Source organism: Acomys minous (assembly GCF_964271855.1).
Source record: "Acomys minous genome assembly, contig: SUPER_14_unloc_1, whole genome shotgun sequence".
Classification (NCBI taxonomy): Eukaryota; Metazoa; Chordata; class Mammalia; order Rodentia; family Muridae; genus Acomys; species Acomys minous.
The window spans coordinates 210852-282624 of record NW_028182185.1 but is presented as its reverse complement, the minus strand read 5'-3'; the positions used below and the strand labels follow the sequence as shown (position 1 = coordinate 282624).

The following is a 71773-nucleotide window of genomic DNA, read 5'->3' as shown; positions in this document are numbered from 1 at the left end:
TCAGACACCGTGCCCATGCGGACCCAGGAAAATTCCCGTGCCCGCCTCCAGCTGGAGATCTAAATAGCTCTCTGGAGACTCTTTTGCTGTGAGTCTTGCTCTGAGTTGTGCCACAGCCAGGCTCTGGGAGTGTGACCTAACCTGAGCGAACCAGCCCTGCATTCCCAAGACTTTGACTTCTGAACCTAATACAAGCCTGGCAGAGAGGCAAAGTTCGTGTACTCCAGCCAAGCGTGTTGAAAAAGCAAGCCCTAGCCGGGCGGTGGTGGCTCACTCTTTTAATCCCAGCACTCGGGAGGCAGAGGCAGGCGGATCACTGTGAGTTTGAGGCTAGCCTGGTCTACAAAGCGAGTCCAGGATAGTCAAGGCTACACAGAGACACCCTGTCTCGAAAAAAAAAAAAAGAGAGAGAGAGAGAGAGAAAAGATGGGCTGGAGCGATGGCTTAGCGGTTGGGAGCACTGACTGTTCTTCCAGAGGACCCTGGTTCAATTCCCAGCACCCACATGGCAGCTCACAACTGTCTGTAACTCCAAAATCTGACACCTGTAGACATACAATGCACATAAAATAAAAATAAATTAATTTTTAAAAAAAGAAAGAAAAGAAAAGAGAAAGAAAGACCTGCTTCTTCCCGGGCTGCCTCCTCCAGGCAGGCTCCGCTCTATAAGCTTCCTTAGCCCCTCACAAACTGAATAAAAAAGGTCTTTCTGCTTTAGTGACCAGAATCTATGTCTTTGTTTGTTTTTTGTTTTGTGACAGAGATCCACCTGTCACTGCCTCCTGAGTGCTGAGATTAAAGGCGTGCACCCCCATGCCTGGCCTCAAAATCTGTGGTTTTTACCTTACAACTGAAGTATATCAATAGATATACTTTAGGGAAATAGTATACTTCAGGGAAAACTTAAGGCATTTTCAATTGGTTATCTTGCTATAAACATAGCAAAACGGAGCGATATTCTATCTGTATTGTGAGAGGAGCCCCTCGGGACCTATGGGTATGACACAGAAAGCAAGACCCAGCTGTCACTCACCATGATCACTCACTCTAAGCAGCCAGATCGTCCTTCCCTTCTGCCTAGAGTTCAGCTGCTTTATTCCTAGTATTCTTTTTTGTTTTTTAACATATATTTTTTTAATTCATTCATATTACATCTCAATGGTTATCCCATCCCTTGTATCCTCCCATTTCTCCCTCCCTCCCATTTTCCCCTTATTCCCCTCCCCTATGACTGTGACTGAGGGGACCTCCTCCCCCTGAATATGCTCATAGGGTGTCAAGTCTCTTCTTGGCAGCCTGCTATCCTTCCTCTGAGTGCCACCAGATCTCCCCATCCAGGGGGACATTCCTAGTATTTTTTTATCATTCCCCTGTAGAGTTTTCATTTTTAAACGAAATGTCACCATAATGGTCATAACCAAAAGATTTGGGGGCTGAAGAGATGGCTTAGCAGTTAAAAAACACTGGCTGCTCTGCCAGAGGAACAAAGTTTGAGCCTCAGGGCCCACGTGGTGGCTCACAGCCTCCTGTAACTCCTGACCCAGGGCATCCAACTCCCTCTTCTGAACCCCAAGGGGCACTGCATACATGTGTTGGTGTAACAGACATATATGTAGGCAAACACTCATACATATAAACAAAAATAAAATAAGCTTGGATGAGTTGGCTAGGCCCCTAGTCTGAATTTCCAACTTGTCCAGTAGCATTTGAGACAGGTGGACAGTGAACAGAGTTCGTGGACAGGGATGACCGGAAACATAACCAAGAATGAGTGACTCATCTCTGTATGTCCACGCTTCCAAGAACCAATGAGAACACCGCACGCTTCCAAGAACAGCATGAAGGCCACACACAGTGTCACATGCCTCCAATCCCAGCACTCCAGGGGTAGATGTAGGGTCAGGATTTTAATGCCAACCTCACCTATATAGCAAGGTCAGGCCAGCCTGAGCTACAGGAAACCCCGTCTCAAAGATTCCAAAACAAGGGGCTGGAGAGATGGGCCAGCAATTATGAGCCCTTGCTGCTCTCACACAGGACCTAAGTTGATTGCCAGCACCCACATCAGGTGGTTCACCAGTGTTTTTTGTTGTTATTGTTGTTGTTTTGGTTTTTTTTTTCCCCTGAGACAGGGTTTCTCTGTGTAGACCAGGCTGGCCTCGAACTCACAGCAATCCGCCTGCCTCTGCCTCCCGAGTGCTGGGATTAAAGGTGTGAGCCACCATGCCCAGCTGGTTTGCCAGTGTTGAGGCCTGCTCTTTGTTACACAGCTGAAGCCATTTTCTACCCATCTTTGTTCATAAGGTGAAGTTAAGTTCAACATTTTTAAACTCTGCTTCCTGGAAAGAGTTTTTCATAACTGATACTAACAGACCTGCCAGAGGGTCCAGCTAACCTTGTATTTTACTGTGACTTAATGGTGTCATAGTTTATGCTCTGTGATCTCCACACGTGGCTACACTCTGCTTACACTCTGTTATCTCTGCACTTGGCTCTACTCTGGAAGACCCTAACTACCACCTCATTTACCTCACTTGGGACCAATCAGCTTCAAGGTTAGCTGATAACAGTTTGTCCAGTTGGCCAAAATGTGTTACACACACACACACCCTTGTTTTCTTTCACTTGGTTTTCCTGTAAGAAAGACTGCCCTCTAAGAATAGGTCAATGCCACAGTTCAGCTCCCGAGTTCTTTCTGTGGCCCTGAGGGCAATCAGGTTGGATCAGTTGTTCAATAAACCATCCGTATCTGACTGAGACTGGGGTCTGAGTGGTTTGTGTAGCTTTTCTAGGACTACAATAACAAAGGCTTGTAAGACCAGCTCCAGCAGATCCAGAGACGCTGGCCCTCTCTCTCTCTCTCTCTCTCTCTCTCTCTCTCTCTCTCTCTCTCTCTCTCTCACACACACACACACACACACACACACACATACACACACACACATACACGAATGCATGTGGGCACACACACAAACTCCAACACACACATACATAACATAAATTAAAAACAAACCTTCAAAAGCATTCTAAACCAAAACAAACATGGAAACGAAAAAGAAAAGAAAGCTGGGTGGTGGTGGCTCACACCTTTAATCCCAGCACTCAGGAGGCAAAGGCAGATGGATCTCTGAGTTTGAGGCCAGCCTGGTCTACAGAGTGAGTTCCAGGACAGCCAAGGCTACCCTCCCCAAAAAAGAAGAGAGTGAAGAGCAGGAGCTAGTACATAGTCACTGCTCACCATGCTGGAGTGCTCCCCCAAGTCTTCAGTCCTCCTTTGGCTATACTGATTCCCTTTGGGATGTAACTCATTCTCCTGGATTTAAAAATGAGTTATAGGCTAAGAACCCCCAATACATATTTGCAACAGTCCAGACTTCTAGACTCACATCCATTGCTCAATGCATATCTCTATTTGTATACTTAACAGGATTTACCTTCTACAAACCTAATCCCTGGTCTTTGCTTCTAAGCCTGTTCAATATCCACCCTTTCCCTGTAAATTAATGTCAACATTATCTTTCCAACTGCTAAGGTCTCAAAGCAGTTGGAATTAACCTGCTCTTTTAAAAACATTTATTTATTCATGCATTTTATGTATGAGTGCTCTGTCTGTCTTCATGAACACCAGAAAAGTTGATCAGATCCTATTGCAGATGGTTATGAGCCACCACGTGCTTGCTGGGAATTGAACTCAGGACCTCTGGAAGAGCAATCAAATGCTCTTAACCGCTGAGCCATCTCTGCAGCCCTAACCTGCTCTTGACATAGCAGTTCCAGGCCAGTCAGGGCCCTTGTCTCAATGATGATGATAATGATAATGACGATGATGACAATAAAATAAATTACTTAAAATTCAAAACAAACAAAAATTGGAAATAGTCTAAATGTGTAACAGTAGGAAACTAAAAAATTATGTTATAGCTAGATTGCTTTATTTGTTTGTTTGTTTGATTGGTTGGTTTTTCAAGACAGGGTTTCTCTATATAGTCCTGGCTGTCCTAGGCTCACTTTGTAGACCAGGCTGGCCTTGAACTCACAGTGATCCCCCTGCCTCTGCCTCCAAGTGCTGGGATTAAAGGTGTGTGCTACCACATTTGCTTGACACCTGCTTGACTTTCATTCTTACACATCATACTTTGCAAATAGGAAGAAGATTCCTCATGTGCTGTCAGGGGTTCAGGTCCTTTAGTCTTTGCCAGGTCAGGAGGCTGGGCTGAGCCGTATTTTGGAGTTTCCCAGGAGCTTCTTATCAGTTCTAACATGCTTGCAAGAGCAAGATAGAAAGGGCTTGTCACAGCCAGGCAGTGGTGGCGCACACCTTTAATCCCAGCAGTTGGGAGGCAGAGGGAGGAGGATCTGTGAGTTCGAGGCTAGCCTTGTCTACAAAGTGAGTTTGAGGACAGCCAAGGCTAACACAGAGAAAGCCTGTCTCAAAACCCCCACCAGCCCCAGAAGAAGGAGGAGGAGGAGGAGGAGGAGGAGGAGAGAGAAGAAGCTAGAATGGGGCGCATGCTTGTCCCCCTAGTTACTTCGGGGGCTGGAGCAAGAGGATTGCTTGAGGCTAAGAAACTTGGGAAGACACCTATCTCAACCTCTCTTAAAAAGCAATCAGAGTGGAGGAAATCTTCTTTGGTTTTTGTTGTTATTGTTTTTATTTATGTATTTATCTATCTATCTATTTATTTACTTATTTTTGGGTTTTTTGAGACAGGATTTCTCTGTGCAGCCCTGGCTTTCCTGGCCTTGAACTCACAGCAATCTGCCTGCCCCTGCCTGCCCCTGCCTCCCAAGCGCTGGGATTAAAGGCGTTTGCAGCCAATGCCCTACTGTCTTCTTTGTTCCTGAAAGCACAGACATTTCCTGAACTACCAGCTCATGTTTTCTAAAGAAGTTAAACAAGCAGAATACAAAGCTACCAACGAGGGGAACGAACTGCAAAGCTGCTCAAACCACCTGGCAAACAGGGCTGTCGGTCTCGTGTTTTGTTTTTGTTTTGTTTGTGCGTTTGTTTGTTTTTGCCCAAATCTAGTGACCAATGTGAACAGCCGAAGGGTTCAGGAACACAACAAACCAGATCATCCTCATCTGCAGCCCAAGACTGTGTTTCATCCATCCACTTAGATTTGACATAAGGCAAGGAGGTGAAATACCCACACATTGATAACAGGAGCCTGACATTTATAGGACTTCGGTTGCGAAGGTAGAAGTGTGTTAGAATGCAGCCACATTGCCTGTTTGTAAATTCAACAGAATTAACTGAAAAAAGACCAGACACCAGACAGCTCAAGATTCTCCTGTGTGTGCCATGTCCTGGTGCTCTCGAGTTTTCAGACTGCTTTGGTGTTCTTTCAGAACAAGACGAGGGTGGAACAGAAGAGGAAAGTGGAAATAACCAACCTAAAAAATGAATATCTAAGATTTAGGAGAGTAAGACCACCTGGACCACATAGCCATGCCTCCTCCCCCAACCTAATCACTCTCTTAAAAAAAAAAAAGATTCTTACCAGAATTTAGTTGATCTCCAAAGATGTGCATATTTATCATATTAAAAACCTGACTGTTAATGACATCTAAATTCAAACAAACACCTATATGAATAAGAGTACAAATAAAAAGAAAATCATTTGTTACTAAATATTCTGTCAAGGCTAAGGTGGAACTTCTCCCCCCCCCCCCCCATTTTTCCAAACAGGGCTTTTTCTCTGTGTGGCCTTGGTTGTCCTGAACTCGCTTTGTAGACCGGGCTGGCCTCGAACTCACAGTGATCCGATCTGCCTGCCTCTGCCTCCCAAGTGCTGGGATTAAAGGTGTGCACCAGGACCTGGAGCTCCTTTCTTAACATACACTACAGAGCTCTCCTTCTCATTGGAGCACACACCCACCCACATAGAGGGGGCAGGGGGAAGGAGGGGAAAGGAGGGGACGGGAGGGAGAGGGAGGGGGAGTCTTTCAGTTCAAGGCCGACCTGGTCTCCAAGAAGTTTCAGGACAGCCAGGTCTATAGAGAGACCCTGCCCACAAACAAACAAACAAAACCCAAACAATGGGCACTTGTTTGTCAACACATGGACCTCCAAACTACTCAAATAATTAACTCTGTACATGCCGAACAGCCTACAGAGAGCCGCTGGGCACCTCCTGAAAATGTCATGGGCTCAACCAAGGAGGGACGGCTGCTGGTTTATTGTCACTGTAGGAAACAGTGCTGCCTCAGTCTGCTGGTCTCTTCTGGTCTTTGGCCCCTCCCATCTGCTGCCTGTCTTTCCATTACTTTGGTGTCACTTTGTCAGATCCAGGAAACCTTGGAATGAAACGTCCGGCAGGGCAGGAGATTGTCCTAGTCACTTTCCTCAGTTGTCTCTGGTGGAACCTGCTGTCCTTTCAGTTGACTGGACAGTAGGCAGGGGCACCACCCTTTCTTGAGCACCTAAATTCTAAGCATGTGACCTTGGATTCTCTTCTTCCTCTTTGCAGCAGGTTGGACCTTTATTTCCTTTTTTGATAACCATGAACGCTCTAACTGCCAGCCTGCACAAAACAAGACCCTCTCCATTACCTCTTTCAAAACAAAATAAAAACAAATGCGGTCCTTATTTAAAAAAAAAAAAGCTTTCAGTTGCATCTTTGAGTTTAATTTTTGTTGTTGTTAATTTTCTTTTTCTTTCTTTCTTTTGTTTTTGTTTTTGTTTTTGTTTTGTTTTGTTTTGTTTTCAAGACAGGGTTTCTCTGTGCAGCCCTAGCTCTCCTAGACTCTCTTTGTAGACCAGGCTGATCTCGAACTCACAGTGATGCTCCTGCCTCTGCCTCCTGAGTGCTGGGACTAAATGTGTGTGCCACCACACCTGGCTGTTGTTAATTTTCAAGACAGGGTTTCTCTGTGTAGCCCTGGCTGTCCTGGAACTTGCTTTGTTGACCAGGCTGGCCTTGAACTCACAAAGATCAGCCTGCCTCTGTCTCCCAAGTGCTGGGATTAAAGGTGTATCCCACCACTGCCAGGCTTAACATATTTATTTGGTAGGTTTTGGTTTTTGAGACAGGGTTTCTCTGTGTAGCCTTGGCTGTCTTGGAATCACTTTGTAGACTGGGCTAGCCTCAAACTCACAGAGATAGCCTGCTTCTGCCTCCCAGAGTGCTGGGATTACAGACATGAGCCACCGCACCTGGCTATTCACATTTTTAAACACTTATTTATTCATTTCTTTACTTGTGGGGTAGACTATGTCAATGTACAAGCGTGGGGGTCAGAAACAAAGTACAGGTGGGTCCCAAGTATTGAAATCCGGTCATCAGCCTTTGTCCACTGAGCCATTTTGCTAGCTCTAAGTGTAACATTTCTCTGAGCAATGCAGTTGTCTGTTCTTGGCTTGCCACCCTTACCCAGAAGAAATAATGCTCTTGATCCCATATGTGATAAGGGAGTTTAACCACAGATTCTCAAACCCTGATCTCTGTAGTAAGTCCTACCACATATCAGAAAGTGTGCCTCTTAGCAAATATGTACGACACAGCAATGAGCGCCCTCTGGTGGGCACTGAGAGATGTTCGGGTTATTTTCAGGAGTCATAGTGTCAAGGATTTGGTGCCTGTGGAATACAGGGATGGTAATTATCCTACAGTTTGCAGAACACTTCTATACAAAGTGCCAATGGTACAAGAGTACCAGAAGCCCCAGACGTGGTGGCACATGCCTTTAATCCCAGCACTCGGGAGGCAGAGGCAGGTGGATCATGTGAGTTCGAGGCCAGCCTGGTCTACAAAGCAAGTCCAGGACAGCCAAGGCTACACAGCAAAACCCTGTCTCAACAAAACACAAAGCGCAAAACAAAATGTAGCAGAAGCATTCTCCTTGGCTGGGTCGTTCCTTGTCTCTTGTCCCATCCTTGTCACTATACAGTGCTATCCCAGGATTTAGCCACTTACTTCTAAAAGCTGAATTTCCTAATTGCATTGTATACCCAGCACAGATGGCTTGTGAGAGGAGCAACAGCAGTGATGGGACAAACCAAACACGTCATTCTCAGAGAGCTCACATTCCATGTCTGCAGTTCTCAAAATGTGGTCCTCCAATCTCCCCAAGTCCCTAGAAAGTATCCCAGAGGCCTCTGCCTCCTTGGGTGTTGGGATTAAAGGTGTGCACCACCACTCTAGGCTACTGGAGCCTTATTTTCAACTTTGCATTTCAGATCATTTGAAGAGCACTTAAATACCAGTGTCTGGGAATCTATCCCAGAGGTGCTGTTTAATGGACTTGGGGTTGTGTCTTCTTAGCATGTTTGTTTGTTCAGATTTATTTATTTATTATGTTTACAATGTTCTGCCTGCATGTGTGCCTGCCCACCAGAAGATACCAGATTTTTTTTTCCAGAGTGCTGGGATTAAAGGCCTATGCCACCACACCTGGCTAGATCTCATTATAGATAGGTGGGTGCTGGGAATTGAACTCAGGACCTTCGGAAGAGCCGCCAGTGCTCTTAACCTCTGAGCCATCTCTCCAGCCCTTCTAGGCATGTTTTTAAGCTTCCAGGGTGAGTTTAAGGGAGATGCTAGTCTAGCACACTCTTCATTACAAGGAGATTAAGGATGTAGAAGCCAGCCGGTTGTGGTGGCACACGCCTTTAATCCCAGCACTCGGGAGGCAGAGGCAGGGGGATTGCTGTGAGTTCGAGGCCAGCCTGATCTAGAAAGTGAGTCTAGGACAGCCAGGGCTACACAGAGAAACCCTGCCATAAGGAAACCAAAACAACAACAATAACAACAAAATGATGATAATGCAGCTCCACTGGTAGAGTACACACAGAACCCTGCCTTTGACTCCCCTGTGCTGGTTAGAAGCCTATGGAGGGACTCAGCACTCGGGAGGTAGATGCAGAGGGACCCGAAGCTCAAGATCACAGTACATTTTAAGTCAGCCAGGAACACATGAGATCCCGTCTCAAAATAAGCAGGCATACTGACACAATGAATTTAGTTATTTATTTATTTTTGTTTTTTCTAGACAGGGTTTCTCTGTGTAGCCTTGGGTGTCTTGGACTCACCAGGCTGGCCCTGAACTCACAGCGATCCACCTGCTTTTGCCTCCTGAGTGCTGGGATTACAGGTGTGTGCCACTTTGCTCTGCTGCCCATGCCTCATGTATTAGTTCATTTTTTATTGCTTTTATAAAACACCATGAGCAAGGGGATTTGGAGAAGAAAGTTTATTTGGGTTTACTGTTTCAGAGGAGTAAAGTCCATGATGATGAGGGACTGGAGAGATGGCTCAGCGGTTGAGAGCACTGGCTGCTCTTCCAGAGGATCTGGGTTCAATAGCCAGCACCCACATGGCAGCTCACACATGTATGTGACTCCAGTTCCAGGGGACATGACATCCTCACACAGACATGCATGCAGTCAAACACCAATGAACATTAAAAAAAAAAAAGTCTGTGGTGATGAAACGGAGGCAGCTGGCAACAGGCATGGTGACTTGCGTAGGAAGCTAAGCAGGAAACAGAGAGAACAATCTTGAATTAACGTAAATTTTAAGCTCTCAGCGCTCACCTCCTGTAGTGTACTCTTGGAGCAAGGCCACACTTCCTAAGCCTCTGCAAACAGCGCCACCAACTGGAGATGCGGCATTTAACTGTCCAGGATTACAGGGGACATCTCATCCAAGCTACTACACCCCAGGAGACAAATAAGAAAATAGACAAACTCTTTATCAGAACAAAGCTGGTTAGCTTCTAGTCCAGTTCTGATGACAGCTCTCTTTCCCATTTGAAACGTCTGTCTGTACATACGTACGTCTGTCCCGCCTTCCCTATCCACATTCCAACGTTGACTTTGAACTTTTCAGTTGGGAGCAGGAGAAATGGCTCAGCAGTTAAAAGGACTGACTGCTCTTCAAGAGGACCTGAGTTCAATTCCTAGCACCCACGTGGTGCCTCATAACCATCTATAATGTATTTCTTTATTTTGGTTTTTTGAGACAGGGTTTCTCTGTGTAGCCTTGGCTGTCCTGGACTCACTTTGTAGACCAGGCTGGCCTCAAACTCACAGCAATCCACCTGCCTCTGCTTCCTGAGTGCTGGGATCAAAGGCGTGTGCCACCACTGCCCCACACAACCATCTACAATGTGATCTGATGCCCTCTTCTGGCATGCAGGTTTACATGCAGGCAGAGCACTGTATACATAATAAATAAATTAATTAATTAATAAATAAATATTTTGTAAAAAAGAACTATTCAGCTGGCTTAATTTCTTTGTTTACCTTGTGTGGTTCATTGAAAAACTGACCAGAATATGGTGAAAGACAACCACATTAATCCAGCCTTAGTGTTAGCAGAGGAGGCTTTTGTTCTAGACCCTAAAAGAGTGAAAAAGAACATACAATCAAAGAGTTCTTAGAAGCAGTGAAAGGCATATATACATAATATGTATATATTATATAAACAATGTTGTGTTATATATGATGATATATAATATGTAATATTGTATTATATACAACAACTAATAATACATATAATATATACATTTTATATTATAATACATACATATGGTATATATTATAACATAATATACATATACACATGCACATATACATACACATTACACATATGGTATGTATATATTGGTGTCACTGGGGATTGAACCTGGGGACTTATGTATACTAAGGAAGCACTCATAATTGAACTTCAAATATGCAGCAGAATAGTACAACTACATTAAAAGTTACCTTGCAGCCAGGTGTGGTGGCGCACGCCTTTAATCCCAGCACAGACAGAGACAGGTGTATCTCAGTGAATTTGAGGCCAGCCTGGTCTACAAAGTGAGTTCTAGGACAGCCAAGGCTACCCAGAGAAAACGTCTAAAACAAAACAAAACAAGACAGAATGGAATAAACGCACAATAGAGTAGTCAAATTTATTTTTTTATTTGGGTTTCTTTTCTTTTTTCTTTTCTTTTGAGACAGGGTTTCTCTGTGTAGCCTTGGTTGTCCTGGAACTTTCTCTGCAGACCAGGCTGGCCTGGATCCCAGAGGCCTGTTTTCCTTCACATCCTGAGCACACCACCATGTTCAGTTCCATTGTGGTTTCTTAGATAACCAGGCATTCATTCTACCTTGTTAGTCCTATTTTGGCAAAAGACCTCAGATAGTACCTGCAAACTGTATTATATAAAGATGCACAAATGATCTGTGGTACACTTATTTTACTTATATCTTACTGTAGTGAGAACTGGTAGCCCATGTTATCTGAGTAATTTAGAAGCAACAGGAAGGCTATCATTTTCCTTTTTGTTGACAGCTTTATTTGAAAGGTGATGAAAAAAAGGACCAAACCTGGCCAGCGGTGGTGGTGCTTGTCTTTAATCCCAGCACTCAGGAGGCAGAGGCAGGCAGATCTCTGTGAGTTTGAGGCAGAGGCAGACAGATTGCTGTGAGTTTGAGGCCAGCCTGGTCTACAAAGTGAGTCCAGAAAAGCCAAGGCTACACAGAGAAACCCTGTCTCGAAAAACCAGTGCCCCCCAAAAGAACCAAACCTGGCTTCTTTAATTTTTTTCTGTCCTTCTGTACTGTCTGCCTACTCTCTTCTCCGTCTCTGTCTCTGTCTCTGTCTCTGTCTCTGTCTCTGTGTCTCTGTCTCTGTCTCTGTCTCTGTCTCTGTCTCTCTCTCTCTCTCTCTCTCTCTCTCTCTCTCTCTCTTTTGTTTTGGATTTTTGTTTGTTTTGTTTTTGAGATAGGGTTTCTCTGTGTAGCCTTGGCTGTCCAAGACTTGCTTTGTAGACCAGGCTGACCTGAAACTCAGAGATCCACTTGCCTCTGCCTCCTGAGTGCTGGGATTAAAGACGTGTACCACCACTGCCCAGCTCCATGTTTCTCTTTTAAAAGATTTAGTTTTGTTACTTTTAGCTATGTGGATGTCTGTTCATGGAGACAGAGCCCCAGATCTCCTGTCTTCTTTAGGGTTTTATTGCTGTGTAGAGACACCATGCCCACGGAAACTCTTACAAGGAAAACATTTAATTGAGGCTGGCATACAGTTTAGTTGATTATCCTCATGGTGGGAAGCGTGGCAGCAGCAGGCAGACATGGTGCTGGAGGAGGGGCTGAGAGTTCTGCATCTGGATTCTCGGACACTGCCACGCTGAGCACAGCTTCAGCATAGGAGACCTCAAAGCCCACAGTGACACACTTCCTCCAACAAGGCCACACCTCCTAGTAGTGCCAAGCATCAAACACATGAGTCAATGGAGCCATTCCTAGTTAAACCAGCACATCCCTAGAGCCAGACTCAGAGGAGTTTGTAAACCATCCGATATGGATTTTGGAAACTGACCTTGTCCACTGAAAGAGGAGTACACTCTCTAAGCCACTGAGCTGTCTCTTTCCAGTCCTGCTCCTCCCACTCTTAGCCAACACTCATGATAAAAAGAAAAAAAAAAGTAACCAGTGTACTTTGTGGGACATATTGAATAAATTCTACGGCTGAGAAAAAGTGGCAGTGGAACATTTCCTGCAGAAAATTAAATTGTTCTTTCCCTGTTTCTGTCATGGAAACGTGTCCTCTCTGAGTATCATTCATGTACTGTAGTTGTTTTAGGTACTTGGATCATGCCATTGGAAGCCAGCAGATACAAAAACAGAATGTAAGAAACCTTGCCCATGGAAGGGGAGAGCATGCCCACAAGACAAGATAGTTTGCAAAGTCAAGCAATTCAGGTAAGCAGAGACTCATGTGCTAATAGAATGACGGATCTTCCCTGTATCACTTACTTGTCTTGTTGTCATGGAAACACCTGACCATAAGCACCTTATGGGAGCAGGGGTTCGTTTCTGCATACGGTTTTAGGGAACATGATCCTTTATAGCCAGGGAGGCAGGGTGGCAAGAACAAGAGGCAGTTGATCTCCATGAATTGCCAAGAAGAAGGGCAAGTGGGGCTAGCCTGTGAAACCCCAAGGCCGGACCTCAGTGGCCCAGTTGCTCTCCGGAAGCTTCGCCATCTTCCCAAACAGCACCACTGGCTAGGGACCAAATGTTCAAACAAACACCGCTCGCTGTCTCAGTTTCTTTTCCGGTTGCCGTGATAAAAGACTCTGCCAAGGGGCTGGAGAGATGGCTCAGTGGTCAAGAGCGCCGCCTGCTCTTCCAGAGGTCCTGGGTTCAGTTTCCAGCAACCACATGGTGGCTCACAACCATCTATAATGTAATCTGATACCCTCTTTGGCAGATAAAAAGCACTCATATGCAATAAATAAAATAAATAAATCTTAAAAAAACAAAACAAAACAAAGACTCTGCCAAAAGCAATGTAAGGGAGAAAGACTGCAGGGAAGCCGGGCGGCAGCAGCATGCAGTAGCTGGTCCTTCCATTGTCCCGGTCAGGAGGCAGGGACTGATGAACACACACTGTGGCTCATTTCCTTTCTCCAGTTACACAGTCCAGGGGCTCAGCTGGAGAACGGCGTTACCCACCGCAGCTGGAGATAACCACCCGCAGACATGACCAAAGGCCAATCAGTCTCCCAGGTGATTCTGGATTGTTAAGTTGAAAATTAACACTGGCAGCATGGCCCCAGATGTCCCTGGGAAGCAGGACTGAGATGCCCCCCCCTCCTCCTCAGCTTCAGTCTGTCACCTCTGGCTTTTCCATCATGCAAATAATTTCATAAATATTTGGTTGAATGTTTACAGGTGTAATAACTTTTTGAAAATTTCAGATAATTTCAAAATGATTCTAGATAATGGTAACAATGAATTGCATTAACTAGGTATAAGTAAAAATGTTTTTATAACTATTTCATTGCATAGTTAGAACAACCTCATGACTTATGACAGGAAGAGAACATTTGGTGTTATGCCCAAAATTTGAGACTCCCCAAACAGACCACCCAAGAGCTGAGCCCAAATGTAGTGGCAAAGAAGTCTTTAATGCAGGTTCAAACCCCGGGCCACCCACCAATGCACTGACACAGCAGATGCAGGGAAGCAGCCTCAACTCTCAGTTGAGAGGGGTTTTTATAGGTTTTAGACACAGAAATGGGTTTTACAGTATATGATTGGATGGCACTTGGGCAGAAAAGCTGCAAGCAGGGAGTTACAAGCCTTGGCATTTCATGGTTGGGTAATAGGTGTAGGGGCAAGTTGGCCTATAGAAAAGATTGGTTGAAGTAGTCACAGGGGCATTAGGAACTTTGGCCTGGCTTCTCCTAATTGGTTGTTGCTATGTGCCAGACCACTTGCTGGTCAGTTTGACCAGCAGAGAGTATATTTGGACTTTCCCAAGGTGAGCTGATTGTGTTGCTAGGGAACATTTTTCTGTCTAAGACTACTTTGTGGTTTTTCTGGAATCTGGATTCAGCCCTTGGCTAGGTTTAACACAAAATGGAGTTTCGTTTTAAAAATGGAGTTTGTCTGATGCTTTCATTTGGGTCTGTCTCAATGTCTTATGGAAGAATTGCTAGATAAAGAGGAAAAGCATGGGCTGGAACAATAAAACCCTTACCCCAAGTCTACTCGTCTTTATGTTCTACTCAGTCCCATTAGGTGTAGAGGCTTTCTCTGTGTTTTTCCATCTTATTAGAGAAATGCTGTATAGTTAAATTCTACATTGCTTAGTTCAGAAAGCACCACATAAGGAGGATATGAATAGCTTGGAAAGCACACAAGCAAAACTAAAGAGCAGGAGAAACACTTGACTAATGTAACAGGGATTAGGAAATTCGGATTCCGCTGTACCCATCCCAGTGACTTGTGCAACCTTGAAGTAGTTCTCAGAGAGATCGCGTTTATGGAGCGTGATCCAAAGTTCCGCCTCATTGGGTCTTGTGAGAATACTTGACGCTAAGAGACTACACCATGGCCAAATTTAATGAGTTTTTTACTTCGTTTTGCACAAGTACGAGTGGTGCGCTGAGATCCAGAGGCCTGGAGCATCGCGCACGCCTGACGCGAGCAGAGTCTTGAGACTCGCAGCGGCACACTGTACAAGGTGGGAAACCTGGCCGGCCAAAGCAACGTGACAGCGGAGCAGAAGGGGCTTACATCCCATGTACTCCTCGGCGTTAGCAGTGCCGGCGCTTTCCCCGAGAGCGCGCGCGCGGCTCGCCGGGTGACGTCATCACAGCGCGCCGCCGCCCGGTGCGCGCGCAGCTCCGTCCGCTGCTGAGAAGGCGGAGCTCCCCACTCTGTGGAGGTGATCTCCTCCAACCTCTGTGTGTTCTCTTGCTTCCTTGGGTCCTGGGCTTGGAGACTCTTTTCCGGACAAGGGCGTCTTCCTCGTGGGCTTCCGAGCGGAGACTCAGCCATGCCGAACTCGAGGCCCAGGTCCCGCCGGGGAGCAGGGGGTGGTGGCGCAGGTGCGGCCGGCCGGGACCGGCTGGTGGCGCGATCCTTGCAGAGCGCTGAGCACTGTTTGGGCGCCCAGGACTTCGGCACTGCTTATGCCCACTACCTCCTAGTGCTCAGCCTGGCGCCAGAGCTCAAAGACGACGTGAAGGTGAGGCCTTCCTTCCCGGTGGCTGCCAAACCCTGCGATCTTGACAGCGACAACAGGGTGGGGTGTGTGTGTTGTGTGTGTGTGTGTGTGTGTGTGTGTGTGTGTGTGTGTGTGTGTGTGTGTGTGTGAGAGAGAGAGAGAGAGAGAGAGAGAGAGAGAGAGAGAGAGAGAGAGAGAAACAGAGAGACAGAGAGAGAGAGAGACAGAGATAGACTGAGGCTCTCTGCAGCCCCTCTCAATACAGCGATGTTTTAGTAACAAAAGTCAAGAGTTGTCACACACCTCTTTCAAAATTTCTGCCTCACTTAAGATTTCAAAGGCCCCGTAAATGCGAACGAGGCAGGGTAATTCTTTCTCTCCTTCAGTATCTAATTTAAATTAGCCCTGCGCTGGAGGTTTTGCGTTATCGTGTGCAGAAGGTATACTGTCTTCCTTGGTCCGTCCTCTGCCCACTAGATGTCAGTAGCATTAGGCTTTTGTAACTCGTAGAAATGTCAGGACCTGGTCACAGGGTTGCATATCAGGTATTTCATTACAATTGAAACAGTAGTAAAATTATCATTATGAAGTAGCGATGAATATAATTTGTGGTTGGGGTCCCCACAGCATGAAGAACTGTATTAAAGAGTCACAGCATTAGGAAGGTTGAGAACCACTGCTCTAGACTGTACCCTAAGCCGTGCAGTTAGGATAGTATTGCTCAGAACAGGTGGTATGGAGGGGGCTGGAGGGATGGCTCAGTGGTTAAGAGCACTGACTGCTCTTCCAGAGGTCTTGAGTTCAATTCCCAGCAACCACATGGTGGCTCACAACCATCTAGAATGTGATCTGGTCCCCTCTTCTGGCCTGCAGGGGTACAAGCAGGCAGAGCAATGTATATGTAATAAATAAATAAATAAATAAGTAAATCTTTAAAAAAACAAAAACAGGTGGTATGGAACAGCAGGAGAGTGTCATGTGACCCAGCCTGCCGTTCTGGGAGGGATTGAAAAGGTCAACAGGTCCATCTGGTGTGATCTTTTGCAGGTGGCACAGCTATCTCCCGCCCCCCCACCCCCAACGTGGCAGTTGTTTGGCTTGGAGGATAGACCTGGACAACAGCTTGCCTTAGAATGGCCCTGGGTGTGAGGCTCTGAGTTCCAGTCCCAACACAGAAAAAATAATTACGTAAAACTTAGCTGTATGGCCAGAGATGTAGCTCAGTTGGTAGAATTGGGCACGAGGGCTAAACCTAGTGTGGCAAGGATAAGCTGTAATCCCAGCATGTGCGAGGTAGAGGCAGGGGGGCTCAGAAGTTCAGCTACACAATGAGTTTGAGGTTAGCCTGGGTTGTGTGAGCCCTTGTCCTATTTTTTAAAAAACAAACAAACAAACAAACAAACAAACGTAATAACCAGCATTCAGTAGGACTTAGCAACTGGCTTGTTTGTTTGTTTTTCTCCAGACAGGGTTTCACTGTGTAGCCTTGGCTGTCCTAGACTCACTTTGTAGACCAGGCTGGCCTCGAACTCGAAGCGATCCACCTGCCTCTGCCTCCCAAGCGCTGGGATTAAAGGTATGCGTCACCACGCCTGGCTTCTGGTTTCCTTTTATAGGAAACCAAATTCATATTTCTTTGCAAAAGCCTCAAGCTTCTGTTTGCTTTCTTGATATTCTCTCTGCTGCCTACACCCACACTTCAGTCACACTGAGTCACTAAACTTGCGTTTAAAAAAATTTAAATTTAGTACATAGCCAGGCAGTAGTGGCACACAGCTTTAATCCCAGCACTCAGGAGGCAGAGGCAGGCCTCTGAGTTTGAGGCCAACCTGGTCTACAGAGTGAGTTCCAGGACAGCGAGGCTACACAGAGAAACTTTGTTTTGAAAAACCAAAAATAAATCAATAAATTTAATATGTAAGCATATTTGCATGTATATGTATGTGTGTATGTATATGTGTGTGTATATATGTGTGTACATGTGTGTGTATGTATATGTACACACATTCTACATGTGTGCGTGTATCTAAGACCAAAAGAGGGCATTCGATTTCTTCCTTTTTTTTTTTTTTTTTTTTTTTTTTGGTTTTTTGAGACAGAGTTTCTCTGTGTAGCCTTGGCTGTCCTGGACTCACTTTGTAGACCAGGCTGGCCTCGAACTCACAGTGATCCGCCTGCCTCTGCCTCCCAAGTGCTGGGATTAAAGGCGTGCGCCACTACCGCCCGGCTCGATTTCCTGGGACTAGAATTATAGGCAGTTGTAAGCAGCTGAGTGCTGGGAACTGAACCTGGGTCCTCTGCAAGGGCAGCAAGCACTGCTCTTACCTGCTGAGCCATCTCCTCAGCCCCTTAGCGCTTGTATTATTTACTCATTTTTGTTGTTACCGGAGTCGAAACTGAGGGCCTTAGGCATACCAGGAAAGTGCTCAGCTACTGACCAGTGTTCCTAGCTCCCCATTCTACTAACCTATGGAAGAACTGTTGAGCTGTTCGTGTAAGACCTAGGTATCTAGACTATCTACCATGTAAGAAAAGAATCTCCTTCGTTATCCTTATCTTTCTAATAAACTGTTATTCAGTTCCAGGTGTTGAATCTTGTGTGTAAAGTTCGTTGACTTGAAGCTGGAATGTGTGAGCCTGCCTTCTTTCCATAGTTCAGTGTCGTGGCAAACCGTTAGAGGGAAATGAGACGGGCTAGGTTGGCAGTGAGGAGGAAGTTGGTGCATTGTACCAAGTGACTGTAACGGTCAGGTTAAGCCGTAACAGTATGGATTGTCAGGAGGTGTTGATTTAAAGATAGTGCAGTTAGGATATGTTTTTTTTTTTTTGACCAAACTTGGGGGACGAAACACATACATACTCACTCTAGATAGGGACCCCATGACAGACCAAAATATGGATCCCACCAAAGTCCAACTTGGTGAACCAGTGAGTTTTATTGGGGTTACTTACAGGAACAGCAGTGACTTAGAGACAGCTGTATCACCATCACTCACACGTATGAGCCCGTGGGGCTGTCCTTACTCAAACCACCACATTTGGCAAACTGCACATACTAAAAATTAGCAATTTCAGGTCATCGTTCCATTTATAGTTCCATTTGTTGGAATCTTCAGCTAGAGTTATGAATTCTTTCTTGTTTACTAATTTGTAATTTTTTTTTCTTGTTTGTGAAGGAAACTTTTCAGTATACACTTTTCAAGTGGGCTGAAGAGCTTGATGCACTCAGTAGAGTACAAGACTTACTTGGCTGCTATGAGCAGGCCTTGGAGCTGTTTCCTGATGATGAAGTGATTTGCAATAGCATGGGAGAGCATCTCTTCAGGTTTGTAGTGACCTCACTACAATGAGGCTTGTTTTTTTTTTTTTTTACCAGTCCAAGGCGAGTGTAAGTTATGCAGTAACTTACTTTGTTTGGTTTTGAGATGGAGGCTTACCACGAGCTCAGTCTGGTCTTTAACCTGTGGGCTTAGGTGATATTTCAGCTGGAGATTACATCTCTGCCCGACTCTGCCTGTGCATACAGTCCTTTGAATAGGGAAATGTAATATAAGCAACGTGAGTGAGACTCAAAAAGAATATAGGAATGATATGTGAATATGGTATGTAATCTAGCAATTTAAAAATCAGGTTTATTTGGGTACATGTGGGTACATGTGTACGGATACCTGTGTTGTGGGTTCATGTGCCAAGATGTGCCTGTGGATGTCAGAGAGAGTTGGTTTTCTCCTTCCATGAGCTAGGTCTTGGGGATTGAACTGAGGTTTTCAGGCTTAGTGACAAGAACCCTTGCCTACTGAGCCGTCTTGCTGGTCCATGGCAATTTTATAGTATATTATATGAGTCACACCCCTAGCGCTGAGGACATATTCAAGGGAGAGTTTTCCTTACTGGGCTCAGATCCAGTCCTTGTTTGAAAAGGCATAGCTGTGGTTCACAGGATGCCAGAAAGCTGGTGAATCTCTTCTTTGGAAAATGCTAGAATTTTTCCTTTTGGGGTGCCAGAGAAAGCTTAATGGGGAAGTATAAACTTTGGAGCATACTGTTAAGGAGCTCTCCACTAGGCTAGAGTTCTAGAGTAGCTGCCCATCACTGCATGCTCTGGTGCCATGCGCTGGAACACTGTTGCCTTCCATGAACACAGGGCGTGTGATTCTGGAGAAACCCTGCCTATAGTGGCACTAGAAGGCAAAACTTCCCTCCTGCAGTGTCTTCTTAGCAACTGTGGGAAACTGTTAGAAGGCCGTGTAAGTTTTTTGCACAGCAGACAAAATGGGCGAGGTTGGTAGTAAGTCATTAACAGATTGTCTTAGTTTGATTGGAACGCAAAACCAGCAAAAGGAAAGAGAACACTGGCAACGTTGGAGAGAATCCAAGAGCAGTCCTCAAGGTCCTCTCTGACGTCACAGTGCACATTTCCACCTTTACTCTGAGTCATATGTTTATAATCTGGAAAGCTCCTCTGAGGCCTAGTACACGGTGTTTTTATTGGAGGCGGTATACTCAGGTACCACCTCCATATGATGCATACCCAAATTCTAGACTCTAGAATAAAAGTCCTGTCCAGCGCAATCACATTGCTTATACAAACACTGAGGCGCGTGGAAGCACTCATCGTCAGTTAAGGCAGGCAAAACCCTTCCCAGTGTGAGTACCCACATGTCAGCAGGCGTCTCAAGGGATCCCAGTCAGGCTTGCCACGTGAGCTCTTATGCACACCATCACAAGCCATAAGCATTGCCAAGGAATTACAGGAACCACAGCCAAAGGCCAGCATTGCTTTTGAGTTAGAAAGTTTTAAAGTAATGGGGAAAGAGCATTGTTCTGCCAGATTGGCAAGTTGTACTTTCAACTTTAAGGAATTTAATAAATGAATCTCATTTTATATATTCCTTCTAGCTGTTCTCATGCGTTGTTGTTTTCTCTCAAATCATTAATGTTATTAGTAATGAACCACAAAGTGTAAGTGACCACAGAATTTCTCTTAAATGTATCTGGAGTCTATTGGCTGTTGATAATCAACCTAGTAGTTTGTCTCCTACTCCCAAGGGCCCTTACTTGACTCAGGACGGGGCAGAGCCATGGCTCTGGGGAAGGAGTGTGTACAGTGTAGAGTTGTGACAAGGTAAAGGAACTGAGCAGCCATCGTCCTCCTTACACACTTTGGTCTAGCATGGTGAGGCTTGTTTACATTAACACCATGTATTTTCTACTATCATGTGTCCTGGGCAGTTCCAGCATATAAACAAGATATCTCTGCCTTCAGGGTAACAAAGAAATAACATATACTGACCTTAATGTTTTCATTTTAAACTAAAACACGAGCACTTACAATTTAACATCGCACTGCCCTTTTGTTAGATGGTTCATTTGTCGTAACCACGTTCAGAATGAATCGTCTGATTAAGTTTCTTTAGAATGGATGGTGCCTAAAGTGAGAGGGAGAAGAATTCCATTTGTTCTGCTGTATTGACTGTGTGGCCCGTAAATTGCTGGTTTATGACAACAGCTGTGTATGGAACTTGATATTTGTAGAAATTTATGTCTCTGGTCAGGGAGTGGGTAAGTAGGCTGAGCAAAGTCCAGACCAGTTTGGAAGCTGCTGAGTCTGGTGGTGTGTGAGATGCACTCTGGTCGTGGGCAGTGCAGTCAGCCTACGATTAACTCTTAAACCGTGACAGGGAGTTCTTCATCACTTCTGAGAAGCAGCGCTCAGATGACTTGTAGTATTTCTTCTTTGTCTTATTTTTTTAATCTGCTCATATTCAGCTCAGTACAAGTCAATGCCTTGGACGCCTCCACTCCACCTAGGGGTGCCCTAGGACATCTGAGATGCACAGGCAGAAACTCAGAAAAGAAGTCAGGAGCGTGCCGTGCTCATGACCTGCAGAGGAGGTGGACTGCTGTGGGCTTGGGGGCAGCGGTGAGGATGCTCAGGCTGGGTTAGTGCACCAACAGGGGCGCCGCCGCCGTTGGTCACACGGAGGTGAACGTACTCTGTCTCTTCCTCATCTAGAATGGGCTTTCGAGATGAGGCAGCTGGGTATTTTCATAGAGCGGTGAAGCTAAACCCTGATTTCAGTGACGCCAAGGAGAACTTTTATCGCGTTGCAAACTGGTTGGTGGAACGTTGGCACTTCGTCATGCTTAACGACACCAGGAGGAATAGGATTTACAATGCAGCGATCCAGAAGGCGGTGGGCTCGGGGTCCACAAGTGTTTTGGATATTGGCACAGGAACTGGAATACTGAGGTTTGTTGTAATTATTACTTTTATTATATTTACATGAATTAAACAGGTTTGTTAGATACCAAAATTCTGACATTGAGCTGGGCATGGTGGCGCACGCCTTTAATCCCAGCACTCGGGAGGCAGAGGCAGGTGGATCGCTGTGAGTTTGAGGCCAGCCAAGGCTACACAGAGAGACCCTGTCTGGAAAAACAAACAAACAAACAAATTCTAACATTGGTTTGTAAAAATAGTAGTTGTTTCTCATGATATTGTTAGTGTTATTGATAGAACTGTTAATTTTATACTTTTTTTCTATGATTTTACTAATCAAAAGTTCAAACCAAAAAAAAAAAAATTCAAGAAAACTAAGAGCAACTTGGGATTACTGAAATTCTGCATAATAAATTTTAGATTTTGTTTTGTTTTTTTCAAGACAAGGTTTCTCCATATAACCTTGGCTGTCCTGGACTCACTTTGTAGATCAGGCTGCCTTTGAACGAACTCACAGCGATCCACCTGCCTCTGCCTCCCCAGTGCTGGGATTAAAGGTGTGCTCCACCATGCTTGGCAAGTGATTTGTTTTGTTTTGGTTTTGGTTTTTCGAGACAGGGTTTCTCTGTGTAGCCTTGGCTGTCCTGGACTCACTATGTAGACCAGGCTGGCCTTGAACTCACAGAGATCTGCCTGCCTCTGCCTCCTATAGTGCTGACATTAAAGGCGTGCACCACCACGCCTGGCAAATGATTTGTTTTTAAACAAGTATATTAGTTCATTCTTTTTATTTATTGCTATTGTTATTATTATTATTTTGAGACAGAGTTTCTCAGTGTAGTCCTTGGAGCTTGCTGTGTAGACTAGGCTGGCCTGGGTATCACAGAGATATCCTCCTAAGATATGCTTCTGCCTCCCAAGTGGTAGGATTAAAGGCACATAACCACCATACTTGGCCTTATCTTACCTTTTAATTAGATTATTATTATTACTCTGTGTGTGCGTGTACATATATCACCTGCAAGCCTGCTTGCTCACCACAGTATGCGAAGTCAGAAGTTAACTAGTTTTCAGGAATCAGTTTTCTCCTCCCACTGTGGGCTGCAGGGATTGGACTGTGAGCGTCAGACTTGCATAGCAAATGCTTACCCATTGAGCCAACTCGCTAGCCTCAAGCTTTTTTAATGCAGAACAAATGATGGTTATATTAAAGAATGGAAAAATGTTTGAAGCATCATAATTTTATTAAAATTGGAAAAAGATATAATGGATTTTTCTTCTTTTACAGCATGTTTGCTAAAAAAGCTGGTGCACACTCAGTATATGCCTGTGAATTATCCAAGACCATGTATGAACTTGCGTGTGATGTAGTGGCTGCAAACAAGATGGAGACTGGGATAAAGCTCCTACACATGAAGTCACTCGATATAGAAATTCCAAAACACATTCCTGAAAGGTATGTTTATAATTCACCAAAACCATTAATATACCTTTCCAGCTTCTTGTGTTAACAACAGCACTAACAATATCCTTGTTTTGTGGAGATGTGGCTATCACCTAGCTTAAGAAAAATGCAGGTCTTTATAGTCACATGTGCTTTTTAAACAGTAATAAAGAACTCAAGAAAAATTGATAGTAACAAACCGTTCTTTAGCATGTCACTGTGAGATAGGGTTCTCTGTGTAGCCCTGGCTGTTCCAGAGCTCATTCTGTAGACCAGGCTGGCCAGGAACTCAGAGATCCTCTTGCCTCTGCCTCCCAAGTACTGGGTGGGACTAAAGGTATGCGCCAACACACCTGGCTAAACTCAGACGTCTTGTCCATAAAAGTAGACTGACTTCCTGTAGGTCAACAGTGTTAAATAACTGTGCTTACAATGTGAGCCATTCACCCTCAGCAGACATCATGTTTTCATTGGTGTCCTTGATTAAAATGAACATTTGGAAGTGCCAGTTGACAGAGTGCTTTGTCCTGTGTCCTGAAAACAATGAAAGCACCTTTATAGAAGCCATGTTTGTATCTGCAGTCTCACTGTGGGCAGGAGAGCAGTGGGTTCTCAGAACAAGAAGGCATTTAGAAAGTGTCTGCCTATCTTTTCAAGCACTTTCCCCTTTTTAAAATTAAAGATTTATTTATTATGTATACAGTATTCTGCCCAAATGTATGCCTGCACACCAGAAGTAGGCACCAGATCTCATTATAGATGGCTGTGGGCCACCATGTGGTTGCTGGGAATTGAACTCAGGACCTTTGGAAGAGCAGACAATGCTCTTAACCTCTGAGCCATCTCTCCAACCCCACTTTCCCTTTCCTAATGTAATACTTGTATAGCTGCCGATGCCGTCTGTCTTCTGTCTCACTTAAGTGTAGTTCATACGTGAAGAACTTTTTTGGTGTTCTGTTATTATTTGAACTCTGATTTTTAGATCTTCCAGTTTTAATAATGAGTGCATGGTATTTACCCTTCAGTGGTCTTTGTTGGTGAGGAGGTTTATCAGATCCTTATGCAGGTGTGTACTCATTTTATAAAAAAACAAAGTTGCCTTAGTTTACATGTTATAATAACAAAATATTAAAGGTCACAGAATTTAAACTACAGGCACATCATTTTCAGGCAGGCATTCTCCTGGCTGCAGTTGGCTACCTGCTCTTTTTGTCCTCATGTGACTTTGCCTCTGTTGGATTAGGACTTCATGTTGGTGACCTTATTGAACTAACGGCCTCCTAAGAGCTCTGTCTCCAAATACAGTGCTGTTAGGGTTAGGGCTTCAGCATATGATTTGGAGTAGCACGAATTAGAGGTTACTTTTTATTTTTTTGGTTTTTCAAGACAGGGTCTTTCTGTGTAGCCTTGGCTGTCCTGGACTCGCTTTGTAGACCAGGCTGGCCTCGAACTCACAGCAGTCCATCTGCCTCTGCCTCCCGAGTGCTGGGATTAAAGGCGTGCACCACCACGCCCGGCTCAGAGGTTACTTTAATTTGTAATTTTGTACTAGTTTGTACTAGTACTAGTACTAGTACAAATTTGTACTACAAATTTGTAAATTTGTAATAGACTGCTCTTGAAGCAAGCTGAAATAAGTGTTTCTACTTAGACTATTATTCATTCACTTTGACCATAAGCAGATTTCTGGACTAAGTTGTGAGACTAGACAATTTGAAATATTCTAAGGGCGTGTGGCCATAAATGCTGAATGTTTTCTGTGCATAGATATAATTGGGTCAGGGCACTATGGAGGACACGCAAGTCATCCTACCCTTCAGATACTTACAAGTCTGGAGAGGGGCATAAGGAATATTTATGAAATTTTGGTCTATCTTTAGACTACAAAGTGAACGGTGCTGACAGTGAAAGTGAAAAGAATTCAGAGAAGGAGCAAAGGGAGTGTCTTTGAGTTGTCTAGGCAGGATGAATGAATGAAAGCAGTGCTCTGGAGGAGGTGTTTGCAAAGACCTGACAAGTGGTAAGAGAGACGCGGGTACGTGCAGTGTCACAGAAGGTACTAAGAGAACTTTTGAGAGGGAAGGTTCTGGTCAGATTTAAAACTGGCCTGGCAGCGTGGCCAGTGGGTAAAGACATTTGCCAAGCCTGATGACCTGAGTTCAGTCCCTGCAACCACAAGGTAGAGGGAGAGTAGTGTCTGACACTGACATGTGCACTGTGGCACGCCTGTACGCACACAAATAGTGCACACACATATTCATACACAAAACAAACAATTTGTTCTTAAAGACACCTGAAAAGGAAGTTCATGCCGGGTGGTGGCTAGATCCAGGACTACCAGAGAGGCCCTGTCTGGAAAACAATGACCAAAACAACAAAAAGAAATAAGGATCATTGATGGTGGAGAATCTGTGGCTGTATTCCTTCCCTGGTTGGGTTCTGCTTTTTTTTTTTTTTTTTTTTTTTAAAGAAGAAACTTTTAAAAATTAAAAAATGTTATGTACATTGGTGCTCTGCCTGCTTGCATATGTGCATATATGTAAGGGTGTCAGATCCCCTAGAGCTGGAGTTACAGACAGTTGTGAGCTGGTATGTGGGTGCTGGGATATGAGCCCGGGTCCTTTGGAAGAGCAGCCAGTGCTCTAACTACTGAGCCATCTCTCCAGTCCCTGGTTTTTGCTTTTTAATGCAGGGGTTCATGCTTCAAACCCACTATGTAGTCAAAGATGACTTTTAACTTCTGCCTGGTCAGTGTGCTTTCAGGTCCCAGGTTCTGGGTCTAGAGATAGAAACCACCATTCCAGGCTGGGAGAGAAACATTTTATAGAGTGAGAGTTAGATGCTCAGTGTTTAATGTGGGCACGACTTACCCTTAAGGACTTAGGCAGTGAACAGAGCCTGGGAAAGTAACCCTTCTCTGCCCAGAGCAAGGAAAAAGAGTTCATGATCAAGAGAGGCGGGAAAGATACTGAAATGTATTAGAACATTTTAGGTAGAGGTTTTCTATAACATATTTGCCCTTTTGTCTGAGCTTTGACAGTTTGTATAAACAGTATGTCAGTTTACTTACATGTATCCTTAAAACATCATTCTATAGAGTGTCCCTAGTTGTAACAGAAACTGTCGATGCAGGTGTATTTGGAGAAGGAATTGTGGAGAGTTTAATTCATGCGTGGGAGAATTTACTTCTTCAGCCAAAGGTAAGCAGCCTGCAAGCACTTAAACTCGAGCATGTAGTCATTATTCCAAGGGGCTCACTGAGTCCCGAGAGTGTGTGCAAGGTGCAAAAGATAAGAGAAAGCACTTGACAGCAGTGTAACACGATGTGCACTGCACACACCAGTCCAGTTCACAAGGGAAAGCACTTGGCAGCACTGCATGCACCACTACAGGAAGGAGGGACTCTGGATGAGCTTATGTGTGGAAGTGCTGACTAAATTCTTGACTATAGTTGTGGAAGAGGGATGTGCTTTGAATCTCCCAGCAGTCAATGCGTGGAATTTTGGCAAATCTCTAGGAAAAGGGTAGTAATGTTAGTTCAGTGGAGTTTTCAGGTACTCACTGAACTCAGGCTCCTAGACAGCACACTGAGCTCTCCTGTAGCCGTGTGTATATTGTAGTTAATTTACTGTATGTGTTAATGCACTGTGGTAAAATCCAGTGATTACAGAAGATGATATGTATGGGACATAGAAGAGTCGTTTATTTTTCAAGTTGACTTTTTTCCAGTTCTAGAGATGACCTTGGTGCCTTACACATGGCCAGTGCACTACTGCGGAGCTACATTTCATGCCTGGTTTTATTTTCTTTCTGTTTTTAAAGATTTAATTATTTTGGGGGCTGGAGAGATGGCTCAGTGGTTAAGAGCACTGTCTGCTCTTCCAAAGGACCTGAGTTCAATCCCTAGCACACACATGGCAGCTCACAGCTGTCTCTAACTCCAGCTCCAGGGGATCTGATACCTACATACCAATGCACATAAAATAAAACTAAAAAAACAAAACAAAACAAAATAACAACAACAACAAAAAACATTTAATTATCTTTACTTTTGTTTTATGTATTTGAGAGTTTTGCCTGCATGCATGTGTGTGGTTGCCTGTTGGGGATGTGTGTGTGAGACTCACATGTGTGCAGGGCTTGTGGAAGTCGGAAGAAGGCATCTCACCCTGTGGGACTGGAGTTAGAGAGGGTTATGAGCTGCTTGTGGGTGCTGGGAGTCGAACCTGGGTCCTTTGCAAGAGTAGCCAGTCCTCTTAACCTCTGATCCATCTCTTCAGTACTTTCCTTTTTGTTTTGCTTTTTGTTTTTTATTAAATCATATTTTAAATTGAACTAGCTTTATACTCCTTTCTTTTCTTTTTGTGCTTGTATTCTAAACATTAAATTACATTTATATTTATTTGGTTGGTTCGTGTTTTTTGTTTTTCATGACAGGGTTTCTCTGTGTAGCCTTGGTTGTCCTAGACACACACACACACACACACACACACAGACGCACACATACCAGTGAAAATACTTTTTAAAGGAAAAACTTTTTAGCCTGTATATAAACACACTTATGCACATACTTATTTGTACATGTAGTGATGTGACTTTATTATATTTTCAGACCAAAGGAGAAAATGGAAATTGTGGAAAGTATGGGAAAGTTATACCAGCAAGTGCTGTTATATTTGGGATGGCAGTAGAGTGTGCAGAGATACGAAGACATCACAGGTAAGTAAGTGGTTAGAGAGACACTAAGCCAGGCGGTGGTGACACACTGGGTGGGGAGGCGGGGCAGAGGCAGCCAGATCTCTTGCGTTTGAGGCATGGTTTACAGAGCAGGTTCCAGGACAGCCAGGGCTACACAGAAAAACTCTGTCTAGAAAATCCCTCCCACCCCGAGACCCCCAAAATAAGAACACTATTTCACAGCTTAGTGCATGCTTGTAATGCTTAGTCTTATTTATTTTAAGTAGAACTCTAGGATCAAAGCCAGCTTTATTTTCTTTTTTTTGGTTTTTCGAGACAGAGTCTCTCTGTGTAGCCTTGGCTGTCCTGGACTCACTTTGTAGACCAGGCTGGCCTCGAACTCACAGCGATCCGCCTGCCTCTGCCTCCCGAGTGCTGGGATTAAAGGCGTGCGCCACCACGCCCGGCCCCAAAGCCAGCTTTATTTTCATACAACTTGTGTGAGAAGTTGTGCAGAAAAAATTTAAGTTCAGATTGATTTTAATTGAAGTTCAAGTAAGGATTTCCAATGTGGGGCTGGAGAGAGGGCTCGGAGATTAAGAGCACTGGCTGCTCTTCCAAAGGTCCTGAGTGCAATTCCCAGTAACCACATGGTGGCTCATGACCACCTGTAATGAGATGTGATGCCCCTCTTCTGGTGTCCAGAACACTCTGTACATAATAAATAAATTAAAAAAAAAAAAAAAGGATTTCCAATGTGAAGATAAATTTTAGTATTGTTTTTTGTTGTTGTTGTTGTTTGTTTTTCTTTTTGTTTTTTGAGACAGGGTTTCTCTGTGTTAACCTTGGCTCTCCTGGACTTGCTTTGTAGACCAGGCTGGCCTCAAACTTACAGCGATCTGCCTGTCTCTACCTCTGGAGTGCTGGGATTAAAGGCGTGCGCCACCACGCCCAACTTAGTATTGTTTTTCTTGTTAACTTCATTAATGCAGTGATTGGGCAGATGCAATTTTAAATCATTCAGAGAACTCTCCTTCCTGTATAGAGACAACATAAAAATAGTGTTGCAAGTATTGATGAATAAAAGAAAAAAATAAAATGAACTAACCACCGGTAAATACCTACTTCTTGTCTTTGCTGTGAATTGTTCATTTATCTTTTTGTTTCATGTGACCGGGTGATAGTAAAAGTGTTTAGATGCTGGTAGGCGCAGGGTAGGCTCAGGCTACCCGCCAGACACATGGGCCTCAGGTGCCTAGTTGGTGAATGAGACCGCACTGGTTGGCTCTCAGCTCTACGTATATAAATGTCTCTGTGGTATTTTAATTGGTTAAAGAATACCAATAAATACAGTCGTGTGGGACAGGATTCTCTCCAACCCTTGCTGTTGACTGTCCTGTTTTCACCTCACTGCTTTATGATCGCTCACATTCATATTTTACTTGGCTATCCCTGTGGCGAAGCAGCTAGGTGTCTTCTCTGTCTTGTTTGTCTTCTGTTAACTTGCTGGAATCCAAAAGTACATTTTGAATATGAATCATTTGTTGACTACATGTTCTAAATATTTTCCTTGTATATCTTTTTTTTAAAAAGATTTATTTATTTATTAAGTATACCATGTTCTGCCTGCATGCCAGAAGAGGGCACCAGATCTTACTATAGATGGCTGGGAGCCACCATGTGGTTGCTGGGAATTGAACTCAGGACCTTTGGAAGAGCAGGCAGTGAGTGCTCTTAACCTCTGAGCCATCTCTCCAGCCCTCTTTGTGTACTTTTCAAATGTTTATTTCTGCATGTGTGTTTGTGTAAATGTGTGCCATGTGTATGTGGTATCTGTGGAGTCCCTAGGAGGGTGTTGCATCCCCTGTAGCTGGAGTTGTATGTGGTTGTGAGATGGCTGACATGTGTTGGAACAACTGAACTCAAGGCCTCTGCAACAACAGCAAGCATGCTTAACCACAGAGTTGTTAATTTTTTTTTTTTTTTTTTTGAGACAGGGTTTCTTTGGGTAGCCTTGGCTGTACTGTATTTGCTTTAGAGACCAGGCTGGCCCTGAACTCAGAGATCTGCCTGCCTCTGCCTCCCTGAGTGCTGGGATAACAGTCATGTGCCACTGCACCTGGCTCAAACTTGTTAATTTGAATATAGACTTATTTTAATTTTTTTCTTCATGTGATTATGGATATAATTAAGAAATCTATGGCCATGGGATTTTATTTCATCTTTATGTTTATATTTTCTTGAGTATTAGATGATATTTGATAATTTACAAAATCTGTGTTATACCTTACCTTTTCTTTGAACTCTTACTAGGGTGGGTGCTAAGGACATTGCTGGTATCCATTTGCCAACAAATGTGAAATTTCAGAGCCCAGCCTATTCTTTGGTAGATACTGAAGAAACAGTTGAACCATACACCACTGAAAAGATGAGTCGGATTCCTGGAGGATATCTGCCTTTGACAGACTGCTTCCAGATTATAAAAGTTGATTTCAACAGTCTTCAGGTAAAAACAAGAAGTTTAATTTTAACCACCCCATCCCGTCTCTCCCCCCACCCCCCAATACTCACCGGTAAGAGTTTCTCTGTGTATCTTTGAACTCGCTCTGTAGACCAGGCTGGCCTCCAACTCCAAAATCCACCTGCCTCTGCCTCCCGAGTGCTGGGGTTAAAGGTGTGCACCACCATGCCTGGCTTTCTTTTTTAATGTACATGAGGCTCTACTTATGAAGAATGATAAGCAGCAAGTTAGAATTTCTTTGAAAGTATTCTTTTTCCATATCAGGGGAAAGCTCCCTGGGTTTGTTGGGAGTGAATGCTGTCCTGTGTGCTGTTGTGAGCACTCCCTGTGATGGCAGAAGGAAGGTGATGCGTGCGCTCTTAGCGTCAGATGCTTCGCCTTTCACTGGCCTTCTCTTGGCGTGGTCTGTAGCTGTTTTAAGTTCACTTTTTTGTGGATGCCGGGTAGACAAAGTGTTCCAGGAGTAATGGGAGTGCGGCTGTTAAGTACTTTATCACAGCTGGTTTTTATTTTAATAGTTTTCATTTGAAATTTTCCTTAATCCACATACACCGTATAAAAGCTTTTAGTTTAAAAAAATAATGTCTACCTGTTTAACACTTTTAAGGAGTTACAGAACAGACAGAAGACGCCCCAGTGTCACCTTTTAAAACGTTGCCTCCTTCCCCTGCATCTCTTGTTTTAAGTGTGTCATTCCGGGCTTGCTTTTCTTTCTGTAAGCATGCATGTACACATGTGTAGTTTCCAGAATAAAACAACGATGTTGCTTTGCTGCATGCATTTGTCATCTACCACTGTGTCACTGGTGGTTTTTTCTTATCAGTAGCGTGTGGATGTGTCTCCTGTCTGTTTAGTACACATGGTATTCTGTGATTCCCCAGCTGTGCAGGAAAGGACTGTGAGCTGCAGAGAGGAGCTGTGTGACACCGAGCGGGCTGCACAGTCAGTGTATAAAGCCTTCTCATTCTTTTTTATTATTTAAATTGTTTTGGCTCCTTACTAGTTTCCTAACCTCGGTTTTCTCATCCTTTTTACATTTCTTTTCAGGAGTTGAAAAGTCTTGCAACTAGAAAGCCGCAGCCTCTTGCTGTCCCCGCTGTTAAGGAAGGCGTGCGTGATGCCATTGTGGTTTGGTTTGTTCTCCAGCTTGATGACGAGCACAGTCTGTGCACAGGCCCCGCTGAGGAGACGTGCTGGGAGCAGGCTGTTTACCCAGTGCAGGCCCTTGCAGGTGAGCGTTGTCTCCTCAGGAAACATCTGCTCTTCCAGAGGACCAGGCTCAATTCTCTGCACACACTGCAGCTCAGCACCGCTATACCCATAGCCCCAGGGGTCCAATGGCATCTCCTAAAGTGCAAACGTATGCCGACAAAACATCGGTACATTTAAAAATGCATAAATAAATAAATCTCTAAAACATTTAAATCAAACTTCAACACCAAATCAAAGTTAGTTGCTTTTATCAAGTAAATGTTAGTGGCCAAAAAGAAAAAGCAATTACTTTGGAGATGAAGTTTTTAGCAAAAGAGGTATTACTTAAATATTTCAGAATTACAATTTTCTTTGTTCAAAAGTAAATTTAAATAGCGAACGTATAGTTTGGAAGAGAGATTAAAGCCAGCTGTGGTGTTGCGTGCAGCTAAGCACAGCACTGTCAAGGCATCAGGAGGTAGGCTAATCTCTGGGAATTCAAAGACAGCCTGGTTTATATAGCAAAAGCTAGACAGACCAGCCCTACATATTGAGACCCAGTCTCAAAAAATAATAAGAGAGATAAAATCATTCCTCTGGAAAGTGAGAGAGAGGACTTAAAAGTTCCTGGGGGTGAGATTGAGAGTACACATATGATAAAGATGTGGTGTTTGTGTGTATGAATTGTCACAAGTGTACATTAAAGTATTTATTAGAAACAAAAACTGCCTACAGTGTCACATACCTTTAATCCCAGCACTCTGAAAGCAGTTTGGGGGCCAACCAAGGTTACATAGTGAATTAAATTACTCCATGCTTCTCAGTTACAACTCTCATTACTCATTTGATAGTTTCAATTATTAGTTATCAGTAGACAAAAGAAATGCTGCTTTTAAAAAAAAGTAAAAATGATGGGCTAGAGAGATACCTCAGTGGTTAAGAGCACTGGCTGCTCTTCCAAAGATCTTGAATTCAATTCTCAGCAACCACATGGTGGCTCAACCCTCTATACTGGCATCTGATGCCCTCTTCTGGCATCGAGTAAACATGCATACACATAGACACTCATATACATTAAATAAATAAATAAATCTTTTTAAACAATGTAAAAATGAAACACTTCACTTGCTCAGAAGCAATGCTAATCCTCTCACTATTGTTCTAATTTTATTTTATTTTATTTTTTTAAAGTATTTTTTGTTTATTTATTATGTATACTGTGCACATCAGATCACATTACAGATGGTTGTGAGCCACCATGTGGTTGCTGGGAATTGAACTCAGGACCTCTGGAAGAACAGTCAGTGCTCATAACCGCTGAGCCATCTCTCCAGCCCTATTGTTCTAATTTTAGTACAACTCCTTCTGAAGTGAGCACTGCTGCTTTTTTTAAAAAGGGGTTAGAAAAGTATTAAATGCATGAGTACTTAGCCATAGGGACCCTGATGACGCTGTAGAGCCCAGGTCATAAGAACGTGTGTAGCAGGGCTGGAGAGATGGCGCAGTGGGTAGATGCGCTTGCTTGCTGCCACTGTGTGCATTTAAAATGGTCTCCCTGAGAACGCTTCAGAGACATTAAATCAGTATAAGAAAACAAAAATGATGAACAAAGATTTTCAAACGTGGCTTGCTGAGAGCGAAGCTTTTTTCCCTGTGTATCTTCTCATTCCTACAAGACTGTAAGGGTACACTGCATCAGCCTGTTCTCAGGCATGGCCCAGTAAGAGCTCTGAGACCTTACAGCAAGGCCAGCAGAGTCAGTCACAACAGGGCCAGAGCTTCAGGTCAGCGTACAGGCCTCGGCAGATCAGATCAGGGACTACACAGACATCTATTTCCTTTGTGTGTGCCTGTCTTGTGTGATGTGTGAGATGTTTCTTGGAGGAACGTACATCCCGTGGCATGCGTGTGGTCGGGGGACAACTATCCCTTATTTTCTTTACTTGGTTTCTAGGGACTGAGCTCAGTTAGGGTTATGAAGCAAACTTTGTGGCCTCAAGCGATCTGCCTGCCTCAGCTTCCCACTGTTTGGTAGTACAGCCATGTACCACCACACTTAGGTATAGATTGTATTTTTATCTGGTCCTAGAACCAATAGGAATATGACAATTACACACAGGGACTCTGGAGAGGAGCACAGTATAGTCCTTGCTGCAGGGCATACGCTTCCCTGAACCTGTGATGTCCCTAAACAAGCAGGTTTCCATATGCTTAAGGAATATTAGATACTATTGTGTTGTGCTTTTGTTCTTTTGGAAATTACCTTCAGAGAAAAGAGTGTCTGTTTAAGCTACAATGAGGCTTGCTCCCTGAATTTCATCTGCCTTTGCATCTAGACAAAGGCTCTTTTTATCCCCACATCTTCCTTAGTTTGGCAGCATATCTACTGATTGTAATAAAAACAAAGTCAACATGAAGTTTTGTGGTATGTCTGTAATTCCAACACTTGCGGGGTAGAGGAAGGAGAATCAGCAGTGCAGCCCAGTTGCAGCAAGAGACCTCAGCGTTCTGGAGATGCCAGTACCGTGGGAATAACTGCCAAGACCAGCAGCAGCTGTGGAGTGGACCGGGACTCAGCTTAAATTGACTAGGGATCAGTTGTGCCGGCTAGTTTTGTGTCAGCTTGACAGAAGCTAAAGTCATCTGAAAGGAAACTTCTTAATTAGAAACTGCCTCCATAAGATGGGGCTGTGGGCCAGCCCGTAGAGCATTTTCATAATTAGTAATTGATGGGGGAGGGCCCAGCCTACTGTGGGTGGTGCCATCCCTTGGGCTGGTGGTTCTGGGTTCTGCAAGAAAGTAGTTAAGCTGGCTGGTGGTGGTGCACGGTTGGGAGGCAGAGACAGGCGGGTCTACAGAGCTAGTTCAGGATAGCCAGGCCTACACAAGGAAACCCAGTCTCCAAGGTTGCTTGAGGAAGCCAGGAGGAGCCAGCCAGTAAGCAGCACCCGTCCATAGCTCCTGCTTCAGGTTCCTGCCCTCACTTCCTTTAATGATGGACTATGATGTGAAAGTGTAAACCAAATAAACCCTTTCCTCCCCAGCTTGCTTTTGACTAAGACAATCAGTTATATATACATATATATTTTTTTCTTTTTCTCTCAGTCCTTTTCTACTAATAAAGACTACTGGATAAAGCCTGGGGACAGTGTGACAATGGAAGCATCTTGTCAAGATTGTTACCTAAGAATCCAGAGTATCAGCATCTTGCGTCTGGAGCATGAAATGGAAGTTATGAAGAGTTTTACCAAGAGTAAAGACCTGTTCTCTCTAGGAAATGAGGCGGAGCTCTGCAGCGCCCTGTGGCTAACCTTCAGACCAGTAGACCAGACGCTCTGGAGCAGGCCTGTGTGTTAGAGCCCACAGAGATTGCTTTGCTTAACAACATCCCATATCACGAGGGCTTCAAGACGGCGATGAGGAAGGTGTTGTCTTCACTGGCTCCAGAACAGCCGTGCCAGCCCATGGATACTCACTGTCAGGATATTGAGATGAACTCTGGGAGTGGACAGAGTGACAGTGTGCCGAGCACCTCTGACCCCTTCTACGTGTTGGACGTGTCTGAAGGCTTCTCTCTTTTGCCCATCCTTGCTGGAACACTCGGTCAGGTTAAGCCCTACAGTTCTGTGGAGAAAGACCAGCATTGTCTCGCTTTGGACCTCATATCTGAAGCCAATCACTTCCCTAAGGACACACTTGAGTTTTGGCTGAGACACATAGAGGATGAAGCTGCTGTGTTGCAAAGGCCCAAATCAGACAAATTGTGGAGCATAATTATATTAGATGTCATTGAGCCGTCTGGACTCATTCAGCAGGAAATAATGGAAAAAGCGGCAATATCCAGGTAAAACAAAAAACATAAACTTCACCAGGGTTTGTTGTTGTTGCTGTTTTGTTTTTAATTTTTGTGCACAATAGGGGTGAGCTGATATCTTACTATCTAACCGTACCTGACAGCAGAGTTTATTCTGATGATGGCATCTAGGCAGGTTTGGGGTAGAGGCTGGAGGTTGCCAGGATAGCCTGGTTGACAACTTAGACCTTTCCTCTACTAAAACTCAGTTAATCACCAATAAGTAAATGAATCTTCACAAAAGCTGTGAATGAGAAGTTCACAAGCTTTCCAGAGCGGGCGAGCACGTCAAACCGTGGGAGAGTAACGTGCCTCAAGACTGCAAGGAGCTCTGAGTGTCCTCTCAGAAAGAGTTGTTTCTTCCTCTGATCCACCGTTTGCCACAGTATTCCTGGTGACAGCTCTACAGGGATTTACCCCACACAGCAGCCAGTTCTTAAATTCAGTGTGGTTCTGCAAGGTACAGGCCAAACCTAGAGGGCGTCACGGACGTCAAAAGTCAGGTGCACAGTATAGGGTGTCGTCTCTACTTCTAAACCACCAGTACAAGTTGAAGGTTCCCTTCAGTTTGTAAAACCCCTTCAGATTTGGTTGGGTTTGTATAGCAGCTCACAGGACCTAGGAAAGTGCCTGGCGTAGATGAACCTATAGAGGGTGCCGACGAGGAGCCGAAGGAGTGCTGCGTGGGAGTGTGCAGAGTGTCGGTGTCTGCCCGGACACGCTGAGCTGCACAGGAGCCCTCAACTCTGTCCCTTTGGAGTGGCATGGCTTCATTCTGTATGGGCAGCACTGGGTGTTAGTGATAATTTAACCTGGCGTTGAGACCAGGCAGGGGAAGAGGACAAAGGCCCAACCCCCTAGTCACTTGTTCTTTCTGGAGAACAAACCTGAGCCTCTGGTAGTCCCTAGCCCCTGGAATGGCCTTGATATACAGAAGATATTCTTAGCATTTCCTTGACTCTGAGAAGCCTCCTCTTTTAAGAGTTTTGTGCTAAAACCAACAAAACAGCAGAAAGCCAAGATACAGATCAAACACAATGTTAGTATAAGTCATGATCGCCCTATGTGTCTTCTGTTTGGCCGTTTCTGAGTGAGTGAGTTTGTCTTTAAAAATTTTTTTTAGATTTATGTATTTTATTTAATTTATTTATTTATTTATTTATTTTAAAGGTTTATTTATTTATTATGTATACAATTCGCACCAGATCACATTATAGATGGTTGTGAGCCACCATGTGGTTGCTGGGAATTGAACTCATGTCCTTTGGAAGAGCAGTCAGTGCTCTTAACCGCTGAGCCATCTCTCTAGCCCCCGATTTATGTATTTTAAATGTCTTGGGTTTGTATGTGGACCACATGCATGCCTAATGCTTGGAGAGATCAGAAGAGGACATGGGGTCCCCTGGAGCTGGAGTTACAGATGGTTGTGAACCACCATGTGGGTGCTGGGAATTGAATTCGGGTCCTCTGCAAGAGCAGCAAATGCTCCTAACAGCTGAGCTCTGTCTCCAGCATCCCATTTCTGCGTGCTGGCCTTTGTAGTGAGCCAGTACATAGAGGTAATGTGTTTTCCTTAGTTCTGTGAGCCACCTTAGCAGATTATCAGAAACTTCCCTCAGAGAGGGAGTTGTGCGAATACCGCATGTGTATTAGTGACGGTTGCACTGTTCCAGACACCTGGGCTTTAGTGGCGGCATCTGAAGTGGGCCACTCACACGGCACTGAAGTCTTTAACTGTGTGACATGGGTACATCGTGTTAGAAGTGACTGGAATCATAAGGTACTCTGCTGATTTGGAGAACTAATTAGTTGGCTGTGTTTGGGAGAAATCCTCTTTCCAGTTTGGTGTGAGAAGTTTTAATAAATAAGGGAAAGCGCTTCTTAAGGTAAAAGTCAAGTTCGGCGGTGGTAAGCTGCTCTGCTATCCACACACTACAAAGAGAAACCTAGTATGATGTCAGTGCCTGCTAAATGGCCCGTTTCATAACAGTCAAAACCCAAGTTAGAGTGCACTGTTTGTTTTTTTTTTTAATTAATTAATTTATGTATTATACAGTATTCTGCCTGCTTGTGTGCCTGCAGGCCAGAAGAGGGCACCAGATCTCATTATAGATGGTTGTGAGCCACCATGTGGTTGCTGGGAATTGAACTCAGGATCTTTGGAAGAAGAGCCAGTGCTCTTAACCTCTGAGCCATCTCTCCAGCCCAGAGTGCATTGTTACCATTCTTAGAACTTTTTTTGACCTTCCAAATTTGGAAAATTAAAAAAAAAAAAAAGGCAAATTGGCAGAAATTTAACAAGTAAATTAACAAGGGCAATTTCATAATAGCTCACAAGCTAATAGGAAGGGCTTTGTTGAGAGCCATGCCTCTTTAAGAGGTGAGTAACTGAGGGTGACTACAGACTCTCCCTCGAACTCAAACAAGTTGTCCAGAAGAGTGTAGGATGAGCATAGGGCCAGCAGGTCCCAGATGCCTCCTAGATGTAGAGTGCCAGACTACACTCTGTAAGGGTGTCAGTGTACACAGTGTAAGGGTAAGTCATGACCCTGAACCAGGCTACGTCCTCTCTACTCAACGATTAAGCCTGGAGTCAGCCCTGTGTACGTGGTTCCACCTGGGAATGGGTGCTTCCATCACTCGTCCTTGCTATTCTGTTTCTAATAGCACGTGCTGAGTGTCTTCCTCATTTGCACCTTCCTCTGCTGTGAAGGCTCTGTAGATAAACACAAAGTGTGCTCATCTGGTTAATCTAGCTCTTGAGCTTGGCTTGAGCGCTGCGCCCCTGCCCCTCCGTGAGTGCCAGCTCTGCAGGCAGGCTGCTGCTGTACCTGTGTGCTGCACACTAAGCTCTGCACCTCCATTTGGACTGCAAGGACTTTATCCACTCACTTGTCTTCACGGCCCCTAAGTCTTAACAATCTGTTTAGGGAAGTTACATAGGAAAAATTTAAACACGCATATAATCTTTCAGATATGTACAGACTGGTCAGATGGCTAGTCTGCAGTTTTTAAAAAGTAGATCCTTATGTCTTTAACTTGGGTATAAAATTTACTGTGAGAGATGCTCGAGATGGTACATTGCCCACCTTTCTGTAGTCCCTGCTCTGGAAGTTTAATTAAAAGATATTCCAAAAAACTCAGTAAGAACAAGGTTTGATGTTTGAAAATGTGACAGATAAGGAATGGTTTCACTTGGTCTTAGAAACCTTACTCTTCTGTTTCTTGTAGAGCGATTTAAATTGTAAACATGACTGCTCTGGCAAGAGATCACATCCAAAGACTTTGTAGGTCTGTGTGATCTGGCTGGAATAAAGACACGCCTTTAATCCCTGGAGACAGAGGCAAGCAGATCTCTGAGTTCAAGGCCAGCCTGGTATAGAGCAAGTTTTGGCTAGAGAAAAACTTAGGTCCAGGCATGGTGGAACGCACCTTTAATCCCAGAACTCAAGAGAGAGAGGCATGCAGATCTGAGTTCTAGTCAGTGCTGTTCAGGTTGTTCGGTTGCGTCAGTCAATTGAGAAGCAGTGCAGTGGAGTTTGTGGCAGTTCAGTTTGTGGAATTCAGTGGTGGTTTTTACCGGGAGAGTTTTACAGAGAGAGGTTGAAGACACAGGTGAAGACAGAATGAGCCAGAGAATGAGAAGAAGCCAGAAGATTAGAAAAAGATTGCTAGAGTTAGTTTGAGGCCAAGCAGAGCAATTCAGTGAGAAACAGAGAAGCTAGGTTGAATCAGTCAGCTGTGAGAGGAGTTTGAGCCGGAACAGCTGAGTTGAGCCAGCCAGCCAGAGTTCAGAAAGAACTAGAAAGGGTGAGCTTATTCAGCACTAAGTCTCAGAGGATGAAAACATTCTAGACCTAGATAGGATTGTGTGGAGGTGAGACGCTTCCAGCTCTAGGCCGTGGTTAGCAGACAGAGGCAGTAAGCCTGAGACAACAATTATAACTAGGAGAATAAACGTTATATAACAATTTCTGCTTCCTTTTATGGCTCAGGTATGAAAAACAATACCCATGGTAGTTTTAGTGCCCTTAACTTAAGCCTCCGAATTCTTGGTACAGGAACACCTGGTACCCACATGCATGGAATGCCAGCGTCCCACCAGGCACTTAATTTCTGCTCATAATTCTCTTTCTAGGTACAGCCTACTTAAGATACTTTCTAATAACCATATACAGAGTTGTTAATACCATTTTGTGGGACTCAGGGGAGAATGAAGATGAATGTGCAGTTGCACGAGAAAGGGTTTTGTTAACCTTTGTCTTGCTTTGCTTCCTAGAATATTTCAGTTTGCGTATATATTTGCATTTGGAAGGTTTAATCCTTCATAGTGAATCATTTCAGACTTCCAGAGAAGTTACAGAATAGTTCAGAGAACTGACCAAATGCTTTGCACCCTCATATACTAAACCATTCATAGTGGTGATGGTGTAAGTCTATCCTGTTAGCCGTCCAACTTTCACCTTGCCTGAACTGCTTAGGACCATCAGTGTTGCAGCTCCTTACACATGATGATCACTGGTGGAGGAAGCTTGTCTACACATGAGGTTTATTACTATTTCATATGCATCTTACACAGTCTTAAAGTAGCTGTACAGGATTTTTAGTGCATTCATATTTTTATGGAAACCTATTCATGAAGTCATATATAGAATTTTCCATGTATTGTATAACTGTTCAAAAAGTACTGGATTTTGGAATATTTGGATCTTTATGTAGGGAGGGTTCACTGTTAATGATTGCAGCCTATAACTAAAAATTTACCTTAGTCTGGCTCCTGAGTTAACAGTCCAAATTTGACTTCTTAGGCAACTATTTCTTGTGATTTAAAATTTGAGCTATTAGCCAATAATGACTACATATCATTTACACTTCACTAATTCATGATGCTTGCTTATTTATAGCTATAAAACAGGGAATTAAAAGGCTTTTAAAGACATTTGCCCTTCTTCAGGTGTTTACTGCAATCTGGAGGCAAGATCTTCCCCTAGTACGTGCTGATGTTTGGGATGCTGCTGGAGTCCCAGACACTGGTAGAAGAGAGTGCTGTCCAAGGAACAGAACACACTCTTGGGTTAAACATAGCACCTTTTATTAACCAGTTTCAGGTAAGTGTCAGAGAGCTGGTCAGCCAAGATGTCACTGTCTCCCTCCGTCCTTGAGGTTTTACTTAGTGATTGGTTTTAGCTGGGTTAGAAAGGCAGCCGGTCTCCTGGAGTAAAGGACCACATCACAGATGAAAATCAACCTGAGGGTTAGAATAACCAAGGACTTTGTCACGAATGCAGACTAAAGTTTATAGACTTTCCTCTGAATCCCTGTTCCAGATTGAAAATAAAACCGGAGCTCTTAGACTTTGAGAAAGGGCTGTACTTGTGTAACAAAGAAGCCCCCAGAAGCCTGTGTCCTAAGCTTGCGGTTCTGTAGTGAGACCTCAGGTGACTAAGGATTGGCCTGGGCAGCTGAAGCCCAGGTCTAGGCCGTCTGTCTGTAGGCAGCAGGGACATGTGGAGCTCAAGACAGGGAGGCGGGTTTCAGGTTAAGAAACAAGGAGTTAGGATTTAGAGAGAGAGTGGAAATGTCCCAGGTGCTAGGAACGACGAGCACACCCGTGCGTGAGTTTAACGTGTGTTTAGACAGAGTGCCAGGGAAGCCACGTGTGGCTGAAGATGGGGTGGAGCGGATACGACCATACAAGCCAAAGCAGAATTCTGAAAAGCGGGATACTGAGTAGCAGTTGAAATGATGCCTGAAGGTATAATTAGTAAGCTCTTAGGATGCTGGTAGGAGTTCTGTGACAGAGCCAACTGAGGAATAAATTGATTAACTGCTTTTGGAGGCGGTTGGCTAACCAGGGTTTTAGTTAGCTGAATATCTCTCTTGTGAAGACTTAATAAAGAGAGCATATTTATCACAAGATTGAGATGCTTAAGCTGTGTCTGTTCATGTTTCCAAAAGGCCACCAGCTATCTTTCCAGTGTAATTTTTTTTGTTTTGTTTTGTTTTTCGAGACAGGGTGTCTCTGTGTATCCTTGGCTGTCCTAGACTCGCTTTGTAGACCAGGCTGGCCTCGAACTCACAGCGATCCGCCTGCCTCTGCCTCCTGAGTGCTGGGATTAAAGGCGTGCGCCACCACTGCCCGGCTTCTAGTGTAACTTTTAAGAGAATGACTTAGTTTGGTTTATGCATGTGTGTTTTGTGTGTGCGTTGCTCACAGAGTCTAGAAGAGGATATCAGGTGTGGAGCTAGAGTGGCAGGTGGTTGTGACCCTGCATGGGTGCTGGGAACTGAGCCCAGGCCTCTGGCAGAGCAGCGAGCACTCTTGGCTGCTGGGTGTCTCTCCATCCCCTGCCTGTCTTGCTCTTTCATTCCCACTTGGTCCTGGCTCCGGCAGTTCTTCAGTGTGAGCAGAGTCTCCCCGGGCCATGCTGCCCTTTCACTGTACTGCCTGTTTCATGGCCACTCTGTCCTTAACAGCGTAGAGCCTTATAGTCTGTCTGTTTTCATATAATTGAAGGATTACCCTCCGTCCCCCGTTGTTCTTGGGTGATCCTGTCCTGGCTAAGCCCCACCCTCTGTGTTTCTATGTAACACCCTACAGATGACCCTTAATGCCGTGCTCTCACTTTAGTTGATGGCTGCTTATCTAAAGAGACCCCGTAACCTTTCTTGGCAGTTTTATATTTTATAGTCTTTTTATTCTTTGCCTTAGGTATTGTCTCCTCTCTTACAATGGTAAACTACTTGATAAGTGTGTGAACCAATGAAACAAAAGCAGAAGTTGTTAAAAGAATATAGTTCATTAAAAATCATTTAACAAGTGTTTATTGAACACCTACTACACAAACTGTTTGTTTGGAGATAGGGTCTGATGTAGCCCAGAGGGCTTCAGTATGTAGCCAGGGAGAACCTTGACCTCCTGATCCCCCTGTTTCCATCTTCCCAGGTCTAGAATTAGAGACATTCCCAAGTTAGGTGTATGTATTAGTTACTAGTTGCTACAACAAAATACCTGAAAAAGGAATCTTAAAGTTTGAGGAACACAGTCCACCATGGCAGAAAATTTCTACCTCTAAGAGCAATTGAAGAAGACACCCACTATCTACCTCTGATCTCCATGTTTATACTTGTGTAACTTGTGTGTACATGTGTGCCAGAGTATGCACATGCAGAACTTCATGGAGCTATGGCTGCAGGTCCAGGCAGTCAGACTACGGTGCCTTTCCCAGTACCAGTTAACCCCAGTGCAGGCATGGCTAGAAGGAAGCCTGAGCCCCCATGGGTGCTGCAAGTCAAGTAAACAGGCAGCCTGAAATCCTTCCCTATGCTACACTCCCTCCAGGGAGAGTGAGTCATGCTTCCTTAAACGACAGGCCTACTGCCCCATGTATGCAGCATGCCACCTTTGATTGGGTCAGGAATATCTCCCTCACAGGAGGCTTGAACCAGAATTGCTGTCTCCATGTACGTTGTTGCCATCTCTGTGTGAAACAGGTATCCCAGTATAAACCAAGGGTGCATGATGGGAGCAGGGTCTCTCTATGGACAGGGAGTAGGAGCATGGCCAGCGTGGTCAGCCTTCAGCAGGTTGGCAGCCAACCCGGACATTAGGTTAACTCTGGCCATTGACATAGACAGCCAGGCAGGGAGGTCCCAAGAGAGAATACACATCCATGCAAAACACTTTTATAGCCAATGAGAAGACCACTTAAAACTGTGTGAGCCCAACAGCGAAGTTTGCGGAAATTAATGCTCTTAACAGAGATGGCAGTGGGCAGCACCGATTGGCCTGCTATGAGTAGGAACCTGTAGTCTCTGACTACGAGGGGGGTTGGTAGACTGATTCAGGTCACCAAGGAACAGCAACAACAACAAAAATGGTGGGAGCCCATGGGCACATCAGTTATTGTCAGCTCCTTGAAAAAGCCGTATGGGGTTGGGGATTTAGCTCAGTGGTGCGCAAGGCCCTGGGTTCGGTCCTCAGCTCTGGAAAAAAAAAAGAAAGAAAGAAAAAGCCGAATGTCCATCGTCTCTGCTTTCGAGTGCAAGATTAAACGGGAGAAGGCCCTTCACCAGCCATCTTCTCATCTTCTGAGTCCAAAGAGTCCCTGTCCAGCACCTCTCCTTGCTCGTCTTCAGGCTCAGGGCCTCCACAGGGACTATAGACTTCTTAGTCAACCAGCTGTGCCGTGGCAGAAAGGGGCAAGACCTTCAACTCCAGCATCCCCGCTCTACAGTCAGGTTTATAAGGCGGAGTTTTATAGATTGGATGTAGAATGTAAGAGAGGACCAGGAAGGACACTTATCATTTGTTGGTGTGCTCAGCTGTGCTGTGTAGGTGTCAGGAGGGGTTGTTGAGCAGCTGGATAAGGCTCGAAGCTCTAGGCTGAGCATGTGAATTGGGCAGTCAGTATCATGTAGACAGCATTTAAAACCACAGGCAGACGGAACGGTAGGGGTGTGCAGAAAATGGCTTGAGACCTGAGTTCAGAGAACTTGAAAGGCTATGAGCTCTAGATTGATGGTGACAGGCCAGGCCAGGAGGTTTGGCTGAGAAACAAAAGTGGGAACAGTCTGTAAGGTGTGAGTAGATCTGTAGATCTGTCTGTAAGAGGATTCCTGTCCCAGGCATTGAGAAGTGGCAATGGAGGGTTCTCAGTTACCAGCGTAAACAGGAGCAGATGGCACAGTGAGGAAGAGGGAGTGAATACCTAGGAAAGCTGGCCCTGTCTGTGTCCAGTCTCACCATGAAGATAGAACCCAGAAGGAGAGCATCTTCTAAGCAGCCCTGTCGTTTTATTTTAAATGAGAGTGTGTGCCACCGTGTCCGGCTGAGTTTGGTGCCTCTGATGAAGCACAGTAGTACTTACTGTTAGACTGTCTGCTTGCTAGCTCACACATTCTAGGTACAAATGGTTTTGGAATTGTTCGGCCACTTAAAAGTTGATGTGTTTTCATCCAAGAGAAAGGCCTGTAGGTAAGAACCCAGTGCACGAGCTAGTTCATTCCTCCTGAAAACCTGGCCATGAAGCTTCATGCCTTAGGTTGATGCATAAAGTAAACGATAAAAAGTTTTGTCATAAGGAGCTAATTATAAGTCGAGTACAGAGGGAACCCTCACTGTGAAAACAATAAAAGCGAATGTTCCCTCTTTTTTCAGGTGCCTATTCGTGTGTGTTTGGATTTATCTTCGTTGCCATGTACCCCTTTAAGCCAGCCAGTGGAGCTCCTTAGATTAGACCTGATGACTCCATATTTGAACACTTCCAGGAGAGAAGTAAAAGTAAGGACAGCTACAGGGGGGTCACTCTTCCCATGCAAAACATGGAGCTGAAATGACGGGCACTATACTTACACGGTCTGTCATTTCCTTTGAGGATTTAAATCTGAATTTCTAGACAACATACAAAAATAGGTTAGATAAACATTAGAGTCTACAACTAGTTACTAAATTTGAATGCATGGTTAAATGTATTTCTAGTTCCTGTGTTCAAATTGATTCAAAAGAGAAGACTTACTTTCCTCGATGAAATGTTCAAAATTCACTTTCTGCAGGTCCGTGCTTGTAGGTCTGGACGAGTAACTGCTGTTCCGTTTTGGTTTCATTTGTGCCTTGATGATGATGTCAGGCTGGACACCTCAGGCGAAGCCTCCCACTGGAAGCAAGCTGCGGTGGTTCTGGATAATCCCATCCAAGTGCAAGCGGGGGAGGAACTTGTTCTCAGTGTTGAGCATCACAAAAGCAACGTCAGTATCACAGTGAAGCAGTGAGACTCCAGTCATGAAATGGATGTACAAGCTCCTCGAATGGTCCAGCATGTCTAAGGGTGGCCTTAATAAAGCACTCGGTAAAGGGCTTAAAGTGGATCGTTATTCTAAAGTGTAGGCTTTGCCCTCTGGAAAAGGATACGTCTTTGGTTTCTTCAGATTAAGAAGCCATTTTGTTGGACTTCATAGGGATTTAAAAGATGTCTGCCTTCTTGCCGTGTCAGTTAAGGCTTAGAGATCTTATCTTACAGTGGGGCAACATCTAGGCTTCCAGTGCAGACTGACAGCAGTGGCTGTGAGCCAGGCCTTGCTTCTGTTAGATATTAAAGAGCAAAGGGCTTCGGAAGAAATGTCCGCCATAGGCATTTTTCCCTTCTCTACTTGGGCAAGAAGATTAAACGCTGGTGGCAAACAAACACTTAAAAATGCTAACGCAGAATTTCTCTAAGTTTTGATTTGAGTGCTCTGTTGCAAAGCTCTGTGACTCCATGGGATCCCATCTTTAATTGCTGGTGTTACTTTCTGAGCAGCCCGAGGGCTCCTCAGGGACTCCTCGTCTGTGTCTGCATCTCGAACTGCTTCCCCTGCTTTTGATTTTTGCTGAGTGTTTTGATCCTGTTCCTCTCTGTCTCCGCTCTCTTTCTGTCCTGCTTTCCTCTCCCTTCTCTCCTCTCCTCTTTCCTCTCTTTTCTCCTCTCTCTCCTTTCCTTTCTCTCTTTCTTTGTTCCCTCCTTCCTTCATTTTTTCTTTTCTTTGGACAGGGACCTATATACCCCAGGCTAGTCTCAAATTAGCTGTGTATCTGAAGGTGACCTTTCCTTTCTGCATCTCCTATCTATTTCCTAAATGCTGAGGGTACAGGTGTGTTCCACCATACCTGCTTTATGCGCTGCTAGGGACCAAGCTCAGTGCTGTGGGCATGCTGCGCCCCATCTCTTGTTCATCCTCGCAGAGAGCCATCTCAGCGTCACTGAGTCGTCCTATTTCATTAAGTTACTTCTTTCCAACCACTACTTTTGGGTTTGGTTTGTTCTTATTCCTTCAAGACTTAGGGTGTACTGTTATTTATTTGAGATCCTCTGTTGTTTTTAATACGGGCATGTTTAGCAACAACTTTACTCTTACAAATGCTTTTGTTAGCTGGGCAGTGGTGGCACATACCTTTAATCCCAACACTCGGGAGACAGAGGCAGGCAGATCTCTATGAGCCCGAAGCCGTCTTAGTCTACAGAGTGAATTCCAGGCCCACCAGGGCTACACAGAGAAACCCTGTCTTGAAAAACCAACCGCCCCCCAAAAAGAAATGGCTTTTGTTATGTCTCATTGGTATTAGTATGTTCTGTCTTCGTTTGCTTTGATTTTACCAATCTTTTGTTGTCTTCTTGATTTCTTCACTGACTGTGTGTTATTAGTGGTATGTTGCTGAATTCCCACAAGTATGGATGCTCTGTAGTCTGCCCTTGCTGTTGATTTTCAGCTTTTAGCATTGTGATCAAAATAAAATAAGTTATTTAAATTTCCCTATGTTTGTCAAGGTTTTCTGTGCTATTATATGACCTATTATGGCCTGTTTTAGAGTCAGTTCTACAGGTTTCTGAGAATGTCTATTCTGAAGTGTTTTGATGGACTGTTCTTGTAGGTTTCTGGGAGGTCTATTGATGTTTGATGTCATTTAGCGCAAGTGTTTATATTTGCCAAGATGGCCTGTCTGTTGGTGAGAATGGATAGTGAAGTCACCCACTATGTGTTGGGGTTAATTTGTGACTTTTTATTTATTTGACTTAAAATGTTTATTTCCATGTGGTTTGTGTGTCAGGGGTATGTATGTGCTAGCGTGCGCTCACATACATACACATGCATGCTGGACCCTGAAATTGATACTGGTCTTTTTCAATCCCTCACTCTTCACTTACTGAGGTTTGTTCTTTTGTTGAATCCAGAGAGCACCAGTTACGTCTAATCTGTCTAGCCAATGTGTGTTGGGGATCCTGACTCTGCCTCCAGAGTGCTGGGATTACAGGCAAGCAGCACATCTGACTGGCTTGATGTCAGTACTCGGCTTCCGTGCTTCAGTCCTGCTCCCTGCATGGCAAGTGTTTTATCCGCTCTGCCTTCTTTGTATCACCTAATTCTTGACTTTACCCTTTGCAATGTTTGTTTGTGGAGTGGGTGCACATGTCAGCTGGGTGCATAGAAGTCTACAGTTTAATGCCTTATGCCTTACGCCTTTTGACTGTCTGGTTCTATCAGGCATCAGAACAATGGCACTTGGCTTGCTTCCAGTCCCGCTTGTTTGGAATGCCTTTTCTTTCCTTTCACCCCATGGTACCATCTGTTTATAGTGGAGGCACATTTCTTGGAGACAGACTGCTCACCTGTGTGTTGATGGGGGAATTGGGAGCCTTACTATTCAGAATTATTGAGAAGACACACTGGTCCTGTCACTTTGAACTGGCTGGTGTTTTCCTAATCTTATTTGTTTGACTACAGCTGCAGCATACAGTTTTCCCATAGCCTCTTGGGGGGTCTTTGTTTTCCTCAATACAAAAAAATTCTCCCCAGTGTCTTCCGTTAACATGGCTTAGCAGTCTTGGGGAAGTTGGGTCTCTCCCCTGCCCCTCTTCAGCAGCAGCAGTTTGCTGGGTGTCTTACTTAGGGTTTCTATTGCTGGAGATGCCATGACCATGGCAACTCTTATAAAGAAAACCGTTTAATTGGGGCTGGCTTATAGTTCAGAGGCTTAGTCTATTATTGACATGGCAGGAAGCACAGTGGCACACAGGCAGGCATGGTGCTGGAGAAGGAGTTGAGAGTCCTATATTTTTATCCAAAGGCAGCAGGAAGAGAGTGAGCCACTGGGCCTGACTTGGGCTTCTGAGACCTCAGAGCCCACCCCCAGCGACACACTTCGTCCTGTCAGATGGCACCTGCCTCCACAAGGCCACATACATCCTCATCCTTTCAAATCATGCCGTTCCCACGAGCCTGTGGGGACATCTTCCTTCATATTAGCACACTGGGAATAGTAGTCTGAGATGGAGAGTATTGTCTTTCAGACACTGAAAACTTTATTCCTAACTTTTCTCTTTTAATCTTTTGTTAAGAAATATGCTAATTTAATGAGCCAGCCTTATAATGTGAATTTTTTCTTTTCTTTTCTTCTTCTTCTTCTTCTTTTTTTTCAGCTGTAGATATATTTCCCTTGGGTATATTTAGTGTTTTTTTTTTTTTTTTCAAGACAGGGTTTCTCTGTGTAGCCTTGGCTGTCCTGGACTCACTTTGTAGACCAGGCTGGCCTTGAACTCACAGTGATTCACTTGCCTCTGCTTCCTGAATGCTGGAATTAAAGGCGTGTGCCACCACGCCCGGCTTATATTTAGTGTTTTGACCATAACATAGGAAGTTTGGTATTCTAATGCCTTTAGTACTTGTATGAACATCTTTCCTTAGATGTGGTGTAGTTTCTTGCTGTAATTTTATGAAAAATATTTTCCTGTGCCTTTGACATGAAACTGTTTTTTGAGACAGACCTGGCTATCTTGGACTCGGTTTATAGACCAGGCTTGCCTTTAACTCACAGAGATCCTCCTGCCTCTGCCTCCTGAGAGCTGAGATTAAAGGCGTGCATGCCACCTTGCCTGGCCATGAAAACTACTCAATGTCCACGATTTATAGATTTGGTCTTTTCATAGTTCACCATCCTGAGTGTCTCAGGCATACATACATGCATTCATATACACACACACATATACATATATATACACATACATACATTACATATATATACACTTACATACATACACATTACATACATTACATATACACATACATACATACATACACACATATACACACATATATATGTGAGAAGTTTATATATATTTTTTCGAGACAGTTTCTCCTAGGTAGCCTTGGCTGTTCTGGAACTATCATTGGAGGGCAGGCTGACCTTGAACTCAAAGAGATCTGCCTGCTTCTGCCTCCCATATGCTAGGATTAGAGGGCAGGGATTGAAGACATGTGCCAACACTGCCCAGTCTAGGCACGTTAAAAAAAAAGATTTTATTTATTTTTATATATATATATATATATATATGTATATGTGCTGCTTTTGCATATACACTTTCATGCCAGAAGAGGGCATTAGATCACATTACAGGTGGTTGTGAGCTACCATGTAGTTGCCAGGAATTGAACTTAGGACCTCTGGAAGATCAGATAGTGCTCTTAACCGCTGAGCCATCTCTCCAGTCCCCCACGTACATTTTAAAAATTAATGTATCTTTGTTACTAAATGAATGTCCAGTTCCTCATTGTCCTCAGGACCTGATATTGTTACCACTGCATGGCCCTTTGTATTGCTCTTTCCACAAGTCTCTTTATTTCAGTTACTGACATTTTCATTTCTGTTGTTTGGGTTTTTTCACTGTTTCTGTTTACTAGGTTCCATTTTCATAGCTTATACTGACCTTCTTTCACTCACTGTTTTCTCGGAATTCAGGAATTTGTGTCTTCCGTTTTGTTTTGTTTTTTGATAATGTATTTGTAATTATTCATTTGAGTTCTTTGAGGTTTCAGTTAATGTGCTCTCACTAGGTGCAGTTACTGTAGGTTTGGTAGTTTTTACATAGCTTTATTGCCTTGTATTCCAGTTTCCTGTGCTTTTGCCTGAACCTAAACCACTGTTGTTAGGTGGTTGGCTGATCTTTTCCTTTTTTGGTATTGCCTTTGCGCTGGAGACATGGTCCAGCAGTTAACAGCACTGGGGTTCTTGCAGAGGACTTTGGTTCCAAGCCTAGAACCTACATGCAGCTCACAACAGTCTGAAATTCCAGTTCCCGAGGATCTGATGTCATCTTCTGGCTTCTGTGGGCACCAGGCACGTGCATGTGCTTAGATTTACATGCAGGTGAAATGTCCATATACATAAAATAAAAAGTACGACTGGAGAGACAGCTTTGCAGTAACATGTGCTGTTCTTGTAGAAGACCTGAGTTTGGTTCCCAGCACCCACACGTGCCTCACAACCATCTGTAACTCTAGGTTCCAGGGGATCTGACCCCCTCATCAGATCAAGCACCAGGCACACAGGTGGTGCACAGTCATATGTACCGTCATAAAAATAAGCTTAAGTTTTTAAAAATTATGTCTTTATCTGGGTGTGGTGATTCACACATTTACTCCCAGCACTCAGGAGGCACAGGCAGGCAGTTTGAGGCCAGCCTGGTGTATAGAGTGAGTTTCAGGATAGCCAAGGCTACACAGAGAAAGCCTGTCTCAAAAACAAACAAACGAACAAAAGCTAGGTGCTATCTTTTTCTGCTAGATTGCTGTTGCTGGCCTGCTCCCCAGAGTAGTCCTCTGACAATAGTGTCTACAGTAATGGCTATCAAGGGGTAGGCCAACTGTGAAAATACTGTAACAGCCAAATAAGAACCAACCATCCCTTAAACGCCATTTTATGAAGTAGAGCGGCACGGATATTTGCTACCATCAGTATGAAGCGGGCGGAAAAGAGCAAGAGTAGTGTTGAGATTTGGGTCAGTAGAGGTAGGGGAGAGGGTGATGAGAACAAGAAGGGGGAGATGACAAGGTTTGTATGAGGTAACAGGACAACCCCAGCTCTTAGGAGGCCGACACAGAGGCCCCACAAACCTGCTCAGGCCGTGCTGTGAGAAGGGAAAATACATAGGAAGGGGGAAGGAGTAGATGCAGAACAACAGCAGAGTCGGCAGGAAGTGATAAATGGTGCGGTGCGCGATGGGGGCAGAGGATGGATGAACGCCATCTGTCCCGTTGGCTGGATCCAGTCTCGTCTAGGCATTTCTGTCCTGTTTGCAGAAGCCTGCTGCGCTCCTGCGTCCTTTCACTGCTAAGTCCTAGCTGTTGGCCACAGGCCTGCGTGTTGCCCTCCACCCCCACCCCCACCCGCGGGGATCTTGTTTGGAGTGCTGCTCTTGCTTCTGGGCGTCCCTTTTGCAGGCTGGGTTACAGATGCTCTGGTCAAGCCTTCGGGAACCTGGTTGCCAATATTGACCCTGTTCTTGTCTATCCAGTGTGCAGCATGCTTATTGCGGTTAGACCAGCCCCAGTCCCAGCTTGCCTCCGCTGCTTGTAGTTAGTTCTTTGTGTAGGGTTGAGGCCTTATGGGCTTTTCCTTGTCCAGTTTTGTCTGTTGTTGCTCAATTCATGTTCGGGCAGTCAAGCTGATGAGACTTGACATTACTTATTAGGAGACACAATCGCACAGCGAACTCCCAGGTCCTCTGCTTCCTACAGTCTCTGCTTCACAATTCTACTATGTTCCCTGAGCCTTAGGTGTTTTGTAGATATATCCTTTGGGACTGGGCTCTACAGCTCTGCATTTTGATTGGTTATGGTTTTCTGTAATTGTCTCTGTCAATTGGAGAGAAGTTTCCTTGAGAGGTAAAAAGGACCCTGATCTATGGGTGTAAAGAGAAAGTTTTTATATATATATATATAATATATATATATATATATATATTTTTTAGGGAATATGATGGCTTAGTAAATTAGTGTAGATTCTCCTCCAAGAATCCCGAGCACTAAGCAGTTAGTTAGGTTTCCAGTCCAAGGCAGGTTTTCCTCTTGTTGAGCAGGTCTTAAGTCTAATTAGAGAGCTGTTGGTTACCGCCAAGGTGTGCATGCCACCATTGCACCCTTTGGGCTATCCTGGCATGCTAGCTAGTGATGTAGTTCTGTCCTAACTGTGTAGGACTTTGGAAGCTTGCATGGTGCCTTCTGGTTGTGTGATAGTCTGAAAGTCACTGCCAAGGCCAGTGGTCCAAGGGCTTCTCTTCTCGATTTCCCATTTGTGTCTCTTGCGCAGTGAGTTGATTTTGGTGTCTGGTGTAAAATAGGGGTCAAGTTCCATGTTTTGGTATGTGGAATTCAGATTTCCTGGGATAATTCTCTTGTTGCAAGCTGCTTTTTCTTAGTGTTCTGGGGTCCGCTTGGATCCAACACAACTCAAACACCAAATCAATGCAGAAAATAAAAGTTTATTGTAATCAAGCCACTAGTGGATCACATGCAGAACAGACTCAGTAGCCAAGCTGTGACCCCAAGCCAGACTGCTGTAGAGCCTTTAAGCACAGACGGCACAAAAGCCACAGTCATCTGTGCCAGGTTAGTTACATTTTCCACCAACTGGGTTCAGGGATAGGGGACTTTGCTGGGGACATGTCTTTGTGGTGCACTTATCCTGTTCTCATTGGTTTGCTCGACTCTCCTGGGATGCCTTGCCCAGCATTCATGTCTCAACTTGCCAACCAGAATGTCACTCATCCAGGAAAGTCTTGGGGACTTCAAATTTGTTTGAGCCCTATTTGCAATGGAAGTTTATTAGTTGCATTAGTATGCCCACTTGGTGCTCTGGTCAACGATTCTGAACTTCCCATTCTGTACCTTTATTTTTGTTAGCACCACACTTTTTTCCCTTAAAATATTCAGTTTTTATTATTTGGTTGGGTGATTTGCCTATGTGTATGTCTGTGCACCAGTGTGCATTCCTGGTGCCTAAGGTCGAAAGAGGACATTTCCCAGACCTGGAGTTACAGAGGGTTGTGAACTATCATGTGCTGGGAATCAATTCTGGGTCCTCTTGAAGAGCAGCTAGTGTTCTTAAATGCTGAGCTGACTTTCCAGCCTGCCATATTGTAATCAGTTTTTTCTTAAGGCAGAGGGTTCTCTGTTGCTTAGGCTGATCTCAAACTTTTGGGCTCAAATGACTCTTGTGCCTGTGCCTCATAAGCTGGGATTGTACCTAGCTTGTATTTCAAATGAGGCAGTGGTCCAGCATTTCCTCAGAAGTGATTTGGCCATTCTTTTATATTTCTATATGAATTTAGGATTGTCCTTTATCTAAATAATGCCACTAGGATTCTGATGTCTATATATTCATATGAGTAGTCTGAACATTCTAATAAAATGATTTATTCTGATTCACAGGACATCCTTTCATTTATTTTCATTTTCTGTTTTTTTGATCAGTGTTTCCTGATTCTGTTTTTTGCCTAGACCAGGTTTCCTGAAACACATTGAGATCTGCCTGCCTCTACATCCTGAGTGCTGGGTATAAAGGTAGTATACACCACTAAGTCTAGTTCAAATCTTTTTAAAATTTTTGTTGGATTTCTAATCAAGCTATTTTTGTTAAAGTATTAAGATTTAGTTTGTTTAAGGAATAAGACACACACACACACCAGAGTAAGACACAGCTAGATGATGGTGGTGCACACCTTTAGTCCCAGCATGGCGGAGGCAGAGGCAGGTGGATCTCTGAGTTTGGGGCCAACCTGGTGTACAAAGTGGGTCCAGGACAACCAGAGCTACAAACCCTGTCTTGGCAGGGGGTGGGGGGTGGTGATGGGAGAAAACAAAAGAGCAAGACACGTTAAGAGTTTTAGATTTTTGAAAGTATAATTACATAAACTTAAATGGCACATGGTTAGGATTACATTAAATTCAATTCATCTGAATTTTATATTTACATTTTCAGTCCAGAGCATTGCATTCATGCAGTGGCAAGAAGCACTGATTTTCTTTTTTTTTTTTTTTTTTTTTCTTTTTTTGTTTGTTTGTTTTTTTAAGTCTGTACTTTTGAGAAATTCAAGAGAATTTTGCTAAAGTTGTTACCTACTATTTGAATATATGATATTCTTAAAAGTTTAAGAAAGCTAAAGCTAAGAAATTTAAATGTTGTGATATAGAAAACATATATGTATTAGTAAAACCTGTATGTATTAGTGTTATAGTTGTATATTATATATAGTAGTTATACTGGTTTTGCCTGTATTTTGAAAAATGTATTGTGGCAGGTTTAAGGGTCTGTGGATGATTCAGAAGGTACCGACAGATCTTCTAACATGCCTAGGATAATGTGGTGACTTGGCTTGGTTGGAACAAGTATGATCTGTGTGTCAGAGTCTGAGCCGGAAGTCATCTGGTCCTCTTCAGGCATGTTAATCCTGATGCCTGCTGCAAGAGCCTTTCTGTTCTTTTCTTGGATATCATTCATGAAATCTTCATATAGGCGGTCTATAGAAAGTGGACGTGGTGATGTAATTGTATGTCCGAAGCCTTGGTACTGGCCCACTGGCGAGGATGCTCTTGAACTACTAGAAACTCTATCTTGCGGAGAAGAAGAAAGAAGACTTGAATGCTCTGTATCATCCGGGTCGCCAGGAAAAAACTTTTTTTTCGGATAACCTCGCATTGTCCTCCCTTTAAGACAATATAATTTTATTAGCCAAAAGTTATTTTTTCTATTCTAAACATATGGTTCTTTAAAAAGCTCCCCCTTTCCCCTTTGTCTTCCCCAAGTTTGAAGAGCCTGCACAATGATACTACTACTTTAACTACTGAACGGCCACAGCAGGAGACGTACAAAACCTGCATATTTGGGCAGGGGTAACACTGCAGTCTGTAAAGAGCTTGCCACACAAACACGAAGCACCTGAGTTTCCTCCTCAGCACAAGTAAGAAGCTTGGCCTGGCTTTGTGGTGTGGTCAGACAGGAGGGTCCCTGAGGCTCCCTGGCCAGCCAGACCCTGTTCTAAAATCCAAGCTGAACAGCTCCTGAGGAGCCCTGCTTGAGGCTCATGCCTGCCGCGCCCCCGCCTCACACTAACAGAAGTTGAATCGCTGTTACTTACCCACACGTCTCACTTGTTCAGAGATGTCATCTCTGATATCCGACTCATCCCACATAGGGAGTAAGGAGTCGAAGCAGGAGCCCTCCTCTGCTTCGTGCACGTACGGTTTATAAGAAAACGAGTAGTGATGGGCGATGGCTGCTAAGAACATTTCTACGCAGATTATAAAGTCCTGCAAACAGTAACCAGCACACCAGGCATCTTTGGGATTAAATCTAGTTTTCCAAACTACAAACTTCTTCAATGTTATTTAGGGTATAAATTTCTTTTAAAAGTTTCAGATTATATTCATTTTTCAAACATTTTTTCATTTCTTCAAAGTATGACAAGCCAAGATTTATATCTCTTGCATTTTCTCAGTCAAGTATTTTTTCTTCTGTTTTTAAAAAAGATTTATTTAAGTATACAGTGCTCTGCCTGCATGTACACCTGCGCACCAGAAGAGGGCATCATATCTCATTACAGATGGCTGTGAGCCACCATGTAGTTGCTGGGAAATGAATTCAGGACCTCTGGAAGAGCATGCAGTGCTCTTAACCTCTGAGCCACCTCTCCAGCCCCGCTCAAGTATTTTTCAATCTGTTACCCAACAGCTGCAAGGTAACATGCAGTTATAAGTGAACCAGGAACAGAATAATTACCAGTCAGTACCTATAGCTCATTTCTCTCAGTTTCCTGCCCCCATTGTTTGCACGTTGGCCCGCTCAGGGGCAATACTGCATCAAATGCCTTCACAGTAAAATTCCTTGAGTTTCAGAAACAACACTACTTACCTGCAGGCCTGTGGCCACAGCTTCTGGGCTTTGCCAGTCCCAGGTACGCTTTTCTGAAATAACGCCAACTTTAACCAACAGAGCAATAACTACTTCTTGCCTGTATGTCAAGAAAAGGTCAGTGTCAAATCTAAATAATGAAACGACCAACTGTTCTAAAAATATGCAACTAGGGGCCGGGAGGTGTCAGAGCCCAGGTAAGGCTGTGGTAGCACACATCTGCAATCCCAGTGCTCCTCATGTTGAGCTGGGAAGTAGCAGAGAGGCTCCCAGGCCGGCCGCAGGCCAGCAAGCCTGATGTATGTCTGCGGAGTGAACACTTAGGAGACCTGTGTAGCTGGCCTTGGCTACTTTGTGGCTGCTTCTTTCTGCCACCCTTCTCCACCCCTTTCCTTCTTCCCTTTCAACCCCTAACACTAGGAAGAAGGGAGGAGGGAGAGGAAAGGAAGAGACCCGTGAATAAAGCCAAGGGCTGGAAAGGGGGCGGCATTATCATTAGACGACTGCCTGCTGATTAGGGGCTTTGAGCTCCTTGGGGCAATTTGGTCTTTGCCATCAGGATATCTAATTTCTTCTTGTTTCTTTTCACACCAACAGCGACTAGCACCCCCATCCCCACCCCCAGCATTTATATATCCTCCGAAAAGCCCCTAGAATTCCAAAGGTCACACAATCACAGACACTATCTGCAGTTGGCAAAGTGAAGTCTGTCGCCAGCGCACCAGACACATGAGTCCGCTGCTGAGAAGCAGCCCCATACCCGACACCTGGGGCTAAACGAGAACATATTCTTATAATATTTCTCTGTTTCAAAGGAACCCAAAATTCCAGGATTCTCACTACAACCCTGTCTCAAATGAAAGGCAAGGACTGACCCCCAGAGTTGTCCTCGGACCTCCACAAGCACAGACAGCATGTACATGCCGCCGTTCACACAATAAACACATATCATACAAAAAAGATTTAAAACAGCTAATGCCTCACTGCACCCTAGGGCTCCCCATTATCCTGCCTTCAGGGCATACTCCCAGTTGTGCTTATGTTAAGTATACTCACCTTGCCTTACAAATTTATTAACTTCTTAAGATGAATTTCATGATATGTTCTTGGAACTTCATTATTTAGTTTATTTACCCTTCCTCCCACTTTGGAACCATGTACAAAGAATCAGATTCCAAGTTCTAACAGCTTGTCAGTAAAGGCCTGATACTCCAGTATGTTTACACGTGTATCAACTACTAGGATTTTTATTTTATTATTTATTTATTCATTTACTTATTTTGAGACAAGGCTTTTCTATATAACTCTGGTTGCTCATAGAACTTGCTATGCTGAGCAGGCTGGCCTCAAACTCAGAGATATGACTGCCTCCACTTCCCAACTGCTGAGATTAAGGGTGTGTGCCACCATGTCTAGATAATTAGGTTCAAAGAAATTAATTTTCGGCTGTTTACGTACACACATGTAACATGTCTTTGTGTGTGTGTGTGTGTGTGTGTGTGTGTGTGTGTGTGTGTGTGTGTGTAGGTCAGAGGACAGCCTGTGGGAGTCAGTAGTTTTCATTGACCATGTGGGCTCTGAGATGGAACTCCAATTGTTGACACTTGGTGACAGCAGGCATCTTTCCCTACTGAGCCACCTCATAGGCGCCATTGTTTTCCTCTGCCCCTTTTAAAACCTTACTTCTTTACATGGGCTCTGGGCATCAAACTCAGTTCATTAGGTTGCAGGGCAAGTGCCTTTCCCTGCTGAGCTATCCTGCCAGGCACAGATTATCTGAACTATAATACTGCTGAGTCCCAGAAATTGTTATAATATGAGCTACTTCTATAGAGGACTGTGTATGATGTGTGCCCCCAGATGCTAACATAACTTCTGGCAGTGCAGTTTCATGAATTCTTTTTTCTCCTGACTGCTTTGCTAAGCTAAATATACTTAACTTGTTACCTACCCTGTCACTAACCTAAGGCCATGTCTAGTTCTGCTTTGTGACACTGAGGACAGACAGTAGGGCCTGTAACACTGCAAACACACACTCTACCTCAAGGCTGTATCTCCTTGTGCTTACTCACTGATAAACATTTCCTCACATCATTAAATGTTCTCCCAAATTGATACTATTTTATTTACGGCAGAATCATAATATTAAGTAACGTTTTCATTTTGAGGTAGGGTCTCTGGCTGGCCTCAAACTTGCTATTATAGACCATGCTAGCCTTCAACTCACAAAGATCTGCCTGCTTCTGTCTCCGTGGGAGTGCTGGAATTAAAAACACCACAACTAGCAGAACCTTCATTTTAATGATACTATCAAGATATTTAGGCTATCTCAAATGATCTTCATCTTTTAAATGTCAGCCATCATCTGACTCTCTCTTTGATTGATCAGATACAAGATCACACAGATTAGAACTTGTTATATAGCCCAGGATGTCCTCACACTCATAATTTGAGATACTCTTGCCGAGTGCCACAACTACAGGTACGTACCACCAACACATGGCTAAGAATATTTGTTTTTGTAAATCTTTTTAAATGGTAACATTTATTTTTATGTGTGTGAGCTTTGCCTGCATCTATGACACCTGTGCAGTATTTGCAGATGTCAGAGGGGCATTAGAACCACCTGGAATTGGAGTTACACAAGGTCCTGAGCCACCAACCTTGTGGGTGCTGGAAACTAAATCCAGGTCCTCTGCAAAAGGAGCTCTTATCTGCCGAATCACTTTCCCAGTCCTGTTATTATAAATCTTACAAAAGACAAATTAAAAAAAAAAAAAGTTTTTCCTTAGCTGAGAGACATGGCGCACACCTGTAATCCCAGCACTAGGGAAGGGGAGGCAGACAGATCTCTGTGAGTTTGAGGCTAGCCTGGTCTACAAAGTGAGTCCAGGATAGTCAGGGCTACACAGAGAAACCTTGTCTCAGAAACAAACAAACAAACAAACAAAACAAAAGAAGACAAAAAGATTTTCTTATTTATGTGTATGTGTGTCTGATAATCTGAATATGTGCATGTGCCCCAGAGGCTAGGAGAAAGTTCCAGATTCCTTGGATGTGATCCGGGTGCTGTGGACCTCTGGATATGTAGCAAAGTCTCTGAAACGCTATTTCTCTAGCCCTAAGGACTAGCTTTTGTTGATTTTGTTTTTTAAGACAGGGTTTCTGTGTAGCTTCTGTTGTTCTGGAACCTATGCAGACCAGGCTGGCCTTGAACTCAGAGATCCACCTGCCTCTGCCTCCTGTGTGCTGGGATTAAAGGTGTGTGCCACCACTACCCTGACATAGGGCTAGCTTTTAAAAGTGTGAGTAATAGCATTTTAGTTCTCCTCCTATATTAACACTTGTAGTTTGTAGCTTCATAGCTCAGGCTGGCCTTGAACTGGTAGTCGTGCCTCTCAAACTCTCTTAACCAACAGTTTAATTAGCATTTAATATTGAAATATTCTCGTAAGAGAAAGCAATACTTACCAAAAGGAAACGAAAACAACAAGTTTCACACAGAGAAATTTGCCCACAGGTTCTATAGGGCTGAGCTCTTCTTTTAGCACTTGATAAAACAGCAGAAGGCAGTACATGGCAAACTGGAAACAAAAGCAACAGTTAACATTCTGCAGTAGAAGACAGTAGCAGAACTCTTGAAGCCGAAACCAGAGCCTGCTCTACAGTGGCGCTCCAGGCACAGCTGAGTGCTACTCGGCCAGTGGTTTAGATTAACAACAGGCTTTTAGTGTTTTGCTGCAGATGCACAGAAGTGGAATTTCGCAAGGGAGATATGTAATGTTTCCCCTAAATATGTTTCTACATGTTCACTTACTGGAACTAAAGCAATATACAAATAATATGAATGGGACAAAAGGTTTCCTTCAGTCAAATAAAAGCAAACACATCTATTATGCTTTTAAAGACAAATCACTACTACTTTTATAAGCTAGTCTCTTGCGTAACATTTATACCACACAGTTTATTTAATTTATTTAACTAATGCCAGGTGGTGCAAGCCTTTAATCCCAGCACTCAAGAGGCAGAGGCAGGTGGATCGCTGCGAGTTCGAGGCCAGCCTGGTCTGCAAAGTGAGCTCAGGACAGCCAAGGCTACACAGAGAAACCCTGTCTTGAAAAACAAACAATTAATTGTTTTTTGCAAGACAGAGTCTCACTATGTAACCTTGGCTGTCTTGGAACTTGCTCTGTAGACAAGACTGGCCTCAAACGCAGATCTTCATGCCTTTGCCTCCCAAGTGCTGGGATTAAAAGTGTGTGCCACAACCAGAAAATTCTTCCTTTACTTAGAAACTCTATCCTATCAATATGCCAATTAGACCTTTTCTTCTTACGGAGTAAGTCTCTGTACCTTTTGTTTATTTAGGAGGTACACAATGCATATACTCACAGCCATGCAGAAACGACAGCAAACAACAGGTCTGTGTGTAAGTCACTAAATCATTCATAAACATACTACTATATGTTTATATTGTATAAAACTATACATTAAAGCTGCCTCAGATTCCATGTACAAATTAAAAGGTAATATTTGTTCTTAAGAAATAGTGCCTGATAATATTTAGTAACAGAAACTAATTCAGTACAATTAAGATCATTATTGCAGGGTGTGGTGGCACATACACACACTTCACTTCCAGCACTCGGGAGGCAGAGGCTGGCAGATCTCTCTGAGCGTGGTCTATAAAGTGAGTCCAGGACAGCCAGGGCTACACAGAGAAACCCTGTCTCAAAAAACAAAACAAACAAACAAAAGAGTATTTACTCACCAGTTGTGACAAATTATTTATTATAACCAGGTAGGTCCAAGCATTGGAGAAGCTAAAGTTTCCCTCATCATATACTCCAACGAGCTCACATACCCTGAAAAGTGACAAAAGTCAGGCAACTTTATGACGAACCAAGGAGACCTGTATCTTAATATATATCCTTTAGAGATTTATTTTTTTTACGTATGAGTGTTTTGCTTGCATGTACGCCTGGCGTGATGTGCATTCAGTGTCCCTGGAGGCCAGAGGGGGACACTGGATACTCTGGAATTGGAACTGGAATTAACAGATTGTTGTGAGCAGCAATGGTGGTTCTAGGAACCACATCTCTGCAAAAGCACCAAGCGCTCTCAATCACCAAACACCTTCCAGCCCTGAATACACACTTAGGGCACAGCGGTAGTAAAACTTAAAATCTATAACCAGTTTATCTCAGAAAGCCTAAGGACGACCACTTGCCTTTGGTCACAGATGGTGGAAAAGCTGACACGAGTCACATCTTTCTAGAAATACATGGTATGATCATTACTTTTAACTTAAATTATAAACAACCATTAAACCACAGAACAATCATGACTTTCCTCATTTTAGAAAGCTTGGTTGATAAACATGACTACAGCTCACTTTCCCTCTAAATTAACTTAGCGGTAAATATTTGAAGATTCAGATCCCCCGAGTAAATTCTAATACAAGTATTAAGTTATATGCTCACCTAGTTTCTAAGCAGCAAAGCAATAAAACATACTTCTATAAGTATTTCTGGCACAGGCAGGATAAGAAGTATTGTTACATGGCTTGATTCTACGCTGTGGTCTGCAGAAACTCACATTTTGGAATTTTTATTGAAACTTTAATATTTTGGCATCACAGTTTGTGTGTGTGTGAGAGAGATGTAGTCTCTCTATGTAAACCAGGCAGGCCTTGAACGAGATCTACTTGGCTCTGCCTCCTCAGTGCTGGGATTAAAGACCTGCACCAGTTTAAAACAGTATTAATAAACTCTTAAATTAACAACACACACACACACACACACACACACACACACACACACACACACTCTGTGTGATTAACCCAACTAAAGTGTTTTCCTCTGATGATTTTTCTCATGTCTGCTCTCAAAAGGATGTGAATCTTGTGGCAATGCCTTGCACTGTTTGTTGTTACGGAACCCAGCTTTTATATATGTGGTTTTGTAGCAGGCTAGACTTACGCTATTAATCAATACCCTTTTCCTACTTGCTTTCCCATGTAAGAACACAGATCTTTAAAGACAGGGCCCCAGGTGGCCTTAAATTCTCAATTCTCCTGCCTCTACCTTGCAAGTGCTTGGATTATTTCTCATGAACGACTACACTTGCCTTCTGAGGGGCTGGGGATTAAACACGGGGCTTTGTTCATACAAAGCAGTTACCAAACTGAGCTACATTCCCAGGCATGTAGCATGAAGATTTGAAACAATAAAAAAAATAAAGGAGAGTCATACTTACAAAGCAGTAACAGTGGTGACTGGTCTGACCACAGTATACTGTAACACTCCTAGTTTGCATCTAAAGAGCAGCATTCTGCAAAAGAAAGAGACCATCTTAGCTATTCAGTGGCATCAAAACATCTCAAAGCCTCCAAATGGAAATGAATATAGATGACAACTATATTCATTCAGCCAATTTTGTCCTAAATGACAGGCGGATAAGAGTGTGGATGGCAGCAAGGAAATCTAAAGCCCACTTTGAAATTATTTAAAGACTTATTTATGTATTACTTAGACAGTGCTCTGCCTGCATATACACCTGCAGGCCAGAAGAGGGCACCCGATCTCAGTATAGATGGTTGTGAGCCACCATGTGGTTGCTAGGAATTGACCTCAGGACCTTTTCGGAACAGACAGTGCTCTGAGCCCTCTCTCCAGCCCCTGAAGTTATTTAGTAACTTTATCTCTGAAAGACACCCCTGCCCAGCTCCACTGAAGCACAGCACAGAACAGTATTGGGAACTGGGGCTTCCTGCCATGCTCACCTCAAATCGACAGGACCAAGTGAAATGAGTCTGTGAGCCAAATAAACCCTTTGTTTCTTAAGTTGCTTTTGTCAGTTATTTTATCACAGTAGTGAGAAAAGTAACTAAAGTTCTTTGGGTAAAATATGCAATCTTAACTCTTTAAAGACTTTTTTTTTTTTTTTACATTTACTTCAAACTAGATGAATGCAGATGGCCAATTCACTATGAATGTAACATGTATAGAACTCATTATTCTCATGATTGTCACATGGTTCTCTGTGCTGTATGTAGTTTGTTTTATATATGTGTAATAAAATAAATGTATATATATATAAAAAAGACTCAGAAAACAGAGGCCACGTGGATCTCTGTGAGTCTGAAGCCAGCCTGGTCTACAGAGTGAGTTCCAGGACAGCCAAAGCTACACTGTCTTGAAAAACCAAAATGAAAAGGGGGAGAAAAAGCAAAACAAACAAACAAATCCTACTTTTTATTTTTACTTATTTATTTTTTTTGAGACAGGGTTTCTCTTTGCAGCCTTGGCTGTCCTGGACTTGCTTTGTAGACCAGGGTGGCCTCGAACTCAGAGATCCACTTGCCCCTGCCTGAGTGATGGGACCACAGGCGTGTTACCACCTCACCCAATAAAAAATCCCACTTAAAAAGGGCTCATTTATTTTCCTTTATGTGTATGAATGTTTTGCCTGCATATATGTGTGTGCACCACACATGTGCCTGTTGGATCCCCTGGAACTGGGGTTTTGGATGGCTGGAATGGCTAGGAAATCAACCTGGGTCTTTGCTTTTTGTTTTTGTTTTTCGAGACAGGGTTTCTCTGTGTATCCCTTGCTGTTCTAGACTCACTTTATAGACCAGGCTGGCCTGGAACTCACAGGGATCCCCCTGCCTCTGCCTCCAGAGTGCTAGGATTAAAGGCAATACATTTTTAAGATATAGATGTTGTGGGTTTTTTTTTGTTTTTGTTTCACTTTTACATTGCTCACCCAATAAAAAGTTTATCAAGGTGAGGCCAGCCTGGTGTACAGAATGCAGGACAACCAAGGCTAGAGACACCCTGTCTCGAAAACAAAGAACAAAACAAAATATGTATTTTGTTAGCTGAGCATGGTAACACATGAATGCAATCCCAGACTTGGGGAGGCAGAGGCAGGTGAATCTCTCTCTGTGAGTTCAAGGACAGCCAGGTCTACAGAGCGATTCCAGGACAGCCAGGGCTACACAGAGAACCTTGTCTTCAAAAACAAAAACAAACAAAAATGTATTTTGTTGTCTTTCAAACTGTACTCCATGCTAAAGTCTACTTACTGTTTCTGTTTACAGAACTGTCTTGCAGAGAGCTGGCCCAAACTGAATAATTCTGCTTCTGTAAAACCCAAACAGACACATGAAAACCCGATTTACTTACTCCCCCATTGCCCATGGCGGGCAGCAGCAGAGTGTAGTGAGGTGGTTCTGCTGGTCTTTAGCTTCTAGGTACAGCATCAAGTTTGGGAATCGGATGGTGAGATAGTTGGTAAGGAAGATCATAAAGTTATAGATGACATACGCTTCGTAGCACTCCCTGCAGGTGTCCACGTAGATGGCAATTTGGGGATAGTTCAAAGCTATCCACTATGGAAAAGCACAGACATTAAAGAAGAGTTGTAGCCTGAGGAACATGAATTACTGCTCAGATTCACAGGACAATAACACAGAACCTGGGGAACCCGTCACAGACTTGCAGCAAACTCTCTGAAGTACTCTGAGTGGATTTACGGGGAGGGAGGCAGGGACTGCTGAGGATTAAACAGTGCAAGTCCACCACTGAGCTACATCCTAGGCTCTGCAAAGCATGCTTTAAAATGCAACGAACTTCTCTGATACAGGTAAACAGAAGGGCAAGTGTTTGGGGAAGTGATGAACATAAAAAAGAAAGTTAGTGAGTTCTCAAATATAATTTGAAATTAAGAAAAAAATATGATCAGAAAAAAATGTTACTGAAGACGTTTTATTTCCTAACACAGTTTCTCTGTGTAGCCTTGGCTGTCCAGAACTTGCTTTGTAGACCAGGCTGGTCTCTGCTGGAATTAAAGGCCACTAAAGCCTGGATATTTTGTATTTTTTGAGACAGGGTCTCATTATGTAGTTCTGGCTATCCTGGAATTCACTATGTAGAACAGGTTGACCCAGAACTCATAGAGAGCCTCCTGCCTCTGTCTCCTAGGTGCTAGGATTAAAGGCATGTGTACCACTATACTTGTTTTTTAATGTTGTTAAGACAAAATATGACTGTAATGACAAATGCAGATATTTGGAACATTTTTAGTGTGTAGTTACTCTCCTTGCTTGGCTGCTTACATTCTCAGATTAGTGGCTTTTCACCCGTTAAAGACTGTAATACTGTAAGTTACCCTCATCCCTAAGGGATGGGCCACCCCAGGCACAGACTGCTGCCACCAGGTCCCTTATACAGAAGGGGCAGCATCAGCACAGACCAGGTGCAACACACGACCCAAGTGCAGCTCTCCTAGACTTAGTCATCTCCAGACGGCTTATGACACCTGATGGGATATCCAGAGTGCAAACCTGGGGTCTGGGCTTGTTTAAAATAGATCTGCTCCAGGCTTGGCTGAACCCATGGGCGCAGATTTTGATAAGGATGCAGATTGCTCACTATCACACATTTTAGTTATCAAGTACAAAAAAAAAAAAAAAAGAAAGAAAGAAAGAAAGAAAAAGAAGAAATGCAGGAAAGTAGGGTGGATGCACAGACGGACACTTTCCACAGAGAATACAACTACTGTGATAATTAGACAAAGAAAATGTCTAGCCGGGCGTGGTGGTGCACGCCTTTAATCCCTGCACTGGGTGGCAGAGGCAGGCGGATCTCTGTGAGTTCGAGGCCAGCCTGGTCCACAAAGTAAGTCCAGGACAGCCAAGGCTACACAGAGAAACCATGTCTCGAAAAACCAAAAAAACCAGGTGTGGTGGTGGTGCATGCCTTTAATCCCTGCCCTCAGATGGAACTCTGTGAGCTGGATACTAATCTGGTCCACATGGTAAATTCAAGAACAGCCAGGGTTACATAGACTCTATTTTAACAAAACAAAACAAAACAAAACCCAAAAAGGAAAAAAGAAGTCTTCAGTAGGGGGCATGGAAGTGTACATCTTTAATCCCAGCACTGGGAGGCAGAAGCAGGTGGATGTCTGAGTTCAAGGCCAGCCTGGTCTACAGAGTGAGTTACAGCAGGACAGCCAGGGCTACAACAGAGAAACCCTGTTTAAAAAAAAAAAAAAGGTGAAACATTTTTCCTATTAATCTCTCCTTGTCAATACTGTGTGCTCTTTACCTTATTAAGCATTCTCTAGTAAACATAGTTAAGTGTCATAAAAGAATCCTTAACAGAATACAACAAAATATACTTACACTATCCAAACTGTATATCGGAACCATCCAAAGAATCCTATGGAGAGTAAAACATAAAAACCATTTAATGTGATGTTTATGAGTTAAGTCAGTCAATACTAGTAATAGAGATGTGTGAGGATGTGACCTTATGATGGGCTTTTGAAGTTTAGACTGTGTATAATGCACTAGATGTTGGAGAATCCCCCACACGGACACAGGTATGGTCATCAGCAGGAATATTCCAGCAATAAACCAAGCTTTGGTGTGGATCCCAACCTTAGAAGAGAAAAGAACGTGTGAGCTTAGACTCTCATGTTATGACTATAAAAATCAACATTTGTTTTATTTTCATTTGATTATTAGCACTGCTTGGTATTTTCCAAATAATTAGTAACAATTTAAAAAAATATTTACTTAAAAATTATGTCGTCGAGCATGGTGGCACACACCTGTAATCCTAGGACTCTGAAGAGAGAGGCAGGTGGATCATTGTGAGTTCGAGGCCAGCTTGGCCTACAAAGTGAGTCCAGGACAGCCAAGTCTCAAAAAAAAATTTTTTTTTGTATGTGTCTGTGTGTGGATATGTGCATGTGTGGGTGTGAGGTTAGAAGTGGGTACTAGATTTCTTGGAGGCAGAGGCAGGTGGATTACGATGAGTTCCAGGACAGCCCGGGCTACATATATGAGACCCTGCCTCACAAAAGAATGAACCCTCTTCAAAAATGAAACAAGAGCCGGGCGGTGGTGGCGCACGCCTTTAATCCCAGCACTTGGTAGGCAGAGGCAGGCGGATCGTTGAGTTCAAGGCCAGCCTGGTCTACAAAGTCCAGGACAGCCAAGGCTACACAGAGAAACCCTGTCTCGAAAAACCAAAACCAAACAAACAAACAAACCAAAAACGAAACAAAACCCGAGACATTTCCGTAGTGCCTTCACCCATTCCTAGCCTGTTACTTCTTTCTCTCTCTGATTCTTGTGAAGTGGGGGCCTAGTGCTGACAACTCATGAAGGCCATGTATCCTCACATGGTGCTGTGGGGGAGTTTCATTTCAGTCGTTCATAAAGTGACCAGAAAAATGACTCACTCCTGTAGTCATATCCCCATGGCCACTTGTCTCTCTGCTTCAATGTCCCCTCATCTGTATGAAGAGGGACTTTGCTCTATTATGCCTTTCTAAAGAATTAAGTAAAATTATAGTTACATTAAAAAAAATAAAGCCATTTTAGGAATGTGCTCTAGTTAATGCCTCTAACCTTAATAGGAAATGACATAAGATCAAAATCTTTCCTTGTCTCCCAGTCCTCTCTACCTATGTGCTATCACTTCCCAGCCTCCTTCAGAGTCAAAATCTTCAAAACTCATCTATTCAGCCGGGTAGTGGTGGCGCACGCCTTTAATCCCAGCACTTGGTAGGTGGAGTCAGGCAGATCTCTGTGAGTTCGAGGCCAGCCTGGTCTACAGAGTGAGTCCAGGACAGTCAAAACTACACAGAGAGACCCTGTCTCGAAAAACCAAACCAAACCAAAACCAAAAAACCCTCATCTATTCTCCTGAGCCTATGTTTCCCCCACACACTCCTACTTAAACAATTCTGTCCCCCTCCAGTGCGCTCACTAAGCTCCCCAATGACCTTCCTACTTGTGAAAAGTGACTGACCAGGTGGCAACAGTGAACACTCTTCAAAATGTTTCCCCTGAAACCCTCTTTCCAGGGAGGTCATTATCTGCCCTCTTTGTAAATCCCTGTGAAATACAGGTGCTGGGTCTTTTGCTATTGTATCCTTAGTCTCAAGTTCTTTTTGTTTTTGTTTGTTTGTTTGGTTTTTTTTTTTTTAAAGCTTTTTTGAGACAGGGTTTCTCTGTGTAGCCTTGGCCGTCCTAGACAGGATAGCCTTGAATTCAGAGATCTGCCGGCCTCTGCTACCCAAGAGCTGAAATTACAGGTGTGCGACAACACACCTGGCTTCAAGCATTCTTTTAACTGTGGAGCCTGTCTGAAGTTTGACCACTAGTTACTAGGTTGTTCTCTCCTCATTTGCTGAAACTTAACCCCTAATGCAAATGGCCATATTTGGAGAAAAGGCTGATGGGAAATGACGTAGGTGAAATGAGGTCATAATCTCACAGCCCTGGTGATCTCAGAATTGTCTGTCAGCCATCTGAGGGCTCAAGAGCATGGCCTCCTGCAACGTGAGAGGACCTTCCCTAGACTGCCACCCCGCTGGTCCCCCCCCCCCATGATATTTGACTCCAAAATAGTTTTCAACACTGTGAAAAAAAAAAAAGTCTTGTTGAAGGCCCTCAGTTTATTTTATGTATACTTAAATGTGTTCTTCTATGCGTGTGAGCCCAGGTGCGCATGCGTGGAGTCTGTTCTCCTTCCATCTTGTGAGGCACGGTCTCTGCAGCTTCCGCTGTTACATGTCACACAGCAGGCCAGCTGGCCGGCTAGCGTGCAGACAGTTCTGTTCCTGCCTTCCATCTTGCCTAGACACCACTCACGAGGGTCAGAGATGGAACTCAGGTGGTCAGGCTTGCGTGCGTACTGCTTTACCACTGAACCCTTTCTTCAGCTAAAGCGTGGCATTTTCTTATGGCAGAGAAAGTACATTAAGCAATACTCTCATACCTGTCTCTGCAGTTTAAGTTGTTCTGAGGTCTAGACTTGGCAAATGCATTACTTTGGTTTATTTGCACGCCCCATTAAATATCCTTATCAGAAAGTGAGGGGCTTAGGATGTTAGCAGTTCACACTGAAGATTAGAAATGGTTTTTTAAAACTACAGTTGAAGCTCACAATTAAGGGAATTCTTAAGCAGAAATGATACACATTTCATTTACCTTTCTATACTATATCCTAAGGAACACTAAGTGAGGACATTATATTTATGTTAAGATTGCTATACCCAAGTTTGGGTGGACAAATTTCAAATAACCTAAAAACCTATAATTATTAAAAAAGCCAACAAAAAATTTAGTGATTAAAAGGATCCTACAAATGTCTGACACATTGTTTAAAATATTTTCCACAATCAAAAAGGGGGCCATCGGCATGGTCATAACTCTTCTGAGATAAAGTGTTTCTCAATAAAAGTATTTCTGGTTATTATTAATTGATAAATCCAAATTCACTTTATGCATAGATTGTAGATTTATGGTAGTTATTCAGTTTGTAATACTTCACTACTGTCACATGACGTCAACAAACAGTAGAAAGTGGGCCAGAGAGGGTTCAGCAGGTAAGGTGCTCGCCTCCAACACTGGCGACTTGAGCTCCATCCTCCGCACTCCTCATCCTGGGAACACAGAAGCAACTCCCCTAAATTGTCCCTCCACAACTGGGCCATCCCATGAACACAGCAACGAATACTTTTTTTTTTTTTTTTAAGTAAGGAAAGAAATACAACTGGCTGTGCATTAAGGCAGCACTCAGGGAAGCAGAGGCAGGCAGATTGCTGTGAGTGGAGGTCAGCCTGGTCTACAGAGTGAGTTACAAGAAAGAAAGAAAGAAAGAAATGAAGGAGGGAGGGAGAAAAGGAAGGAGAGAGAGAGAGAGACAGAGACAGGGAGAGATGGGGGGGTGAGAGGGGAAGGGAGGAGAGAGAGGGAGAGAGACTGAGAGAAAGACAAGCGACAGACCGGAGGGACTTTGTAAAAACGTGTGCTTCGATTAGGGAGTAACTTCAGGTCTGGAAATGTAGCTCAGTTGGTAGAATGCTTGCCTGCCTCAAATGCACAAAGCCCCGGGTTCAACTCCAGCACTAAACAAACAGAATGATGGCTACATCTATAATCCCAGCGCTCGGAATGTAGACGGAGGAGGACCATTCTAGGTTACAAAGCATCTACATTAGAGACTTTATCTCATTAAAGAAAGAAACAAAGAAAAAGATGTAACCTCAAACGTAAAAACAATTAACAAAGTCAAATGAACAGGAATCCTTTAGTTACAGGAGGCGGGCTAAAAGCTTATAAAACCCAGAACGTAACTTCCAAGGTAGTTTATTTGATCTGGTCAAGCCCCAATGTCTGCACAGCAGCTACTATTTCAAGAATAAAGTTCTTTCAGTCCATCCTGAGCAGCTGCCTTAACTATTTTCTCCACCAGGAGGTAACTCCACTTGTAGCGGCAGAATAAAATCAGACCAAAGACGAAATGTTTCGCAGACCACCAAGAAGGCGGACAAAGGGACTCTGTCAAGCAGCGTTAAGAAAGAGGAGAGGTGCTGGACCCTCTTACCTTGAATTTCTTTCGTTCCCAAACACATACAGGAATGGCTATCAAGATGGAAACTCCGTAAATAAGTACGAACAGGGGTCGGATCCATCTCCTCCAGCTGTTCCGGTTGCATGCGCAAGGCTTTTTCATAAACAAACCAGCTTTCAACAGCTGAGTAAACGAACTAAACCAAGATCTTTGCTGGTTCGGTTCTTCGGTTGTTTCTTGTGCTGACTCACTATAAAGAAAAATTTACCAGCCGCTGGCGCCCCGTCCTTGGGTCGCACTGTGCTGCCGGCTGCCGCAGCGGTGGCCGCTCGGGATGCTCGCAGGTGCGGGCTGCATCCTCGCCGGCCAACCCGCGTGCACTCGGTGCTGCCGTGGCGGAGTCGCCGCCGTCTCGGCTGCACCATGCTTCCGAGGACAGCGGGGTGACCCGGGGATTCTGACCTGCGGCGGGTAGCCGGCCGGTTCCCTCCCTCCTGCTCTGGCAGGCGAGTCTCCGCCCCCCGGAAGACCCGGGCCCGCACTTCCTCACTCACTCATTCAAATCTTCCTCGCTAGAGGAACTCATCTTCAAAATATAGGAGCTCACTTCCGTTTCCGTTCAGGTCCAGGAAGCGAATGATTTGCAGCGAGGTTCATGCTGGGCAAACCTTGTCCGGCAATGCTCACCTTTGTGATTGGTCAGCTACGGAGGATGGGTGTGTCTGTAACCTAGGTTACTCAGGGGGCGTGGCGAGGGAAATGGAGAATTCAGGATTGCTGGCCGCGCTAACTTACCTAGTCTTAGCGTCTCGGAGAAGGGTTCTGGAAGTTGGAGGAACTGGGCACGTTTCAAAAACACCTGCTACATTCTACCTAAAGTCTTAGTGAGGGGCAATCGATGTGGAGCGGAACTCAAAACAGCCTTTTTCTTAGAATGCTCCTCACTTGTCTTTATGGCTGGAATTGGAAGCCGGCTGGAAAAAGATAGAACAGGAAACCTCCGATTAGATGTCAGTCAGTTGCTAGAGTTTAGGGCCTTACGGAGGGATTTCTTTGCATAATTTCTGGACCCGGCAGAAGAATCATTCTAAAAATAGCTTATTTGAAAGTGACAATATGAAATGTTCACATTTGGGGGAAAAAGCCTTAATGATTTAAGTTTCAAAAGGCCAGCTTTCTGACTCGGAATGCTTTTAGCTGTAAAGGTTTACAGATCAAACAAGTGGCAAATGGAACCTTAAAGTGTTTCTAAATCAAGGGAGCAAGCAAACATCTGTGTCCCGATTAAACACACGAACAGGGGCTATCTTGTGATTTTCTGAAGTAACACTTAAAAGTACTGAAAACTCAACAGATGAGAAAAATTTCACAGATGAGAAAAACTTCAAGTGATTAATTCACTCAAATATTGGCCTACTAAGCAACACAATTGTTTTCTCTGACCATGGACTCTGCTTGGTTGTTGAAATATTTGCCATCACCTTCAACCAGGGGAATTCTGCCTATAAGGCAGGTGGGCCAAGGCATGGGCCAGAGTCTCACCGAGATCAGACGAATCATATATCGTTTTCCTCTGTAACCCCGAGCGTGGACTCTGATGTCTGCAGTCTTTGCCCCATGCTGTCCTGATCTCCGTTTTGCAACTTTCCTTAAAGAGGTTGTAGGACTTTTGTTTAGTCTACGCCAACTTTAAATTAAGATAATTGGTCTTAGGGAAATTCCTGATCACTATCCTGGCATATGCGTATCCTGGCATACTGTTAAAGTTCCGAGAACAAGAGAAAACTCCTGCTTTACAACTAGA

The 71773-nt window shown here is 43.9% G+C and overlaps 1 protein-coding gene, 1 long non-coding RNA gene and 1 pseudogene across 3 annotated transcripts; 1 reads left to right on the top strand and 2 right to left on the bottom strand.

Moving 5' to 3' along the window:
• Positions 1-9070: 9070 nt before the first annotated feature.
• On the bottom strand, positions 9071-13466 carry LOC311583956. Its single transcript, XR_014774728.1, has 3 exons — positions 12755-13466; positions 10250-10345; positions 9071-9476 (listed from the first exon to the last, which is right to left on the bottom strand). It is a non-coding gene; the product is annotated as an uncharacterized lncRNA (long non-coding RNA).
• Positions 13467-15092: 1626 nt separating this feature from the next.
• On the top strand, positions 15093-46655 carry LOC311583966 (protein arginine N-methyltransferase 9-like; annotated as a pseudogene). Its single transcript has 12 exons — positions 15093-15479; positions 18635-18783; positions 21475-21711; positions 22970-23137; positions 26223-26325; positions 27738-27844; positions 30116-30308; positions 31371-31554; positions 34639-35358; positions 40322-40475; positions 44528-44650; positions 44923-46655. The product of its transcript is annotated as a protein arginine N-methyltransferase 9-like (transcript).
• Positions 46656-52137: 5482 nt separating this feature from the next.
• On the bottom strand, positions 52138-71529 carry LOC311583955 (transmembrane protein 184C-like; the record flags this gene model as incomplete). Its single annotated transcript, XM_084803373.1, has 11 exons — positions 52138-54381; positions 54813-54984; positions 55586-55685; positions 59057-59169; positions 60357-60450; positions 61844-61918; positions 63778-63983; positions 65781-65817; positions 65908-66038; positions 70238-70518; positions 71451-71529. The coding sequence occupies 11 exons, from the start codon at positions 71527-71529 to the stop codon at positions 53978-53980; spliced, it is 1692 nt and encodes a 563-aa protein (XP_084659499.1). The 3' UTR covers positions 52138-53977.
• Positions 71530-71773: the final 244 nt, after the last annotated feature.